This window comes from Dromiciops gliroides, chromosome 2, assembly GCF_019393635.1.
Source record: "Dromiciops gliroides isolate mDroGli1 chromosome 2, mDroGli1.pri, whole genome shotgun sequence".
Taxonomy (NCBI): Eukaryota; Metazoa; Chordata; class Mammalia; order Microbiotheria; family Microbiotheriidae; genus Dromiciops; species Dromiciops gliroides.
Genome location: NC_057862.1, coordinates 674,925,894 through 674,985,140, shown reverse-complemented (window position 1 = coordinate 674,985,140; position 59,247 = coordinate 674,925,894). Strand labels below are relative to the sequence as shown.

General features: G+C 43.2%; 1 protein-coding gene across 1 annotated transcript; it reads left to right on the top strand.

Annotated features, from left to right (window-relative positions):
* Window positions 1–31,213: 31,213 nt before the first annotated feature.
* On the top strand, window positions 31,214–56,316 carry PANK2 (pantothenate kinase 2). Its single transcript, XM_043982485.1, has 7 exons — window positions 31,214–31,643; window positions 40,193–40,545; window positions 45,957–46,210; window positions 46,760–46,936; window positions 48,034–48,157; window positions 52,717–52,842; window positions 53,455–56,316. The coding sequence occupies exons 1-7, from the start codon at window positions 31,298–31,300 to the stop codon at window positions 53,503–53,505; spliced, it is 1,431 nt and encodes a 476-aa protein (XP_043838420.1). The 5' UTR covers window positions 31,214–31,297; the 3' UTR covers window positions 53,506–56,316.
* Window positions 56,317–59,247: the final 2,931 nt, after the last annotated feature.

The window sequence follows — 59,247 nt, the reverse complement described above, 5'->3', positions numbered from 1 at the left end:
GGCTAGGAATACAAAGAAAGGCAAACACAGCCCATGTGTTCTAGTAAAAGACAACATGTAAAGCCCATGTATGTAAATTTTGGGGGGTTATATGCATACATGCATACATGCATGTATTTTGTTTGCCCTTTGTTCTCCAAGAGGATCAGGACATTCAGAGATGATGTCATGACCTGCACTGAATTGGATTTCAGTGAGGGGGCGCTGTACAAGGCCACCAGCCTCACTCATCCTCCAAAGCCATCTGGGTCCAGTGGCAAAATAGACATCAGGACGACTGGATGTTTGAGGCAGTCAGGGTTAAGTGACTTGCCCAGGGTCACACAGCTGGTGTCAAGTGTCTGAGGCCGGATTTGAGCTCAGATCCTCCTAACTCCAGGGCGTGTTCTGTCTGTTACTCCACCTAGCTGCCCACACATAAGTGTATTATAATATGTACATACATGTATACATACACACAAATGGAAGGCACTAGCAGTGGAATGGGAGAACTGGGAATGGTCTCTTCCCTGTACTGTCCCTCCTTACCTGGCCCTGACTGTTTAATATTATAAGATAACATATAAATCAGATGTAATGCAGTATGATTGTGATAGGATGAGATATAGAAATTATACAATTTTTTTTTGGCGAGGGCAATGAGGATTAAGTGACTTGCCTAGGGTCACACAGCTAGTAAGTGTCAAATGTCTGAGGCTGGATTTGAACTCAGGTACTCCTGTGACTCCAGGGCCGGTGCTTTATCCACTTCACCTAACTGCCCCCAATTATGCAATATATTAATGGCAAACTTGTCATAATAACAATTGTCCAAATGCCTCATGATATAAAAGTCCTTGAAAGCAGAAAGGCCGGGGAGGGGAAGTCAAGGCCAGAACCCCAGGAATCCAACAGCCCTCCCAAAGTCATCTGGTCTGTGTGATCCAGAGGAAAGGATGCAGGGTCTGTCTGGAGTCAAGGACCAATCCTGGTTCTGCTGTTTGCTCCTCTGTGATGCTTTGGGCTTCCCCCTCTCTGGGCCTCAGTTTCTTTATCGGCAGTATGGTCCAATGACACCTATGTGCTGAGAGAATCAGGTGAGATGTGATGGTTTTTGAAGCCACATAGTCTGTGAATATCAGCTTTTATTCTTCCTGACTCAGAGTTGGGGAGAGGGAAGGGAAATTGAGAGGTCAGAGAAAGATTAGGGGGTGCAAATTGCCCCTGAGAGTTGAGTTGGAGAATAATAGTTTAGATTCAACCTGGCTTGGGAGGTAGATGGATGGATGAGATGACCTTTTGGGTTTTTTTGGTAGGGCAATGGGGGTTAAGCGACTTGCCCAGGGTCACACAGCTAGTAAGTGGTAAGTTTCTGAGGTCAGATTTGAACTCAGGAACTCCTGAATCCAGAGCCAGTGCTTTATCCACTGCGCCATCTAGCTGTCCTGGAGATGACATTTTGAATCTTGTGAAAAACCTCTCAACCTCACGTCTTCCCTAACCCCTATCACTGATGATCAGAGCTGCAAAGGGATTTCTGAAGATCATCTGCTTTTTGCAGATAGGGATACTGAGGCTCAGAAGGTGGAAGTGATAGTAGGTGACATTTATTTCTCTCAACTCATTTCAGGCTCATAATCCTTTTGGTATGTATCGAAGCCCCTGATTTAGGGGCTCTGAAGGGTAAGACTTTCTCAGAATCGTGAAGCTAATAAGTATCAGAGCTGGGAGTGAAGTCAGGTCTCCCCTGTTTCTGGGTCTATTGCTCTTTCTACTTCTCTAAGCTGAAGGGGTCAGTTTATTTGGCACAGATGAAACCAAAAAAAAGGCCTTGGAAATCTGGGGACAGGGGTAATCAAGTGGTTGGGGGTGAAAGGTGAAGGATCTCACAGACCGGCTATTGTCTTATGGTTGAAGGTTGCTTAATGTCATCCTTCCTGACAGACACTTCTCATTCTTTTAAAAAATTTTTTTTTGCAGGGTATTGGGGGTCAAGTGACTTGCCCAGGGTCACACAGCTAGTAAGTGTGAAGTGTCTGAGGCCACATTTGAACTCAGGTCCTCCTGAATCCAGGGCCGGTGCTTTATCCACTGCGCCACCCAGCTGCCCCCTTGACAGACACTTCTGACCCTCCCTCCACCATGCCCTCAGCCCTCCATCCCTTCACTGTGGGCTCAGCTATTTCCCCTGGCAGTGGGGATGGCCTGCGTTGAGCCAACCCTACTTTCCTCTTTTGGGGCTTCATGGCACATGCTTGTGAGATGGTTGGCCAAGACCAGCTCTGAGCCTGAGGAATCCTCCCCTCCTCTTTCTCCATGTGAGCATTCTCTCCACTGGGGCAGATTGCAATCTATTTATGCCCTCTGGACCACGCTGCTTCTGATCATTGTTCTGCCACAGACTTTCCACTGGGGGGGAGGGAGGTGTTTGCTTCATGACCTGCAGAACTTCCTTAAGTTTTCTGCCATCCCCCCAAGCTTCTAGGGCTGTCGACTCCTCTCTTGCGACATTTCTGCCTTTTCCGACCACACATTTGTGTACTGTGGCACTTCTCTGGCTCCTCCGAGCCCTCACGGTACAGAACACCATCCCTCCAGACCTTGCAGAAGACCCAAAGTCGTGTGTGCCCTTTGAGCTGGAAGGAGCTTTACAAATCATTTCTTCCAACCTGTTCATTTTACACATGTGTAACCTGAGGCCCGTTGAAGGGAAGGGGAAAGAGAGCAAGCATTTATTATTTTTGTTTTTTGTTTTTTAGTGAGGCAATTGGGGTTAATTGACTTGCCCAGGGTCACACAGCTAGTAAGTGTTAAGTGTCTGAGGCCGGATTTGAACTCAGGTACTCCTGACTCCAGGGCCGGTGCTTTATCCACTGCACCACCTAGCTGCCCCGAGAGCAAGCATTTATTAAGCACCTAATACATGCCAGGCATCCTGCTACACTTTACAAATTTTATCTCATATGATCCTCCCAGGAAACCTGTTAGGTGTTATTATAGCCCCCCCACTTTGCAGCTGAAGAAGCAGAGACACATAGAGGTTAAGTGACTTGCCCAGGGTCACACAGCTAGAAGTGTCTGAAGCTAGATTTGAATCTGGGTCTTCCTGACTTCAGGCCCAGTGCTCCATCCACTGGGGACACCTCTTAGCATAAACAAGCTTGCCCAAGGTCACACAGGTATTTAGTGTTAGAGATTGGATTAAAACAATGACTTTCCATCCATCCTTTTTCCCATGACACCAGATGAGACTCAGTTTCCCTATTTGCAAAATGAGGAGGATTGGACCAAGTTTCTCCATTTCTTCCCAGTGCTAAAGCCTCTGATTCCTTCCCCTTCAGACAATGGTCTGAAGGACCATAATCCCCTCTCCTTCTCTGCTTTCCTCCCTGTGCCTAGTAGAAGACTCTACATGGAAGGCATTCTCCATGAAGTTTGTCCACTGGCAGATAATCTCACAGACTGACTGACTTTTCCTGGGAGGAGGAGGAAGAACTGGCTTGGGAAAAACAAAACCAAACAAAAAAAAAAAAAACCCCTTCTGATATCCTAATCATGTGGTATTTCCAGCACTGAGTGGGAACAGATCTATGCACCAGCACCAGCACCAGCATCCCACCCCTTACAAGGAACCACCTCAGCTCTGTTCCTTACTGCTCTAGACAATCGACAGACTTTGAGGGAAAGCCACAGACTTCTCTGCCTCATCTTCACAAGTCAGGGCTGACTTCCAGCCAGTGGTGTGCTGATAAATATATATATTTTTTTAATTTAATTTTTTTTTTTGTGGGGCAATGAGGGTTAAGTGACTTGCCCAGGGTCACAAAGCTAGTAAGTGTCAAGTGTCTGAAGCTGGATTTGAACTCAGGTACTCCTGAATCCAGGGCCAGTGCCTTATCCACTATGCTACCAACTGCCCGCTGATAAATATTTAATAACCAGCTTTTGGAGGTTAGAGTAAGCATAGCACATTTTAAAGTCTAATCTGCATCCTTAAAGGTTGTTGTTGTGGGGGTTTTTTCCCCATTGCTTTCTTAATCCTAGGCCATCAACAAAATAAATGGAGCCCTGATTTGTAATCCCCAATATCCAAGGTATAAGTGCTACATTGAAAATTTAACCATCAGCTCTCCCTGGTTCAAGCTGACTCCGGCACTCCCCTGTTGCCACCCTCCCTTCCCATTCTCTATTTCTTTCAGTATCTCATAATATGGCAAAAATAACTCAGATTTCTACTAAGAGGAAGGAAGGCTTAGTGGACAGAGCCTTGGACCTGGAGTCAGTAAGACATGGGTCTAGATCTCATCTCTAACACTAGCCATGTAACTCTGGGGGAGTCAGCCTCTCTAAGACTCGGTTTCCTTCCCTGTAAAATAATAATACTTGTAAGCAATCATACTCGTAGAGTTGCTGTATGCAAAGCACTTTGGAAATTACAAAATGCTTTCAGATTTTCGGTGTCCTTTCCTCACAACAGCCCTGGATGTAGATAAATGCAAAGATTATTATCTTCATTTTACAATTCAGGAATCTGAGGCTTGGTAGAGTGGTGGTTTGTCCAAGATCACACAGATACTAAGTGTCAAACCCAGATCTTCTGACTCTGAGTTCAGTCTACTTTTCCCTGAATCACATTAACAGGCATTTCTCAACCAGAAAGGGATGAGAGAGAAGCCTTGCATTATGGGAGTCCTGCTTTTTGTCCTAGATTTAACATTAAACCACTGTGGGACTTTGAACAAATCATTTCCTCTTTTAAAGCCTCAGTTTCCATATCTACAAGTTGAAACCAAAGGGCTTGAGCCTTTGTTATGTTCTGAGGACAGTGCTGAACATTGGTGGGGTGGAGCAGGTCCTTGTTTGTCCTTCATTCTCAAAGAGGACCATGACATTGGGAGGTGATGATTGGATTTAAGTGAGGGAGGGCTGGGCAAGGTTATCAACCTCACTCTCTCCTCCAGAGCGTCTGGGTCCAGTGGCAAGATATACATCAGGAAGACTGGAGATGGTCCCAGATGTTTAAGGCAATTGGGGTTAAGTGACTTGCCCAGGGTCACACAGCTAGTAATGTCTGAGGTGAGATTTGAACTCAGGTCCTCCCAATCTCAAGCCTAGTGCTCTATCCATGGTGACACCTAGCTGCGGGGACACACAGATTAAATGAGATAGTTCCTCTCCTGAGACGTTCAACACAGTGAAGAAGAAGAGAATACAAAACCTCATCCTTGAAGAGTTCATAATCTTGTTTAGGACACACACACACACACACACACACACACACACATGTACACACACAAGCATGCACACACATTACAAAACTAGAGGGGGAAAAAGACTGTAATACTACAGGGTGGGCCAAAAGTCATGAATATTTAATCACTCCTTTATTTTTTGTTTTAAATTTACAACACCATAGCATCATATACAGTATAGATAGGAAATTAATTTATATTACTGTGAAAAATAAAGAAAAAATAATTTTCAAAAAGTTATTTGGGGCAGCTAGGTGGCACAGTGCATAAAGCACTGGCCCTGGATTCAGGAGGACCTGAATTCAAATCCAACCTCAGACACTTGACACTTACTAGCTGTGTGACCCTGGGCAAGTCACTTTACCCTCATTGCCCCGCAAAAAACAACAACAAAAAAGTTACTGGAACATGAGATCCCTTCATGACTTTTGGCCCATCCTGTATAATCAAAGTACCCCCAAATGTGATTTGATTCAATTCAATTTAGTTTAATAACTGGCAATAATAACATGCCAAGCATTGTGTGACGCTAGCTACACAAAGACAAAATGGCATTTAAGTAGTGTTTTATGGCTTGCAAAACCCTTTACAAATATTATCTCATTTGATCATCACAACAAGCCTGGGAGGTGGGTTACTATCCCCACTTTACATTTGAGGAAAGGGATCCAAACAGAGGGCAAGTGACTCGCCCAGGGTCACACAATTAGTAAATGTCAGAGCCTGGATCTGGAGTCTTCCCTACTCCAGGGACAGGTCCATCCAGGGTACCACTAGCTGCCTCCTCGTGTGCAAGGTGAGGGGGCTGGACTTAGAGGCCTGCCTTCTATTATAGCACAGAGGAGACAGGAAGTCCTGAGTTCAAGCCTGCCCTCTGACACTTGGGAAAGTTACTTCACATCTCTGACGCTCGGTTTCCTCATTTATGAAATGGGCTTGATGGTGACACCATTTCAGGATGCTGAGTGAAGGATGGCACAGAGGTGGTAGTAACTGGGGCAACTTCTGTTCTTCCTCAATTCTCACAGGAGAGTTATGTTGATAACCAAATGAGATGGCGTTTATAAAGTACTTGGCAAGCCTTCAAATGCTATGTAAGTGTGAGATGATGAGCATCTCCAACCAAGGTCCTTTGCTACTTCTAGGATTCTCTCTGTTCTATGGTTGCACTCAGCTTGGTGGGGGGAGTTATTTGAGGATAGGGAGACCAGCTGGAGGCATCTTCCTCCCCTGCCCCACCTCCACCCCACCCCAAAACCCCCAGCATCCTGCTCTCCCAGCATTCAGTCCCCAGCTGTCACCTCCCAGCAGTCTGAATTGTCAACTTCCTGGCAAACACACTCTGGCTTTTATTTAATCAATTTGCTTGTACTGAGCATAAGAAAAAGAAAGAAAAAGAGGGGAAGAAAATTCCTCCCTCCCTTCATGCCTGCTTGGAAGTCAGCACTTCCCAGAGACCTAACAAGAAGAAACCAAGGAAGAAAGAAACTACAGTAATTGGTGAAATCATGGCTTTTAAAAAATCTCCGATTTTATTTGCTTTTGGTCTGAGACGTCATCAGCTTGGTATCCAATGGTTATTCATTTATGTGAGGCCTGGTGCTAGGCCCCTCTTTAAGGATGCTATTCTTGCTTCAAGGTCATTTGGTCCGGAGCTTGTAAGAACAGAAGAGTGTGGGGGTGGGCTGGGATTCCTGGGGAGGCAGACCCACCCCTCTCAGAATGTTAGACCACAAGGGGTTTGAGTCCAACCCTTTCATCAGGCAGAAGAGGAAATTGAGGCCCCCCAACGGGCTTCCTTCCCTTCCCCAGTAGTGCAGGCTCCCTCCCCCACACATACACACTTACACTCCAACCCAACTAGCCTATTTGCTGCTGCTCCACATTTATTATATTCCATCTTCCACTTCCAGGCCTTTGCAAGGACTGTCATATATCCTATCTGTTGTTGTCATTCAATCCTTTTTTAATCATGTCCCACTCTTTGTGACCCCATTTGGGGTTTTCTTGCGTGGTTTGCCATGTCCTTCTCAGGCTCATTTGACAGATGAGGAAACTGAGACGAACAGGGTGAAGTGACTTGCCCAGGGTCACACAGCTAGATTTGAACTCAGAAAGATGTCTTCCTGACTCCAGGCCTGGCACTCTACCCATAGTAGCACCACCTGGCTTCCCTCCCTCCCTATATCCAACTCTTGCAAACCCTGGGTCTCTTTACAACCAGTGAGAATTCCTTTGCTGATCCCCTCTCCCCAGTTATTAGGGCTCCCTGCTTCTAATTACAAAACTACTTCATTTTTATTTATTTATTTAATTATTTTTTTGGCGGGGTGATGAGGGTTAAGTGACTTGCCCAGGGTCACACAGCTAGTAAGTGTCAAGTATCTGAGGTTGGATTTGAACTCAGGTACTCCTGAATCCAGGGCCAGTGCTTTATCTACTGCGCCACCCAGATACCCTCAAAAAATGTTTTAATTATACTCTTTTCTTCCTTGGTTTTTACCATCGTGGTCACTAAAGCCTTTTCCCACATAATTCAGACACCCCCAAATTAAAAAAAAAAACCCTCATCCTTTGGACAAAAAAGCGTAGTCAAGCAAAAAAAAAAAAAAAAATCCACACATTGGCCTTATCCAAAAATGCGTGTTCTGTTCTGTACTTAAAGTCCATCACTTCTCTGCTCCCTTCCCATTGTGCTCTCGATCTCCTGATTTTGCCACCATGTTCCCTCAAGGGCACCTTCTCCTTCCCACTCTTCCACCTTCTCTAGGGATGTTTCTGCTTCTATCTGTTAGGGGGATTTTGAAGAGGTCGGTGCCCTTGAGATAGCTCACATAGATATCTTCCCTAAACATCATGTTTCAGGGTGGCCTCAAAGCATTTCTTGTATTTTCAGTGATGAAGTCACCTATTCCTCCCATGATGCAGTTCAAGGATTCTTCCATTCTTATCATGTGCCTAGCTCAGGGGATTTCAGCCTAGCCTTTTATCACCATTATGAAGGGATTTGAAGAAATCACTTTATTTTGTCCCTGTTGGAGTTGGAGACTTTGACTTTTTTTTTTAAAGTGAGGCAATTGGGGTTAAGTGACTTGCCCAGGGTCACACAGCTAGTAAGTGTTAAGTGTCTGAGGCCGGATTTGAACTCAGGTCCTTCTGACTCCAGGGCCGGTGCTCTATCCACTGAGCCACCTAGCTGCCCCTTACTTTGACTTCTTTTCAGGTCCATCTCACATGTCACCTCCTCCATGATCCCTCCCTGAACTCTCTTCAGGTAAAGATCATCTCTCTTTTCTCGAATTCCCTGTAGCATTTCCCCAGGACCATGTATCTCACTGCTTTATAAATGTCTTTTTAAAAATTAAATTCTGGGGCAGCTAGGTGGCACAGTGGATAGAGCACCGGCCCTGGAGTCAGGAGGATCTGAGTTCAAATCCGGCCTCAGACACTTAACACTTACTAGCTGTGTGACCCTGGGCAAGTCACTTAACCCCAATTGCCTCACTAAAAAATAAAAATAAAAAAAATTTTTAAATTAAATTCTGCCTCAATTCTCTCCCTACTGTAGTCCATTTTCCTCTCAGCGATTGAAATGATTTTCCTAAAATGCAAGCGTAGTTCTATCAAATTCCATCCTCCTCACTGAATAAGCTCCTATGGTTCCCTATGGCCTACAGGATCCGACATAAAACCGTTTGCTTGTCTTTTAAAGCCTTTTCTACTTTGACTCCTTCTTACTTTTCCAGTCTTCTTGTTTGTTTTTTGTTTTGTTTTTGTATTTTTTTTCTGGGGCAATGGGAGTTAAGTGACTTGCCCAGGGTCACACAGCTAGTAAGTGTTAAGTGTCTGAGGCCGGACTTGAACTCAGGTCCTCCTGAATCCAGGACTGGTACTTTATCCACTGCAGTACCACCTAGCTGCCCCCTACTTGGTGAGTTTTTGAAAACCACTCATTTGAATCTAGCACAAGCATACTTAAAAATGATTTTAAAAAATTAAACTCCTTTCTACAGTTCTGTAACTTCACTTTCCATATGCCCAGATAGAATTGATTCTAGTTACTCAGTTTTTAAAGTTGCTCTTAGTGGCCTTCGATTTCATTGGGAATTCCAGGCTCAAACCAATATCCTTCTCTAAAGGAGAATTTATTGACAACTAGAACCTTGTTTTCATTTTCAGGCAAGGCCCTAAGAAAGAGTGCTCTCTGCTTTGAGTGTCGATGAACAATTTGAACTAAGACACAATCCCCACCCACTCTTCTCCCTTTGAAGGTAAAAATACCCCTGAGAACACTTGAAGTGGTAACAATATACAATGGTTGGGCTTTTTGTTGTTATTATAATAGCATTTTCTGATGTTACTCTCATGATACTTTCTGCCTTGGCTCTCACTGGCTAAAGGCCAAGCATGTTATTTTTTTGGGGGGGGGGAGCGGGCAATGAGGGTTAAGTGACTTGCCCAGGGTCACACAGCTAGTGTCAAGTGTCTGAGACTGGATTTGAACTCAGGTCCTCCTGAATTCAGGGCCAATGCTTTATCCACTGCGCCACCTAGCTGCCCCCCAAGCATGTTACTTTTCCCCCCTCCTCTACGGGTCTCCAGCATCCTTGGGGTATCTAGATTCCATCATTGGTTCCGCCATTCACCAATGGTGTGTCTCAAGTATAAGGAGGCCCTGAACCCTGATTCATTTAACCACTTAACAATCAGATTATATTTTTACAAGGAAATATTTACTTCACAGGTATAATCATTACACAACCAGCTTAGCTAAGTTTCTTTCCAGCACCGTCCCAAGTTCCATGTGCAAAGCCCCTGCAGGCTGGAGTCCCAGACCCCTTGGCTTCTCAGGGCTTCCCTGCTGGGCTGGCTGACTGCAACATTCTGTCTGGAATCCTGGCTCCAAGGTTGCTGTAATGAGCTCCTGGTCTGGTGGGGATTACTGCCCGAGTCTGAAACTGAGAACAGCTGAAACACATCAGGAACAAAACTACCCCAGACCCCTCTGTGAGAGTCAGGAGGCAAAAGGAGAGAAGGGGAAGGTATTCTCCCCCTTCCCGCTTCATTCCACGGTGCCCACACTGCGCTGCGGACCAACTGTATGTGACCTTTACCCTGTGCATGTAGCAGCAAAGAAGGCAAGACCGGTTCAGGTGGCCAGGTTTAAAACCAGCCTGTTCTGGCTGTGGATCCAGTGGAAGGAGGCCACTCTCATGGACATTGTAGGGAAGTGTGCAGGGAAGCAGGCTGCTTCCGCGCTAGTCCTATGCCACTAGATCATCCATGGAAAAACCTACAGGACTGATCATCCATGCACTTAGCACACTGGCTGGCACATAGTAGGAGCTTCATAGACAGTGCCTTTTGGTTTTGCATAACATTTGTTTCTGGAAATATCCCCTCCTGTCCTCACCTTCCCCTTGGTTTGAACTCTACCTTGTAACAAAGGAAAGCAAGAACACCAGACAGAGCCACTTGGTCTAAAAATCTAAATGACATTCTGCCAGCATGGCAGATTTGACCATTGTTGCTATTGACGATTCATTCAACAAACACTGATGGCCGGTGTGAGGAATTGAAGACAACACAAATATGAGTGGGGCTGAAATCACTCTGTCCTCTAAGCCCTGCATATTTTTCAGGTGAGAATGCATTCTTATTTTTTTTTTACTAGGTGACTTGGCCACTACTGCTGGGCCTTCGGAGGAGCGGCAAGCTACTGGGGGTGGGGGTGAGAGAGAGAGTAGGTAATCTGAGAGCTCCAGACAAGTGTCCAAGGAGGAACCACTTGGGGGCTGGGGGTGGATGGGAGCGGTAAGGAACATTTCACTCTCCCTTATCCCAGCTTCCTTTACTGCCCAAGCACAGGAGGACTGTGTGAGCTGTGAAGGGTCTGGTCCTGCCTTCCCATGGTGTCCTATCAATATCCTTAGGACGGTTGGTGGCGGTGTCTGCATCAGGAGCCAAGGACAGACTGACCTACATGGCAGAGCTGTCCAAAAGGCTACAACACATCTAAGGGGGCTATCTTGAAGAGTCTAGCAAAAGGACTTTGGGGGCCATTCTTGTCTTCTCTGAACTTCAAAACCACTGCTGGCTCACCCTGGAATTCCTCCCGGTGTCTCCGGTCTTCTCCCCCAGAAAATTCTTGTGGCCCACTCATCATGGAATGTTCCCCTGCAAGATCTACCCTGCCTGCTCTCATTAGTTAGTTCCTCCTGGAACCCCCATTTTGTTGGTGGGCTGGGGGTGCCTTGCCTTTGTTCTCCTCCCTCAAAACCATGATGCTGGTCACAGGCATTTTCACCCCCCCCTTTTCAGCTCTCCAATGGATTTTCTTTCCTAATTAGAAAATAAGCTCCTTGAAGGCAAGAAATGTCTTTTTGGGGGAATATGTGTGTGTATGGATATATACATATACATAATATATTAATATATATGTGGAGATATATGTGCATGTGTGTATATATGTGTGTCTGCATTATTAATATATATGTGGAGATATGTGTGCATGTATGTATATATGCGTGCCCACATATACAAATACACACATAAAATATATACATTTATGTATATGCATGTGTACATACATACTACATACATCTATATCTGTCTATACATACCTATACCTGTACCTATAGCCACATCCACATCTATCTCTATCTATGGAGATATGTGTGTGAAAGAATAGATGATGGGTATATTTGTATCCCTCGTGTCCAAACTTGATGTGCATGAATAACTCAGGTCCAGTCAGAAGTGATACGTAAAACACAATGTTTATGGGTAACAGCAGGTGTAAATGGGTAGGGCCAAGGATCGTGTTGGGCAAGACTGATGGGACCTATCCACCTGGAGCTGTCAGTGCTTACGGGCCGTAGAATTGCCTCATTAAGGGTACTGGATAGGGGCTCCCCTGGGGCAGAGTCAGGCGGGCTACCCCCTCCCTCTAGCAAGTCAGCATTAGTGACCAAGCTGGCTCATCTGCTCTGGCTAAGGCTGGTTAACCCTTGGACAAAACCATGGGCTTTGAATACAGTTTTTAGAAGGGTGTTGCTATGTGTAAGGGGAAGGGTGGGAGGTTTATCTGGGATGCGCACACAGTGTGAGCCCAGGCAGTGCCTTGGGGCCACATGCCCACTAGGGTATAACCACCGGCTGTGACTATGACTATGCTAAACTTAAATGCTTGAAGGAGTTATTTTGCTGTGTGTGTGTGTTGGGGGGGGGGGCGGTACATGCCTTGCAGTTACATTCACACATAGTATGGGGGCTTTAGGAACTGGATTAAGTTGTGGAAACAGCTGACAGGGGAACGTCCTCTGCTATACCCATTTCTCTGCTCCTTGTTTCCATAGCAACTCTTTTTCTGGGGGGGCATAGGTTTCACACTAGCATCTCCCATAGTGCTTGGCACATGGTAAGTAATAAATAAATGCTTATTTCCTTCCTTTCCTTTGCCATATATACTTTCTAGTTTGAAACCTGGTCCCCTTGGACTCTATATGTACTTGTGGGAAAGGGTGTCACAGGTTTTACTTTTTTTTTTTTGGTGGGGCTATGGGGGTTAAGTGACTTGCCCAAGGTCACACAGCTAGTGTCAAGCGTCTGAGGCTGGATTTGAACTTAGGTCCTCCTGAATCCAGGGCCGGTGCTTTATCCACTGCTCCACCTAGCCGCCCCCTTGTACTGGCTCTTGAAGGTATGGGTAAAATTATAGGGAAAATTCCAGGCAGAGGGCAAAGAGTGAGCAAAGTCTCAAACTGAAGAAAGTGCAAGGTATGACCTGGGAGAGATGAGCCGGCCATATTAGCTGGAGTATACAGTAGGGACATAGTGGGAGATGAGGCTGGAAAGGAAGATTATGGGCAGATTGTCTTAAATTCTGGCTTGAGGAGTTTGGATTTTCTTCAGTGGACAGGGATTCACTGCAGGCTTGTGAGAGGGAGAGTGACAGGATCCGAGCGAGTGGTGCACTAGGCAGATTAATCCAGGGAGGGTGGGCAGGACCAACTGGAGGATGGAGAATCTGGAAGTTGGGAGGCCCATCAGGATTCTGTAGTTTAGGCAAGAGGTGCTGAACACCCTGCTAGAGTAGGATCAGTAAGAATGAATGAAAAGAGACTGATGTGAAAGGCATTGTGGGTTGCTTTTAATTTAATTTTATTTTTTTGTGGGGCAATGGGGGTTAAGTGACTTGCCCAGGGTCACACAGCTAGTAAGTGTCAAGTGTCTGAGGTCAGATTTGAACTCAGGTCCTCCTGAATCCAGGGCCGGTGCTTTATCTACTGTGACACCTAGCTGCCCCTATTTTTAAATTTTTAAATAATAAATATTTTTATTTATAGTTTTGAGTTTAAATTTTTATTCTTCTTTCCCTCCCTCCCCTCCTCCCCTCCCTGAGGCGGCAGATATGGGTTATACATGTATGATTATGTAAAACATTACCATATTTGTCATTTTGTACAAGCAAACTTGATTAAAAAGAAAAAAAAATGAAAGAAAGTGAAAAATCGCCTGCTTCAGTCTGTCCCATCAATATCAGTTCTTTCTTTGGAGGTGGGTAGTATCCTTCATCATTAGTCCTTTGGGGTTGTCTTGGATCATTGTATTGTTGTGAATAGTCAAGTCATTCACAGTTCTTCATCAAACAATATTGCTGTCTCTGTGCACAGTGTTCTCTTGGTTCTGCTCACTTCGATATACATCATTTCATACATGTCTTTCCAGGCCTTTCTGAAGTCATCCTGCTTGTCATTTCTTAAAGCACAATAATATTCCATCACCATCATCTAGCACAGCTTGTTCAGCCATTCCCCAGTTGATGGGCATCCCTTTGATTTCCAATTCTTAGCCACCACAAAAAGAGCTGCTATATATATTTTTGTACAAATAGGTCTTTTTCTCTTTTTGGAGATATCTTTGGGATATGAACCTAGCAGTGGTATTGCTGGATCAAAGGGTATGCACAGTAGATAAAGCACTGGCCTTGGATTCAGGAGTATCTGAGTTCAAATCCAGCCTCGGACACTTGACACTTACTAGCTGTGTGATGAGCTCTGGGCAAGTCACTTAACCCCCATTGCCCTGCAAAAAAAAAGGGGGTATACACAGTTCTATAGCCCTTTGGGCTTGGTTCCAAATTGCTCTCCAGAATGGTTGGATCCTTTCACAACTCTACCAACAGTGGATTAGTGCCCCAGCTTTCCCACATCCCCTCCAGCATCTAATATTTTCCGTTTTTGTTATATTTGCCACTCTGATAGGTGTGAGGTGATACCGCAGAGTTGTTTTCATTTGCATTTCTCTGGTGAAAGGCATTGTGAAAGAAGAATCAGCAAAATTTGGTGTCTGATGATGTAACTGGGACTAAAATATCTATCACCCTCTCTGATGATCCCACTTCTGTATCTTGGCTCAGTCTCCCCCATAATACTGAAAAGCCAAAGAGAGCTAAAGGGACAGAGAGATTGGACATATTTCTATGACACTAGAAAAATGCCTAGTTCTCTCCAAGGGAGTCTTTGGTTACCTCCTGAAGGGAAGCAGGCAGTTTGGACCACTAGACTATTCAGTTTCTTTTAAAGAAGTACTACACTAGAATTATATCTTTCTTTCCCCTCTAAATGTTGCTAGTCTAGGGGAAATGATTTTGAGGTTCGAGCCATTTTCCTAGTCACTATCCCTCAATGTGGAAAGAGGACTCTAAGCCATATCCAAAACCTTGATTCTCTTCCTATAAAATTCTAGTTACACAAAGACAATCACAAATAGTGAATAGCAAATTAACTCATTTATCCAAGCAAGTAGCAAACAGAAATCAGAGAAATTATATAGATTAGAACAAACCAAAAAATACACAGATTGAATGATCTGTCCTTCTGAAAATGAGGTCTCTCAGCTGAGAGAGGGGAGAGAGATAGAGGGAGAGGGAGGGAGAGGAGACAGAGAGAGAGACAGAGACAGAGACAGAGAGAGACAAAGAGACAGAAAGATTCAGAGAGACAGAGACACAGAGAGAGAGACAGACAGACAGACAGAGAGACAGAGAGAGACAGAGTGCCTGATCTCATCCCAAAGGAAATTTCTCAAAATCTCTAGTGTGGGGGCAGCCAGGTGGTGCAGTAGATAGAGCACGGGCCCTGGAGTCAGGAGGACCTGAGTTAAAATCTGGCCTCAGACACTTGACACTTACTAGCTGTGTGACCTTGGGCAAGTCATTTAACCCCAATTGCCTCACCCCCCCCCCTAAAAAATCTCTAGTGTGACAAGCTGGAAATAGGGACATGTTGAGGTACATACTTCTCTACATTTCTGCTTCTTCTCAAAGTCTTTCTCTTTCTCCAGGAGTTTCTCCCTGAAAAAAGTCATGTGTATCCTCTCTCAAAGCTGCAAGCAAGCACTCCTTTTCCAAGCTCTCGCCAATTCATAGACACAGGCAGTGTCAAGCAGTCATTCCTTCAACCAATGAAGAGAATCTTTGGTAAATGCAGCCAGCTTCCTGAGCCCTGTTTACATTCCAAAGATGCCTCAGTGAACCTCTTTTCTTGTGTGAGTGTTGTCCCTCTATAATGATGCTTTCTTCATCCTCCATTCATCTCTATCGTAAAAGGAAAAAAAAAAAGAAAACAAAGCTGTCCCTCTATTTAACTGCCAAAGTCCTCTTGTCAAGTGCTATCCATGTGTCTGGAGTCAGTATCCTCTTTTTAATATTTGTTATCAACCCAGGAGTCAAAAAGGGCAGAAGATGCTATGATAGACTCTTAACAAAGGGCACAGAATGCTCCTCTTACCTTCTCCCCCTTGTGAAAATTTGTAGTCCCTGAAAATGACATAGGAGTATACTGGTACCAGGAGGAAGCTAGGTGGCCCAGTGGATAGAGCGCTAGGCTTGGAGTCAGGAAGACCTGAGCTCCAATTTGGCCTCAGACACTTGCTGTGTTACCCTGGGCAAATCACTTAACCTCTGTTTGTCTTAATCTGCTGGAGAAGGAAATGGCGGACCGCTCCAGTGTCTCCGGCAAGGAAGCCCCATGGACAGTACCAGCATGCTATAGTCACGAAGAGTCGAACCCAACTGAATGACTGTACAACAATATTGGAATTGCTGTAGCATAGATTATCTACTTCTAATTAGACTGATGATTTCCTAGTTAAATGAGGGGTTGGAATTGATGACTTCTGAAGTCCTTTTCTGTTCTGAATCTATAACCCTATGAAACAAGCCCAGGAAGGTCTAGGGTCTTGCTCAGGGTCAGCCAGTGGGTGTCAGAGACTAGACTAGAACCTAAGTTTTCTTTTCCCTGAGGTAAGCACTCTCCCCAGTACACCATGTTGCTTCTATGAACATACAGTTTTTAAAACATGACACTGCTTCCTTCCCAGTACACTATAAACACCATAAATTAGCACATAACAATCATAGGAAATGCTCCAAACTGCAGAATAGACCATATACCATGTGCACGTCTTAGCGTTCAGGGCCAGGGAGCTCAGCCAAAGCTGTCCCCACCCTGTGGCTGGGGACCACATAGCGTACATGATAATGCTGCCTATGGTAGACCGAAAACATACATCTCCTGCAACATATGACATTTAGAATGACATTATGGGGGGGCAACATGAACTAGACACACAGATCATGTGAAGAAACACAACATACATGTATAGCAAGAGCACGTTAGCATGTAGAGTGACAGAGTAAGTCAACTAGAAAAGTATATGGTAGAACACATTTTCAATCCACTTTATAATGTGTACCATATGTTGCCCTCACATATAAAACCCTGGTTTCATGTCCTCTGGTAATGGGTTTCATCTGGCTTCATACGTCACCACTTCCTCCATTGTTCCCAAAGCACCATAAGTTAACTCAGTCATCACTGGCCCCAAAGTCCTGGCTTTTTTCATGCCACTCCTTGTCTTGTGGATGGCCCAGGCCTTAACTTTTCCCTCTCCAAAGGGTTGGGACAGCTTTGGCTGAGTTCCCGGGCCCATTACCCTAAGACACAATTAGCTTCTTCTTCATCTGAATCTTCTTCTTCAGAGCTGTTATGAGCTCCACAAATACTGAATGAGATCTCTCTGCTCCATTGGCTAGTTCTCCATCCCTCTTGTCTTCCTGTTCACTGGGGAGTGTAGCTAACATTCCAAGAGGCGGATCAAATTTCATGATCCTGAAGAGGGGATCAAAAGAGTGGAAAAGAGCAAAGAACTAGAATCTAAGGCGGTGCCCATGAATCGGAGGAAAGGCAGAACAAACTGGCATAGGAATGAAGAAGCACATTATTACAGTGTAGGTAATGAGGAAAGAAATCACGTCCGGAGAATCCAGGATGGTGCAAATGGTTGCAGAGTGAAATGAGCAGAACCAAGAGAATAACTTGTACAAGGATGACGATGTTGTAAAGAAGGACAATTTTCAATGATTTAAGAATTCTGAGCAATGCAATTACGAGCTATGTCTCCGGAAGATTTATTTTGAAGCATGTGATCCACATAATATCAGAGAAATGATAGACTCAGGGTGCAGAGACATATATTTTTGAACACGGCCAATGTAGAGATTGGACAGTTAGGGGGTACAGTGGATAGTGTACCGGGCCCGAAGTCAGGAAGACCTTGAGTTAAAATCCAGCCTCAGACACTAGCTGTGTGACCCTGGGCAGGTCACTTAATTCAGTTTGCCTCAGTTTCTTCATCTGTAAAATGAGCTGGAGAAGGAAATGGCAAATCACTGTAGTATCTTTACCAAAAAAACCTTCAAATGGGGTCACAAAGAGTAGGACACGGGACAACTAGGTGGTGCAGTGGATAGAGCACCGGCCCTGGATTCAGGAGCACCTGAGTTCAAATCTGGCCTCAGACACTTAACACTTGCTAGCTGTGTGACCCTGGGCAAGTCACTTAACCCTGATTGCCTCACCAAAAAAACCCAAAACAAACCCAAAAAAACAAAAACAAAGAGTAGGACACAACTGAACAACAACATACAGATTCCTTTAGGTTGACTATTAATTGCAAAGGGTTTTTTCCTTTGTGTCATTTTTCTTTTCATTGTAGAGGAGAGTTTGGGAGGGGAAAGGGAGTCAGTGAGAATGGGGCCAGAAAAAAGGAGCATTTAAAGATTTTTCTAAAATTCACAGGAAAAGAAATTCGGAAGGAAGCTGAGAAATAGGTCAGTTTTAAAAGTAATATATTGTATTTATTATTATATCTTTTTCCTGAAAAGCAAGGAATATGAGATGGAGACCCTTTTTATGTTCTGCTTTATATATGGAAATACTTGTGTGCATGTGTATGTTTCTGTTCAGATTTTTAAAAGAGGATATTTGATTTCATCTGGTTGATTGCAATTGGGGAAACACATCGGATGGGACTCATAAGTGATAGTCTTAAAAATCCCAACCCTCTTCCACTCTGACCATGGACCTCCCTGGCTTCCTTTAAGTCCCAACTAAAATCCTACCTTCTATGGAAGCCTTCTCCAGTCCCTTTTAATTCCAGTGCTTTCCCTCTGTCAATTATTTCTTATTTATCTTGTATGTGTGTTGGCATAGTTGTGTCCTCCCTTATATTGTAAGCCCCTTGAGGGTAGTGACAGTCTTGCCTCTTTTTACATTTCCCTTTCTCAACACAGCGTCTGGTACGTGGTAGGTACTTAATAAATCTTTATTGATTGATCGAAATGGAGAAATGACTTCCAGTTGATTGAATATCCTAAAATCCTTTTGGGGAGAACTTCAGATGTTCTGGGAGCAAGGTTTCTTTCTGAGAGAGGAAGGCTGATTTTCTTTGTCTTTTGCTTTTCCTCATTGCCTTTGGGTTGGAAGAGGGCATTTCAAGCACCAAGACGATCCACTTGATCTCCGCCCTGGTGGCTTCAAGGGAGGAAGATTGCTACCAGCTGCCAGGTGGAGGGAAGGGCAGGAGCATGATGTATTGTCCTGCTTGGTCACCATATATATTTAAATGCATGTTGTTTTTGTTTCCTTTGTATTTATTCTTTCTTGATCAGAGGTCAAAAAGTCTCCAGAGATGAGAGTGTCTAGGTGGCTGGAGAGCCCGAGGGGTCCATCAAAATAGTCCCCAATCCCACTGACAGAACCCTACATCTGGTGGGAATAGTAGCCAGATTAGGGGCAATTCAGAAACCGAGGCACCTTCTTGACCCAAACCAGTGGTGTAATCACCCACCAGCTTAGATGTCACTTTGTGAAAGGAGTCTGCCCGGCCAAGCAAGAGAGTAACTTTCTCATCCCCGAAGTTTATCCCCAAAGCAAACTTGGTGGTCAGTATGTGAAGGGAGAAAAGATTTCCCAAGTCTGGAAGTCACAACATACCCTCCCAGCAACATGGAAGTTCACATGTAAGCCTTGGTACCTTTGTTCTCTTATTTTGAGCTCGCTCTCCCCAGGGACCTTGAATATCATACAAAAGGGAGAGTGCTCCCCAGTTTGGGAGATACAGTTGTGACTGCTGTCCTTTCTATACTTTCTCCATCAATATCCCTTGTTAGAAGCTAATTTATGTCAACTGGTAGGTCAATATTGGGGAAAGAACACTTCATGGAGGCTCATGAGCTAAAGGGTTGGAAACTGGAGCTTCTCAGAGGGTCTTCTGAAGTGAGGAGCAGTCATTGGCCCTCTGGGGATCTGACCGGCCATTGGGTGGGGTAACAGCCAAGGGGGGGAGACCTTACAGAAGGAAATGGACTGAATTGCAGTATTTCCCCAGTTCTGCTGTAGGATCACATGAACACTATGATCTCTGTAAAATCACAGATAGACTAAAGGAGATTGGAAAGATGAAAGGTAGGTTTGAATGGAGCCGTGGCCTATTACCAAAGATGAGTCAAATCAAGATATGATATTAGAAGACATTGTTGAACAGATGCAGAAGGAGAACAAGGAGGTCAGTCTACATCAAGAGTAATGGATGGCAGGTCAACAGCCCCTTCGTTGCACTGGTTCTAATGAGATATTAGAAGAACCCAAAGAAATCCCATAGAGCAGAGGTGTCAAACACAGGGTAGGACTCCCAAGTGTTGAAAGAATCAGATGAAAATTTAATTGGGAAATTTTTGTCTTGTTTGTTGTTGTTGTTGTTTGTCCTTTGAAGAGGACTATGACATCAGGGATGATGCCATGACTTGCAGTGAATTGGATTTAAGCAAGGCAGGGTTGTGCAAAGTCACCAGCCTCACTCCTCTGGAGCCATCTGGGTCCAGTGGGAAGATATCTATATCTATATTTATGTCTATGTCTATGTCTATGTCTATGTCTATGTCTATGTCTATGTCTGTCTATGTCTATGTCTACGTCTATGTCTATGTCTGTCTACGTCTACGTCTACGTCTACGTCTACGTCTACGTCTACGTCTACGTCTACGTCTACGTCTACGTCTACATCTACATCTACATCTACATCTACATCTACATCTACATCTATATCTATATCTATATCTATATCTATATCTATATCTATATCTATATCTATATCTATATCTATATCTATATCTATATCTATATCTATATCTATATCTATATCTATATCTATATCTATATCTATATCTATATCTATGTCTATGTCTATGTCTATATCTATATCTATATCTGTCTATATCTATATCTATATATATCTGTATCTATATCTGTATCTGTATCTGTATCTGTATCTGTATCTGTATCTGTATCTGTATCTGTATCTGTCTCTGTCTCTGTCTCTATCTCTGTCTCTGTCTATGTCTATGTCTATATCTTTATTGTAACGAGTAAAACTAAATGTGTGGCTGCCTTAAATTAGAAGCTTTTAGCACCAGTCTTTGGGTATTAAGCATTTATTAATGCATAGTAAAGAGAGAACACGTGGAGTTCAGAAAGTTAATAAGTAGCCTATCTATTCTACAATTCTGCCCACCTTCTTCTCCTTCCACCAACACGAGGTTCAAGGTTTAGAACGAAAGAGGAAGAGCCAGAGAGCCAGCAGCCCTTCCCACTTCCTGCTTCCCTCCCCCTGAAGAGGCAGTCCTTCAAGATGATTGGTTGTCACCCAAATACATTGGTTCACTGGACTTGAGGGTGGTCTCCTTGTTGAGTTCAAAGTCCTTAGCTTCTGAGAACAATACCTTCTTAAGGGATGGCCAGGTGTGGTTTTGATTAAATTAACTTTAAGTAGGTTAATCAGCAATGTCAATAACTCTCAATCAGTCTCACTTAATTCAATCAGCCTAGATTAATCTCCTCTGGTTGGGGCCTTTGGACGTTGACAAAAAGCCCATTATATCTTATAATATCTACATCTATATATCTACATATCTTATCTCCACCTCCATCTCCATCTCCATCTTTATTTATCAGGATGCCTGGATATGGCCCTGGATGCAGTGGGAGACTTGGGCCTTTTAAGCTAAAGGCCTTTCCAGGAAGTGTTTAACAAAATCAATAAAAGTACTATAAAACACAGCAGGGATCCTTATGCATGGCTTAGTGGTCCCATTTCTATTTGAGTTTGATGATACTCTTTCAGAGCATTGGGTAGACCCTCTTCTGGAAGATTAATGGAAGAACAAGGAGGAGAATCACACAGGATGGATGGATTTCAATCTGCTCCCATGAAAGGAGTACCTACAATGATGACCTCACAGGTCCAATGATGCATCTAAAGAATAGCCTTAAAGACTCACCTGTTTAGCAGAACAGCTTTGAAAGTGACATGTTGAATTTATTATATACTAAAAAGGAAAAGATGGCTGTGTGTAACAGATTTTTTTTTCTTTTTTCTTTTTGGTGAGGCAATGGGGGTTAAGTGACTTGCCCAAGGTCACACAGCTAGTAAGTGTCAAGTGTCTGAGGCCAGATTTGAACTCAGGTCCTCCTGACTCCAGGGCCGGTGCTCTATCCATTGCACCACCCAGCTACCCTTGCCTTAGAGATATTGCCTGCTAAGTCACTAGGTGTTTTACGGTTCTTGAAAAAATATCTGATCTGGAGCAAGGTTCTAGGTAGAAGGCCTAAGTACCAATGTTAAATCCCTTCTCCCACCTTCCCTTCTTACTGGCTACTCAGGCCTAGGTTGTATTACTCTCGTCCAAGGCAAATCTTCCCCTAACTCTTGGTGGATCAGGGCCTAGTTGCACTTCATTCATTCTTCTTGTTTCTGCTCCTTGCCTATTGATACTGCTCCAAGAGTGGCCCTGGTGGTAAACCCGGAACCTTAGCTGACAACCTGATGACATCCAAGAGTGCCAGGAAGTCCTCGATCCTCCTCAATAATTCCCAGCCAGTTCCCACATGTCCATTCTAGTCATTCTTTGAGAAAAGCAGGATTTCTGGTTCCTTTCCCTTCCATAGCCACGGCAGAAGAAGCCGATGGTGATAGAAATTGGAAGGTATGTTTGCCGTGTCCCCAGTCAAGATGTATTCTGGCGTTTGGCATCTTTGTTCACTCTGGATACTCTGACAAGCTCATTGTAAGTCATCTCCAAAAGGGGACCCATAAGCACTGGCGCTTCCTAGAGCAGGTTTAAAACCATTTACATGGTAATTTCTAAAAGGGTTGTTAATTCAATTGGTTAAAATGCTAATTAGATCAAGGTCACAGTCTTAAACCTCACTGGTTTTAACTTCACTTTTCTCTTCATTTTCATTTGGGGTAGGGGCATGAGGGTTAAGTGACTTGCCCAGGGTCACACAGCTAGTGTTAAGTGTCTGAGGCCAAATTTGAACTCAGGTCCTCCTGAATCCGGGGCTGATGTTTTATCCACTGCACCATCTAGCTGCCCCCATTTTCATTTTTTTAACAAAATTTATGCCCTGACCCATAATTATGACCTCGGACTGACTTCTAACCTTGTTGGGACAGTTCCATTTTCCCACAGCCTCTCCAAAATTTGCTATTTTCTTTTTTTTTTTAAATCATCTTTGACAATCTTATGGGTGTGAGGTGGAAACCTTAGAGTTATTTTAATTTGCGGTTTTCTAGAATAAGCCCAGCCTCCAAGCCCATTAGTATGAGATTCTTTCCTTATTAGTGGGGATCAATATCCTTTGCCTGCATGAAGGGTGGGGTAGAATTGTCAAAAACTGGAGAGAGGTGTGCTCCTTAGTTTGCTTAGAACCTTCTTTGAGATCCAGAGTCTTCCTCAAATTCTCTTCAAGCTTTGAGTCACTTCAGTTGCTTCAAACTAGGGAAGATGGATGAGACAAACTCCATTTCAGGATGCTGAAGGAAAGACTCTAGGAAGGCATGAGAGCAGCCAGCCCTCTCCATCATGTTGCTGTCCCCAGCTTGCTTCTCTAGAGACTTCAGGGAATTACTCCTTGGGTGAGATCTAGGACTCTCTTTCCTGGTTGAGCTGAGTTATTTTGCACCCAGTGGGAGAACTCCCTCACTCTATATGGCCTGGTATTTAGTCTCCTACGTATACTTTCTCTGGTTTTTGTTTTGCTACCAATTTGGATAAACAGGTTTCTTGGCTAATTGCTATATGTTTGTTTGTTTTGTTTTGTGGAGCAATGGGGGTTAAGTGACTTGCCCAAGGTCACACAAGTGTCTGAGGCCAGATTTGAACTCAGGTCCTCCTGAATCTAGGGCCAGTGCTTTATCCACTGGGCCACCTAGCTGCTCTGCTATATGTTTGTTCATTGTGGAACAGGTATTTGGTGGGATGGGAGTCAAAGCTTGGATATAAAGCTTCCCTCCAATAATGAATAGTGACAGGATGTTAGCTTGAACCTGAAAACCTTCTCCCTTAAGCTAATAATATTTAGGGGAGCAGATAGAAAGAATTCTTTTTTTTAAAGATAGAAATAATTCTAAGCTAGTATCCTTTCTCTCTGAGATCAAGGTGGCAGCATTTGCCCTCCACTTCCTGTATCCCAACCTAGCAATGACACAATGACATCTCGCTCCATGCAAGGGAATGGCCCTCACACATGTGAGCCCTTGCTACGATAATTATTTATTTATTTATTTATTTATTTTTTGGCTGGGCAATGGGGGTTAAGTGACTTGCCCAGGGTCACACAGCTAGTATGTGTCAAGAGTCTGAGGCCGGATTTGAACTCAGGTACTCCTAAATCCAGGGCCAGTGCTTTATCCACCCTGCCACCTAGCTGCCCCAATAATTATAATTTAAACCACATTGGTTTTTTTTGTGAAAGAAAAACAGACTTTTAAATTTTATTTAATCAACATTTACCATTTTTATCTTCTACAATCCTCTCCATCCCTTGGTTGGTCATGATCTCTTCCCCTAGACATAGCTACAAAAGGTAATTTCTTCCTTGCTCCTCTAATTTTTTTTTTTCACTTAATAGTATTTTTTTTTCCAATTACATGTAAAGGTAGTTTTCAAAATTCATTTTTAGGGGCAGCTAGGTGGTGCAGTAGATAGAGCACCGGCCCTGGATTCAGGAGGACCTGAGTTCAAATGTGACCTCAGACACTTAACACTTATTAGCTGTGTGACCCTGGACAAGTCACTTAACCCCAATCACCTCACTTCAAAAAAAAAAAAAGCAAACAAATTCATTTTTGTAAGATTTTTGAGTTTCATATTTTTCTCCCTCCCTTCTCCTTGAGATAGCAAACAACCTGGTATAGATTATATGTGTACAATCAGAGTAAACATATTTCCACACTATTTTTTTTTTTTTGGTGGGGCAGTGAGGGTTAAGTGACTTGTCCTGGGTCACACAGCTAGTAAGCATCAAGTGTCTGAGGCCGGATTTGAATTCAGGTCCTCCTGAAACCAGGGCTGGTGTTTTGTCCACTGTGTCACCTAGCTGCCCCCTTCTAATTTGTTTTTGATGTGACCTTTTACATTTAATTCATGTATCTCTTTGGAGCACATCTCGGTATATACCCAACTTTTGCCTGCTCTCAAATCTTCCCAGAGGTTTTTGTTGAACTGTCAGCCCAGGACTTCAACAATGCAATTTTATATTTATCCTTTTTTTTTTTTTTTTAGTGAGGCAATTGGGGGTTAAGTGGCTTGCCCAGGGTCATACAACTAGTGAGTGTTAAGTGTCTGAGGCTGCATTTGAACTCAGATCCTCCTGACTCCAGGACTGGTGCCTTATCCACTGCGCCACCTAGCTGCCCCCTCAACAATGCAATTTTAACAAGGACACTGAGCAAAGACTAGTGGTTAGACTTGTGTTAGATGTTTCTGAAGAGAGCAAAGGAAAGGGTCCATTCAGCTACAGAATTTAGAGATGGAATCGATCAAACATTTATTAAATGTCTACTATATGCCAGGCACTGGGTTCAGTGCTGGGGATACAAAAAGAGGCAAAAGACAGTCCCTGCCCTCCAGGAGCTTACAATCCAGTAGGGAGACAGCATGCAAAATATCTATTCAAAGCAGGTTATACACGGGATAAATAAGAAACAATTAAAAGAGGGAAAGCACTGGAATGAAAAGGGACTGGGGAGGCAGCTAGGGGGCGCTGCAGCGGATCGAGCACTGGCCCTGGAGTCAGGAGGACCTGAGTTCAAATCCAGCCTCAGTACTTAACACTCACTAGCTGTGTGACCCTGGGCAAGTCACTTAACCCCCATTGCCCAGCCAAAAAAACCCCCCAGAAAACAAAAAAGGGACTGGGGAAGGCTTCCTGTAGAGAGTTAAGATTTTAGTTGGGACTCGAAGCCAGGGAGGTCAGTGGTCAGGGAGGAGGAGGGCGAGCCTTCCAGGAAGGGGAGGCAGCCAGAGAGAACACCCAGAGCCAAGAGTCGGAGGGTCTTCTTTAGGCCACAGCCAGGAGGCCAGTGTCACTGGACAGAAGAGAATGTGAGTGAGTGAGAAGCCTGGAAAGGAAGGAGAGGGTGGGTTATAAAGGGCTCGGAATGCCAAGCGGAGCATTTTGTATTTGCTCCTGAAGGCAACAGGAAGCCATTGGAATTTGAGTGAGGGCAGCATGATCGTGCTTGAGCTTCAGGAAAACCACTTTAGTGGGGGAGTGGAGGATGGAGCGGAGAGGGGAGAGCCTTGAGCCAGGCTGACTCCCATCAGACCTTTGCAGTGCTGAAGGCAAGAGGGAGGAGGGCTTGCACCAGAGCGGTGGCAGAGAAAGTATCAGAGAGACAGGGGCACGTGTGTGTGTGTGTGTGTGTGTGTGTGTGTGTGTGTGTGTGTGTGTGAGAGAGAGAGAGAGAGAGAGAGAGAGAGAGAGAGAGAGAGAGAGAGAGAGAGAGAGGGAGAGAGGAGTCCAGGATGGCTTTTAGGTTGTGAGCCTGGGGCACTGGGAGGATGGTGGTGCCCTCTACAATAACAGGGAAGGTAGGAAGTAGGGAGGGTTTGGGGGGGAAGATAATAAGTTCTATTTTGGACAAATTGAGTTGAAGATGTCTGCTGGACTTCCGGTTTGAGATGCCTGAAAGCCCATTGGAGTTGTGAGATTAGAGATCAGCAGAGACACTGGGGCACGAAAGGTGGATGGGAGTCATCAGCATAGAGATGGTAATTCAGTCCGTGGGAGCTTGATGAGATCACCCAGTGGAGTGGGATAGAGAGAAGAGGGACCAGGGCAGATCCTTGAGGGACACCTATAACTTTAGGTTGTAGAGGGTGTGATCTGGAGGAGGATCCAGCCAATGAGACAAAAGGAGAAGTTAGATAGGTAGAGGAGAACCAGGAGAGAGCAGTGTCCCAAAAACCTAGAGAGAAAGGGGTGTCAAGGAGGAGGGTGTGATCTATCCATAGTGTCAAAGGCAGCAGGGAGGTCAAGGAAAATGAGGATAGAGAAAAGGCCATTGGATTTGGTGATTCAGAGATCACCGGCAATTCTGAAGAGAGAGGTTTTGGTGGAAGCATGAGGCTGGAAGAGGAAAGGGAGGCACCTGAGTCACAGAGGGCATACAGGAGGATAGTGGGGATGAAGGGGTCAAGCAAAGGGAGACTGGGGCATGCGGGTAGGCAGGAAGGAATGGTCCAGGGTCTCTCCTGAGAGAGGTTTGAGGAGGGATGAAAAGGTTTGGAAGAGCCACCAGGGAGAGTGGGAGAGGGTGATGACCAGAGAAGAATGGTCAGATTGCCCAGCAGCACAGAGGGCCCGTTTGAAATTGATGTAAATGGATAGTGGTCCCAGTCAGAAGGGCTGCATAATGTTCTCCCCCTTTATTCAACAGGAACATGTGTGGGTGTGAAGGTGATGAATGGTGGGGGTGATTCAAGGCTGAGGCTTGGCCGAGTGTAATCAGCCATACAGTAAAGGGATAGGGATTCAAAAAAGGAAGACGGTGAAGAGTTGGCTTGGCTCATTAAGGAGTCAAGGCAAGGAGAAGAAGAGAGAGTGGCTAGTGCAGGAGAGGTGGCCTGGGAGAGAATCATGGGGTCAAGGGATGAGGTGTCATGTTATATAAGGGAAGGCAGAGAGAGAAGTGAAATGTCACAAGATTATGGTTGGAGAAGAGGATTTCAGAATTCTGGAATATTTATGGATGATGGCAAAATCCAAGGTGTGACCAAGGTGGGGTGGAGGAGGAGCGTGTGGGAGAGTGGGTTGAGTAACAGAGCAGTTAGGGTATTCAGGGGAGAATTAATGTAGATGTTGAAGTCCCCTAGTGTGAAGACAGGAGTTGGGGAAGAGAGAGAGATTGTAAGCCAGGTATCAAACTCATTGAGGAAGAGGAGTGACTTGAAAGGTCTGTAGACAACAGCTACCAGGATTTTGATTGAGGGGTGGTGGTATAGATATGAATAACATGAACCTCAAAAGAAGAGAGGTTACTGAATGATGAACGGGGAATGGGGAAGTCCATCTCCCCTGCCTTGACCAGTGAGCCAAAGAGAATGAGTGAAGGTACAACCAGTATTGTAGAGGATGGGCAGAGATGCTGAGTCATCAGGGGAGAGCCAGTTTTCAGCAAGAGCTAATAGAAGGGAGGAGTGGGAGAATAGATTTAACATGAAGGGAAATCTGTTGCTTTTAGAACAGGCAGTGCAGAGAGCTCAGGGGAAGGTCTCTGTGGAGTTACGATGACGTTTTGGGGTGGGAGAGTTGAGGATTAGAACGAGAAATCCAGGAGTAGGGGGTGCAGAGTGGGGTTCAGAGTCCCTGGCATGTGAAGGGTATGACCAGGTGTGAGGTGTTCATCCCTGAGTATCATCAAAGAACAGGTATGGCTGGAGAAGGGAGGCCTGAAGAAGGCAGTGTTGCTCAAGATTGCCTAGTACATCTCTCTTTCTCTCTTTTTTTTTTTTTGGTAAGGCAATTGGGGTTAAGTGACTTGCCCAGGGTCACACAGCTAGTAATTGTTAAGTGTCTGAGGTCGGATTTGAACTCAGGTACTCCTGACTCCAGGGCCGGTGCTCTATCCACTGCGCCATCTAGCTGCCCCTAGTACATCTCTTTTTACAGATGGGGAAACTGAGTTCTAGTGAGGGGGACATGACTTGCCCAACCACACTCAACCCAACCCTCCCTTGTAACAAACAAGATCAGTTTAGTGAAACATAACAGTGTCGTTTCCATGTCCGATGGTGCATGCCTGCCTCATCTCGTATCTATAGTCATCACCAGTCCTCCAAAATCAAGACTGGTCCTGGCACTGAGCTTTCTGATGTTCCAAGTTATTTTCCTTTATATTATTGTGGTCTCTGCAAGTTGTCCTCTTGCTTCTGCATCAGTTCATGCAAATCTTCTGAACTTTCTCTGAATTCTTCATACCCACCTTTTTGCCATGGCCCAGTAGTGTTCCATTCCATCCCACCTGATTGTCTTCACTTTTCCCAAGGACAGAGAGATGGTGCCTGTGGTTAAGGAGATCTCCCTGCCCTTTTTTTTTTTAAGGTAAAAAACTTTTACTTTTCTCCTTCCACCCAACTCTCAAAACAACTAGGATGGTACTTTTACAACTATCCCAGGAGGTTGGAGGATTTCTAACCCACCTCTTTCCTGGTAGTTGCTGAAGAGATTAAGTCCTTTTATTCTCTCCTGGTGCCAGGCACATTTTACCAGGGCAGAAGGGATACAGGGTTTTAGCAAAAACAAACAAAACTATAGGAAGAGGTGCCCCCCTGCAGTGTGTTTCCAGCCAACAGGCCTCACAATGGGCCGGCTGAGAGAAAGCCTGAACTGCCACCAGCTGTTTCAGAACACCTTAAGATGCAAAGCACTGAGCTGGTTGGAGGCAGCCTAGCCAGGGGTCCTTGAGATTAGCCCTTGGGAGATGGATCTTTCAATGAAACGGGAGTCAGGGAGGAAGACAAAAGGGAGGGGAGTCTACTGGCCAGGTCCTTGGAAGAAGGCTTCATCCCAGACATCTGCTCGTGACCTCTTTTTGCCAGAGAAATTTGTACTTGACCTCAGGCATACAGGTATATAAAATGTGTATATAAATTAAACATTTACTGCCAATTTTGGGGGGACCTCCACATTCAGTTACCCAACCCCATATGGGTTCCACAGTTTAAGCAGCTTTGGTCCTCACCTTCTTCAGGAAGGAAATACACATTTATTAAGCACTTACTGTATACCAGGCACTGGGCCAAGCATTGGACAAATATCTCATTCAATCCTCTCAATGACCCTGAGGGGTGCTATTAATAGCCCCATTTAGAGTTGTGGAAACAGGCAGAGGTGAAGTGACTTGCTCAGTGGTACACAGCTAGTAAGAGTCTGAGGTTGGATTTGAACTCAGATCTTCCTGACTAGCTCCAGAGTTCTATCCACTGTGCAATCTAGCTGCTTCTGGAGAATGAAAGGATCACATAGAGGCTGAGGAAAGGGGAGGCCTCTTTCCTTGTGGTAGTAAGGACAGGAACCTACTCCAAGGGAAAAAGCTGGGGGGTGGGCTGGACGCCATGATTCATGGAGGAGGGCAGAGAAAAAAATCCCTGTAGATTCAGTGAGACCAACGTTTATCCCAACCAGGGCCTCCAATGTAGAAACCCAAGAGTCCCAAGGTGCTAGCCGAGGGCATCTGGAGATGTTGGAGGAGGCTCACCGGGGGGCATCAGTGTGGGGCTTTCAGGCTGGGGTGGATCTGGAGGGCTTTTATTGCAGGAAGGCGCCCGCTTTTGTGAGGGGCTGGGGTTTAGAAGCTTGGGGCGCTTATATCGTGGGAAGCCGAGCTGTTTGGAGACAGCTGGGCTTTGGAGTTAGTTTTGGGGGGCAGTGTTATTGGGGAACTGGGGTCATTTCATAAAGGGGCTGGCTTGTGGAGGGCACGGTTATTTTTGGGGGGGTTGAGGATTTCGGGCGGGCTGGAGTTTTAGGACTTTTTTTGGGGGCGGTTACTTATAAAAGGGGCGGCTAACCTTGGGGTCTTATAAAGGCACGGGGTGTGGAGGTTGTTTTTGGAGGGATCCAGGTGTGTGAGTCTAGGGGTTGTCTACGTTTTGGGGGCAGCCGTATTATGAGGGGCGGGCTTTAGGAGGCGCGTTTGGGAGGGGGTGCTTTTGGAACATAAAGGAGCTGCAGTTTGGAGGACCATTGGGAGGGTCGCGGAGAGGACAAGGCCTGGAGGGTTGCTTTTGGCGGGAGTCCTGGGGTTTTAAAAGTTTTGGGGGTGACGTTCTTTTAGGGGGCGGTTGAAGTTATTTTTGGCAGGTGACATGATTGGGGGGGATGGGCTTGGGAGGGAGGGGGCGCCCGGAGGGAAGGGGGCGGGGCGGACACCGTCGTGGGGAGGGAGCCTGGACTAGGCGGGAGCGCCGAGTCCCACCTCCTCCCCTTACGGCCGTCTTCCCGCCCACGGGACGCTAGGAGGAGGGGACACACTTCAATTGGGTCCACCCTCCGTCGGTCTCCATCCTCCATCGCCGATTGGACCAGACCGTGCCTTTCTCCGTTCCTGACTCCCCCCCCTCCTTCCCTTTCTGCTGGTTTGTCTCCCTCCCCCCTCCCACTCTGCGCCTTTCTCATTGGGCAGAGATGCGATCACTCTTCGCCCGTCCCGGGAGCCCATTGGGCGGGTCATCTCGATTGGCTCGCTCTGCGCCGGCGCAGGGGAGGAGGCCCGCGGAGGGCGGGGCGTCGGCTGAGGTAGCGGCGGCCGAGGAGGAGGAGGCGGTGGGCACGGGGGGCTGGCTCGGGCGGGAGAGGCGGCGGCTGAAGCTGATGGGAACGGGCCGGCCCGGGGCGCCCATGGAGCACCAAGGGAGGGCCGCCGCCGCCGCCGCCGCCTCGGCCGGCACCCCCCCGGGGCCGCCGGCCTCCGCGTCGTCCTCGTCCGGAGAGCCGGGGCCCGGGGGCCCGGCGCTGGAGCCGCGGCGGCGGGAGCCCGCTCGACGTCGGGCCAGCAGCACCTCGGCCGCCTCCTCCTTGTCCTCGCACGCCGCCGGGTCCGTTGACAGCCAGTGCCGGGGAGCGGCGGGCGGCGTGAACCGGGAGCGGCCGGGCTCCTACAGCGGCGCCACGCACGCCACCCGCCAGCGCCTGGAGAGCCTCAAGAAGAACCGGCCGCGTAAGTGATGCCGGCCCGGCCGGAACCCCCGGCCCGCCCGCCTCCTAGCCCCGGGCCGCCGTTTTTTCCCGCTCGCGCGCCCCCGCCCCACTGCGGAGGCCGGCGGAGCCGGGGCGCGCCCCCGCCCGCGTGCCCGAACTCCTCGGGACCGCGCGCCGGCGCGCGCTTGCCGCCCTCCCGCCTGGCCCCGCCCCACGACCGGCCCCGCCCCTCAGTCGCCCCGCCCACCACCGCTCCTCTCGCTCCCCCTCCCTCTGCTCCCCGCCCCCTCCTGGCCCCTCCCCTGCTTTCCCAGCTCTGTCCCCTCCCTCGCCCCTCCCCCTCTTTCTTTCCGCCCTTTTGCGCGGCCCAGCCCCTCCCTCTTGCCCCCTCCTCCTTCCCTGCTTCCCGCTCTCCCCGCCCCCCTCCCCCTCCTCGGCTCTCCCTGCCCCCTCCTTCCCCCACCCGCGCTTTCCCCCTCCCCCTCCACATTTTGTGTCCCCGGTTTTCCCCTCGCACTGTTAATCTCCAAAGTCTCGGGGGGACTGGGCGGGGGGGGGGGCGGCGGCCAGGCAGCGTCTTGGCCCACTTGGAAAGGACTTGGGGGGGGCCTTCGTTCAGTCCCGGCTGGAGGCCCCTGTGCCCCCTCTCCGCACAGTTGTCGTCTGGATGAAAGACCTACTTGTGCTGGAGGGCCGGGCCCCCAGCCCTGCGCCCTCCCCGTGAGACGAAGGGTGTGGGGGTCTCCTCCTGCAGCTGCTGGGCTGCCCCCCATTTCTGATTGCCGCGCACCGACTTTGGCGCCTGCCCCAAAATGGGCGAATGGGGAAGAGGGTTGGCATAGACCCGGCCGCAATCCCGGGTGACCTTGGGCACTTGGCAGAAGCTCCCGGCTCCGGGGAGGGCTTAGAGCCGGAGACCTCCGGGGTCGGGGGGGGGGCTTCCTCCGGGTCATTGTCCCCTGTCAGCCTCACCCCACGTCTCTTTGCTGGGTCCTGTAACATACTTGTCATTTCACCCTTTGGGAGTCCAGCCGCCCTCAAGGTGGGTCTTCCGTCCGCTCCCCAGATGAGTCTTTTCCATGGGATCCAACAGCTTTCTCTCCAGATGGCCCTTTGAGCTGCTCTTGTTCCAAACCATGAGAGACCATTTTGCTCACGGAAGAGTCCTTCCCCCTTCTTAGCATCCCCTGTGAGAGATGCCTCATGTCTCCAGAGGTTTTTCTTCAAGTGTTCTCCAAGCCCAGCAGATGCTTCTCGTCTTGCGGAGCCTGTTCTGTAGAGCCGCTTGTGTTTTCTCCTGCAGACAAAGACCTATAGCTAAAATCCTACATCCCGAGCCTGGACGATTCTGCCCTTTGTGATCTAGTGAGGCATCTTTCCCCTTCTCCTGATTCTTTAACCCGGGAGAAATTCTGTTTATAGCTGTCCTTTGCTGAAACTAGTTATTAACTCAGATGTGTTATTTACAACGAAATAGCATGGCCCCATCGTGTGAATTTTTCAGCTGTAATCCCCATTGCCCGATACCAAGTTTTCTTATTTTTAAATGATTGATTGAAAAGTTAAAATTTAATAGCAAAATGACTAGTTAAACTTAACCACATTTAAATTAATTTGAGCGCATAAAACCTGACTTTTCAGTTGTTTAGTTAGGATTCTTTGTCCTGACACCACATTTTTAGTGTAGCATATGAGGAGGGAAGTGTGTCCTCAAGAATATTTTATCTAAAGGCATTCATGTTATATGGTCTCAGTGAGCTATAGTTTTATCAAACACATTCACTTTTCATTTAATCTCAGAGGTTGCCTCAGAGAGTGTATTTTGTATTGTAAAGTTGAATATTTTTACTTCGTCTTTTTGCTTCTTAGTTTAATAATACAGATTCTGTATTACAGATTCCGAAAGATAGCCGTGTTGTTTGTATCTCACCCCATGGCCTAGGAATGAGAAATTATACTTACTTAAATGAGGTGATTAAAAAAATATTTCCTTAAACATTCTGTAATGCTCCATCCATATGGGAGAAGAAACAGCATTATTACAAGCATAGGGTCTGGAATTGTGATTTCATTATTATGGGGAACTCCCAGGTGAAGAAACCCCCCTCTACTTCTGCAATTTGTATAGCCTAGAGCACAAGGTTAAATAATTTACCAAGGGTCAGATAGTATGTGTCTGAGTTGGGACTTGAACTCGGGTCTTCCCGGCTTTATGTGTTTGTTTGTGGGTATGGATTCTTAGGGACTCAGAAAGTTGAAAAATAGTCTGGTGGTCCCCTATCTTGTGGCCATTTGCTTTGAAGTGGTACTGGTCCCTTAGGTATTTGTATTTTGACCAAACCCTATAAACAACATGGACGGTTTTTCATTATTCCCGCCTGATAAAAATTCTTAAGCAGGTTAGAATGTTTGGAGATTTGTGGGGTAACTTTAAAAAGCGATTTTAGCACATATCTAATGTAGGAAATGCCTGCTGTCTCTGTTTGAAGTATTTGCTCTTGTCTATGGCCGTGACTTCCTAATTCCATATGAAATTGAGGGAGGAAGCTCACTTCTACTACATGTGTTCTAGAGAATGAGTTTCAGGAGATAGAGTTATCAGCTAGTGTTTCCTTACAACTATATCGGGTGAGTCATGCTCAGGAGAGGAACAATCCTTTGTTTATTTCTTCAAGTGTTCTTTCCTTACCTGAGTGACAGATCAAGTTACCTTGTTGGGCTGACACTAAAATCGAAGAAAACCATTGTTGCCGTCCTTGCCTTGCCTAAAAGAATTGTTGACATTTGAAACTTTCTAGAGCTACACAATCATGTGTTGGAAAGGGGGCGGGGGTGAGGGTTTGATACTGAATTTTATTGTGCTGAATAGATGACTGGGAAAGTAGGAAGATTTCCTTTGGTTGTTGATCTCTCATCCTCCCCTCATTGGTTTGTATATAGGAGTGAAATTCGTGGCTTTTAATTTGCTGTCTTCTACCTCCTTCTTTAATGTTCAAATTACCTGAATGTATACAGTTGGGGTCTTCTCCCCCCCAAATAAGTTAGCTTATCTTTCCCTTTAAATTGGACCCTGTACTATTTCTTAACCTTTCTCCTCCCCTCCCCCCTTAAATAAGGAACTTTTGTTTGCTCAGGGAGTATGATGTACCTTGGTACTACTCCTGGTTTTTCCACTAACTTAATGTTTTAAAGTTGTCACTTAATCTTCTTAGGCCTCTGTTTCCATTTATAAAATGAATGGAATAATCTCTAAAGTACTATCTATCTCTAAAATTCTTTAAGTCTGATTCTGGACTGTCAGCCATATATCATTTAATTTTTCTTTCTTAATTTGCTTTTCCTTTGGTATCTTCTAGTTGTTTGGTAACTTCTTTGCCCCCTGCTCTTCATTTAATATTTCTTAGTTGCTGTGTATGCAGTAGGCACTATGGAATAATAAATAGGATTCCTGTCATACAAATTTACAATTCATTTGGAGCGAGAAAACGAATATATGTGAAAGAATTAGAACAAGCATATAAACTTCTAGATGTCAAAGTAGTTTAGAGCAGTGGAGAGGATGATGTTCCTCCAAGTTGTCTGAACAGAATTCATGGAGAAGATAGGACGAACGCTGTCCCCTGAAAGATGAGTAGGATTTGGATGTGAAAGAGTAGTCGGGAAGAGCGCACCAAATAGAGGAGTATAGAAGGAGGAACAGAAACACAGGAATAAGGACAAGCATGGTTCAGGTAGGGGATGATAATGAGACAAACCTTTTCACTCCTGAGAATTTGTTGCAACGTATTGTGGGATAGGAGGTGCTTTCATGCCTACTCACTGATAAAAATTAGTGTGCAAGGGTGTAAGTCTTTGCGGTCGAGAAGTAGAGAAGAACTGAAGCTCACTTGGTACAGGGATTAGATTAGATAGAGTAGATAAGTGAGGACTGAGACAAGTCTTTAAATGAGCTCTGATTCTAGATCAGAGGAAAAAAGATGTGTGTAGCAGCAAGGAAGGGGCTCATGGCAGAGACAGGAGTGCAGTCAAGGAGCTGAAGCTCCGGTTGCCAAGGCTGTTGCAATATGCTGGTTCAGTTAATGACATGGTTTGAAAACACTGCACTCCTGGAGATGGTTTCGAACACTTTATCCTAGAAAGTTAGCCTCATGAGTTTGATTGGAAGCTTGAACTGGCCAACTTAGTAGACGCATGTTATCTTATCTTGTTACTACTACAGAGCCAGGATTCACACCAGGTTATAACATGTTTGCTGAATTGGGGTAAAGTGGAGCATGGTGAAGCATGGGTGTGGTGGTGGGAGATACCATGGCCCTTTGCATTCTCTTGCTCGGCTCCAATTTAGTTGAAACTCTAGCCAGCACTTGTGACAAAAATGAGTGGAGCATTAAAGAGACCTTTTTTTTTTTCAAGTGGAGTGTTTTGCCAACTTTAAATGTACACTAACCCAAAGCAAACATGGCCTGTCATCTCACAGAAATAAAACTAGGAATATAAGACATTGACAGTATCTAAATATAGTCAAAAGGAAAGTGAATTATGCAGTGGTAAAGTGGTGCAGTGTATTGTATTTTAGGGTCTTCAGTGGTTTGCACATGTGAATCATGCTTTTGGGTAATAATATGATTACGTGTTTCAGCATCTCTGCCCTCTTGTTTATCTAGAGAGAGGACTAGCAAAAAGAACTGCATATTATGTTATCAGACACCTCTTCCTTAAATGATAGAGAGCCGAGAAAAAGCCTGACTGTACTGGATGCAGTAAAGGGGTGGAGGCGCTGGAGGGATTTTCCAAATTGGCTCTTTAAAAAGCAGTAAAGATGTTTCAAGCTTGAATTCAGTCTCTCAGGATTCATAATTTGATGTCTCCTTATTCTTAGAGAGTAATTGTCTTTTTGAGTTTTTGTAAGCATTTCTTGCTTTACATGCTTATGCTGGTAATTGGGACAGTTAAGATGTCTATCCTCAAAAACTCGTTGCACTATTTCTTTGAATGATGTTATATTGTGCTTTTCTTCTCTTCCCCAAAAAAAGCCTATTTGGGACTGCTGTTATGCCACATGCAGTGTTGTATAAACATTGATTCTCTGATTTACTAACTCTTTTGTGGAAGCAGAAATAATCATCTCTCATTTGGTTATATGATTTATATGTTGCATATTGAAACTTAATGGTACTGGATATGGGTTACACCTTCTCCCTAAGGAAGGTAAACATGCTTTTAAAAATACTGGGGACATTAACTCTGTGTGTTAAACTGTATACTTTCCATTGGGAAACAATTTGGAATATAAGGGTCTTAGTTCATTTCAGAAACTCAGCTATTGCAAAGGGAAAATTCTAGTGTGAAAATACACAAAATTGTACAAAAATTAATGGAAGAGTAGCCATGACTCTTAAAAGAAAATGTTTCAGGGAGATAAAAGTATGAAGATTAATTGTTTTTATTCTATAGTTTTGTAGCTAAAAGCATATCAAGGATAATTATGACAGTTTTGGTTTAGACCTTGGGAGATATGAATAATCTAATAGATTTATTAATGCTGTTTTGACTTAACTTTACAAAACAAACAATAGTCATAATACTTCTTTGACTGGAAAAACATTAGGAAATGATGGAACTATAGGTTACATAGAAGAATAAGTTTTAACCATCAAAATACTTAACTCCTATTAGACCTTTCACCATATCATTTCTTGTGAGGATGGAGTTTGACTCATTGTCAAGATCAGCAACCATGAAAAGGCATATATAGTAACTTGTTTGTTATCTGTCCTCTTCCCTTCAATATCTTTCTTCCCCCTTTGATACTGAAGGATTTTCACCTCAGTTTTTCTGAGAAATTACACATATGAAGTTATTTTTGTTTAATTTGTCAAAAGCAGAGTGCAGATATTTGAGTTCTCAGATATATGTAGGTAGTCATTTTCAAACAATAAAGAAATCTAACAAATTTTACTGATCTATGTATTTTGGGAGGTCCCCAAAGTGTCAGTGCAATTTTAAGCTATTAAAGCTTAAAATGCTTTTGGGATACCTTTTATTATTAAACAGATACTGAAGTATGGGATTTTTTTTATAATTTAGTGTTTGCTCTAAATAGTAATCAGACTTTTAGATCCATTTGTGTTGTTTGCTCTAAATAGTAATCAGACTTTTAGATCCATTTGTGTTGTTTGCTCTAAATAGTAATCAGACTTTTAGATCCATTTGTGTTGGGATACACTTGATGTTTTTCTTGTGTCAGGTGAGTAATTTTAGCAAAGATAAGCTCTAATAATGCTAAATCTCAAGTATTCCATTTTACATATGTGAATAAAGTAAACATCCAGTCACAAAAGGGAAACCTAGGCAGAGCTTTCCTGCATTTCATATTTTTGTATTTTCAGAAGATGTATTTATGTGGTGACTCTAGAATATGCATTTTTGTAATAAAAAATGATCTTTAGTCTAAAGGAATGCACATTGGGACCCAAACCCTTTTTACCATTTAGAATGAATTAAATTTCCTCTTAGTTTTGTTGATACTAACAGACAAAGCAACTTTCTTTTGAGTTGGAACTAAAATAATTACCTGTTTCTCAAACTGAGGTCAAGTAGGAATTTTTTTTTTAACCAAATTAATGGAGTGTTTTAGACAGGTTGTATAGCAGGTTTTGTTCTTTAGAGTCAATTTGGAAAGATTTTGAGGGAGTTTCATAGGATGGATGGGAGAAGAAAATAACAGAAAACCTTTGTATATTCCTTAAAAGTTGATTTTTAAAAAATCACAATGTGTCATTTAATGTTCATTGTTAACCTTTTAAATGTAATATGAATGTAAGATCCTTGAATTCCAGAGAGAGTGTAATTTTTGTTTTTCTAAGCACCTGCCACATAGTAGGTGCTTAATGAATGCTCCTTTGTTGGTTGAATTGGATTTTAACTATGCTTCCATCCCCTGTTTACCTAATCCTTGGTTGCAATGCTGCATTGCATATGTAGGCAATTTTGTTCTGATGCTATGATCAATGGGGCTTTAAAGAGGCAATTGGGGATGGTGGAGACTGCCAGGCCTGAATTCTGGAAGAGCCGAGTTCAAATTTAGCCTTAGACACGTGTGACCCTTGGTAAATCTCACAACCTTTATTTCTTGCAGTTTTCTCATCTGTAAAATGGGGATAATAATCGCTCCCAGGATAGTTCTGAGGATCAAATGAGATAATATTTGTAGAGCACTCAGTACAGTTCCTGGCTGTGAGAGCTATATAAATGTTAGTTGTCTTTATTATCTGAGCAGAGAGGGTGAGGCCAAAATGTGCAGGCTTGGAGGGACATAGGGAAGGCATGTGGTGTGTTACTTTTGCCTGATTTTCTTTTCCAAGTATATTCTTTGCATGTGGTGGAAAGAGTGCTGGGTTAGGAGTAGGGGGCCTGGGTTGTATTCTCAGGTCTGTTTCTTAGTGTACTTAATGTCTCTGGGTTTAGTTTCCTCATCTGTAAAATGATCTCGTCCAGCTTTAAATCTTTGATCCTTTGAACTATAGATGCTGGCAGTTTTCTTTTCCTTGGCTTCACACTCAACCTTTGACACCCCCTTTTTAGGTAAACTGAGCCTACCCAATCAGAACTCAGTGTCTGTTACTAGTAAGTTTATGCTGAGAAAATGAAAACTTAAGCCATGGCATATTCTGGATGTCTTCTGGTGACGAGAGAAGACAGTTCAAAACTTAATTTTACCTTTACATCCCATTAGTTTGTGGTTAAAATAGAACTCTATAGATCTTCCCTTAGGCTGATAGAGAGGAAGGGGGACAATAGTCATTGTTCTAAATCCATTTTTGTAAATGTTTATGTTTGGGATTCATGATTTTAGATCTTATAAAAATTGATTATGAATTTAACATTGTTTAAATCATCCTATAGAGGTATAGAGTGCTAGTTTTAGTTTCTCAATGAGACCTTTGTCCTAGTTTTATTTGCTTTCCTATGTGATCCTGAGATCTCATTTCACCATGTGCCTTCTTTTTCTTATCTTTTGAAACTAGTTTCTGCTTAGTTGTTTTTAGACCCAATCCTGATGGATAAATTTTAACCATCTCAGAATTCAAGTATCTTCTTGACTGTTAAAAGTTAATTAAGGCAATAGTTACAGAAAAGCTGCCTTTAGAGATGACTTTTCAAAGTCGATATTCTGTTTGATCTGAATATGACTTTTTGAATTTGCTATTTTCTTGAGTTGCCAATTAAATATGAAAATTATAGGAACTATGCAATCTAGATGTAAAAAATATGTTCAAGAAGTTCCATTTAATGAAGTGTGTTATAAGTTTTGTCCTTTTTTAAATAGTTCGTTTACTACCAAATAGTGCTAAGAGTATAGTAAGCATAAGACTATTCTCCAGAATTGTGTTGAAAATAAGGCAATTAAAATTTTTGCAGTTCATAGTCCCCTTGTAAATTACAGGGAGTAAACAGAGATTGCTTAATTTAAATGGTAGGTAGGAATTAGTTTATCATTGTTGGTTATTGCAGCTGCAGAAAAAATAAGATTTTTTTTTCTTTTTTTCCCTTTTATTTCCCATTTAGTCTTTCCGTGGTTTGGCTTGGATATTGGTGGAACCCTGGTCAAGCTGGTTTATTTCGAACCCAAAGATATCACTGCTGAAGAAGAGGAGGAGGAAGTGGAAAGTCTTAAAAGCATTAGGAAATACCTAACCTCAAACGTGGCGTATGGGTCCACAGGCATTCGGGATGTCCACCTTGAATTGAAGGATCTGACCTTGTGTGGACGTAAAGGCAATCTACACTTTATACGATTTCCTACTCATGACATGCCTGCTTTTATTCAAATGGGCAGAGATAAAAACTTCTCAAGTCTCCACACTGTCTTTTGTGCCACTGGAGGTGGAGCGTACAAATTTGAGCAGGATTTTCTTACAGTATGCATTTTTTTAGCTTGTATACAATTTATAGTCTAATAATTTGTTTTAAAATACTGCCATAAGGGTATGGTGGAAATATTTCCATCAGTTCAATTATTTTAAGTCCTAGCATTTTACATTTTTTAATTTTTTTTTGAGTCAAGTTCAAATTAAATTTGATTAGGAAATAAACCAATAGCAAAAGTGGGATTGTTATATAAATGCAGCTTTTGGGCTTCCTGTTCATGTGTGGTGGTGAGAATCAGAGCCATTAAAGTATAACAACATTTTGTTTCTTTGGTCTGTATGATGAACATACACAAAATTAAACATAAACAAGGAAGGAAATGCTTGGAAAGCAATTTTCACAGCTAGACCACATATCTCAATCTATCATCTATACTTCCTAGTTTATGTTTAGAATTGTTACCAAACGATTCAATATTATTTTTTAAAAAACGAATGGAAGACAGGGAAATACTAATTGAAAAAGGACAGATATTGCCTGTGTCTTCAAACAAACAAATATCTTAAAACATTAGACTGCTCAGCCTTCTCGTGAGTCCCGTGTTAAAAAGAATGTAGCAAACTTAATTGCCATTTGAAACACCTTTTCCATTTTTATGTCTTGAAACCAATGTCCTTCAAATTACAGAGGGTAGGCAAAGAAGGGATTTATTTGCTCTTCCTTTTGATTCACTGAACACTTTGCATCTAAATACTGGACTAGACCAGTGTTCTTCAGTGAGTGTGGTTGGGCACGTCAGTCTTTCTAGCCCATAAGGACTCATGTTTTGTTTCATTCCTTCCCTGTTATTGGGGGGGGGGATATGATAAACAGAGTCTGGAGATTTAGAATTTAGGGGTTTTTGTGATTTTATTCAGGCTTAGTCACTTTACCTATAAAATGAGAGGATTGGACTGGATGATTTCTAAGGACCTTCTAAGTTCCCAGTATTCTAATTCTGTAGAAAACAAATGTAATGAAGGTTAGGAATGAGTAGATGAATGGTTTGAGGAGGTGGGTTAGATAACTTCTTCCCTTCCTCTTCCATTCCCTGTGAAAAACAAAAATTTTTGGGGTAGAATTGAATTGGCATAGGTGTGCCACAGAATAATTAATATAGGTCTAAAACTTTTGAGCTTTTCTAGGGGAGAAATAAAGACTCAAAATGGAGAACATTGATTTGTCTCTGAATTTCCTTCTAATATGATAATAGGTGACATTCATGGAACACTTTATATTACCTGGAGGCAGCTGTGGTGCAGTGGGTAATGCACTGAGGGCCTGGAGTCAAGAAAGCCTGAGTTCAAATCCAGCCTCAGATACTACTTCCTAGCTGTATGGCCCTGGGCAAGTCATTTCACTTCTGGCTGCTTCAGTTTGCTCATCTGTAAAATGGGGATACTAATAGCACCTCCCTCCCTGGCTTGTTGTGAGATTCCATTGAGATGCTATTTGTAACACTGCGGGAGCATAAATCCTTTTTTCCTTCCTTTTTTAATTGAACCTGACAGCTCTGTGGGGTGGGGAGTATGGGGATTTTCTTTCTATTACAGATGAGGAAAAGAGACTCTAAGAAGGGAAGGGACCCTGGGCCCTGAGCTTGAAGCTTTGCTGATTCAACTTATCTTTCCATTGCCCTTGTCTGCCTCTTACAGACATCTTGCATGTCAGCACTGGTCTCCTGTTAGAACTGGAGGGCAAGTGCTGGTAAGGGCCCATTCATGCCTATAGGCGTGAAAAGCAGAATAATTTTTTTGTAGTTACATTTTGAAAGGCTATAACATAGACTTCATTCAAGAAAAGTCTGCTATAGCATGAGGAAGTATTTCTTTGTCTTGTCTGTCTTTGTTGTTGTCTCTCCTGATCTCTTATGTAATTGAAATTTTTGAAAAAGACCTTATACTAATTAAAAGAAAACTAATTTTAAAAAGTATATTATTGGAAAATCTTTTTTTAATTTAGAATCACAGGATAATAGATTTAGAGGTGAAAGAGACCTCAGAGGCCATTTGACACATCTAGTGCAGTCCTCTTATTTTACAGGTAAGGAAACCAAGTCCCAGATAGAGACTTGCCCAAGGTCACACAGGTAGTAGAAGCTAAAGATTCAAGATTGAAACCCCACATTCTTGAACTTCAAAGTCAGTGCTGCAACACAATTCATTCCATGGATAAAGTGACTAACAATATCCATCCATTGGTAAAAAGTGCCTTAAATTATTTTAAGAACACAAAGAAGGACCCCAAGTGGCTACGTGTCTTAAATAGAGGAGTATTTTTCTTTTCTTTTGGCAGGGGATCTGTCTGATTACTCAGGGCATTTGTTTTCATTTAATCTTTTTTTGGGGGGGGGGCAGTGAGGGTTAAGTGACTTGCCCAGGGTCACACAGCTAGTAAGTGTCAAGTGTGTGAGGTCAGATTTGAACTCAGGTCCTCCTGAATCCAGGGCTGGTGCTTTATCCGCTGTGCCACCCAGCTGCCCTCAGGGCATTTGTAAAAGTTATTAGGGCCTACTTTTAATAAACTATCATTCTTAGTTACCTAAGGCTAGGAAAATGGTTTATTGTGACATTTTAATCTCTACTATTACTGGTAAAAAAGTGACTTGTGATTTTAGCTCTCTATCATCTAATCTCATAAATGAATTCTCTTTTTCTTTAAAAGCTAAAAATGATTAACCCTAAATTAAATTGCCTTTTAGTTACATAGTTCTCAGTTCTCCTCCACTTGTCCCATTTAGTGACCCTTAGAGATCTTCTTATCCCTTCTTTCAGGTGTTAAGATTCCATTAATACCTCTAAAGTGTTTTTTTTTTTACAATTGTTTGGTTTTTAATGTCATAAATACTTAATACTTGGAGTGTTGGACTATTTGTCTGAGAGGTGATGATGAATAGGACAAATGTTAACATGCTTGTCATAACCCCATTTTTCTTTCAAGGAGAACTTCTAAGGTGTCGTCATAGTTTGTTATGTGGCTGTCAAATCATCTGATGTCTCAGTCATTTGGAAAGGGTAGCTTCTTTAGAGTCAGCCCCACAGGGATTCATCCTGGGGCTGATTTTATTTGGAACACACATTCCTCATTTTACTTGTGTTCTTGAAAAATTGTGGGGAAATTGGATTTGTCATTCAAAAACATAGGGTGTTCCAAATGGGTTTGTGCATGCGGTTAATCCCAGTAAGATTTTTAGAGCATATCCTGTATAGTAACTGTCAAGAGGTAATAGAATATAGAAAGTATAGAGTATAGAGTATGAAACCCTGTCTAATAAATGCAACAGAGGAGCTTGAGACTCCTCACCAGAAGGTTAGCTGCAAGCCTGAGGTTTTTTATCACCCACTGGGGTGTGATACTCACCTGATGAACTTGTGGGTCTTCTGAATTGTTAATGGAAAGGGAATAATTTTAAAACTGTGAATTCTTTAGATAAATCCTTATATATCTTTTGTGTAAATATAGATTTTTGTATACCATCTTGAGTTTGCTCAATATGGGAATATGTCTATGTTATTTTCTTTCTTTCTTTTTTTTTTTTTTAGTGAGGCAATCGGGGTTAAGTGACTTGCCCAGGGTCACACAGCTAGTAAGTGTTAAGTGTCTGAGGCCAGATTTGAACTCAGGTACTCCTGACTCCAGGGCCGGTGCTCTATTGTCTATATTATTTTCAACAACTTGGATTAGTGAATTTAAAGTCTGAGTCACTCATCTGACTGCAGAATGACCCAGAGTAGTATGGGCTTGTCAGACATAGGAGAAAGTTCAATAGAAATTAAGTACAAGGTAGAATACTTCAGGACACCAAACAGCCTTGAAAGGTAAGAGGGAAAGACTGGTTAGATACAACCTGGCAGAAAAGTCATAATTTGGACCCCAAGCAGAAGGGGAATTAGTCCAGTAATCTCTCAACAGCAGAATGTTTGTTCTTTGGTAGCTAAGAACTAAAGTTGAAAAAAAAATACAGTCTGATAGTTTTGAGGATTCAAAAAACAGTGAATGGACTCTAAAGGTCCTAATGAAGGATAGTTGGGTTTGGTCTGACAGACAACTTGAAGGATTATAAAAAGGCACTGATGAGGTGTTCCATGTCCACCAATAGTAATAAAGGTGTTCAGACATTAACAAAACGAGTTTCTGTCAAGTATGAGAAAAACCTTAATATATTTAATTAATTGTCAGGAACTAAGTCACCAAAGGAAGTTGACACACCCTAATAGGTAATATTTCTTTAGGTAGGACCAATGACCATTATTTATCTTAGGATATTCTGAAGGTAGGAGATCATCTGTCTGCCCCCTCCCCCAAAGCAAAGAAAGGCATTTAATGAAGTAGCATAGTAATAAAAACCATATAACATTTCCCCATAAACCTTGAGTTCATTCCCACAAATAGACATACCCTCCCTGTGAAGAGGGGACATATTTAAGGATCATGTGTGAGGCAGGGAACAGTTATATCAGATGCCCCAGAGCTGCCTCTATCTTGTGGTGGTGTCATTGCCTTGCTCTTTGCTGCTCCTATTTCCTGCTTTAGCTGGTCTCCAGCTCTTAATCTCTTTAGGCACCTCAGCTTCTGTCCGTCATCCCCAGAGGAGTACCACGCTTTAAGTATGCTTCTTTGTGCCTGGCAGAATTGTTACTCGAAGTAGGTCCATAGGCCAAAGTCACATCTCCTCAAACTGCCTCTGATTCCATTACTTCAGTTGTCATCTGACATAGGTATTGAGTACCACTTTAGTTCTTATCTCACTTGGTAGCTTTGCACAAGTATTCCCAGTAACAGGTCATCTGTGAAATACACTTTTGGTGTATGCTTTTTAAACTTGGGAACATTTTGTTTAGATTATTAGAAATAAATTAAGTGTCATCAGGCTACATTCCTAACCTTTGAGGATGGTTTCACAGTATTAAAAACACTGTCCCTTGTTCCTCTGTCTCTCCATGCCTCTTTCAGTGAAGGTATACTAATCTGAATAGACCCTTGGTCTGAAGTATGTGGGATGGATTTAGTTCTTTTTATAAATGCACTTATTTGTGAGTATTCCGTAATAGACATGTTGCTTTAGTAATTTTTAAAAATATATTTTTCATATGAGGGAATGACTTGTTTTCTACTTGGCCAGTTGATAAAGAGACGTTTGTTTTTGGCTGAAGAAAAACAGTTTGACAGACCTGCTTGGGCTTTCATTTGCAGGATATATTTAGGTGTGCGGGATGTTTAGATTTCATCATACTGCCCGGGCTGTCTGTTCCCTTCCCCAAACAGATTGCCCTTTATCTTCTATAAAACATACATAAATAATAGACTTTCATGACTAGTCTTGGTTTCAGTTGTGAGGGGAGGGGGTGTTTGTTGAAAGAATTTGACTTTACCCTTAGCATTGGAAAAAATCTAGCTAAATTTTTTAAAAATTTCATTACAGATAGGTGATCTTCAGCTTTGCAAACTTGATGAGCTAGACTGCTTAATTAAAGGAATTTTATACATTGATTCTGTTGGATTCAATGGACGGTCCCAGTGCTATTACTTTGAAAACCCAGCTGATTCCGAAAAATGTCAGAAGTTACCCTTCAACCTGAAAAATCCATATCCTCTTCTTCTGGTGAACATCGGCTCTGGGGTTAGCATCTTGGCAGTATATTCCAAAGATAATTATAAGCGTGTCACTGGTACCAGGTAAGGCCCATTATTAAAGATAGTCATCAACATAATTTTAATGTTAGCTTAGCATTTAAGGTACTGAAAAGTGTGCTTTTGAGAACATTTAAGTGATTTCACCATGTAATAGATTCATTTTTATTGTTGTTGATACCCAAACTTTTTAGTTTAGCTTTCTTAAAAGTTCAGAGTTCCCATTTTCTTGACACTCTTCATTTACCTGAGTCTGAGATGATATGCTCTTGTAAGACTGCTCAGTTGCAGAATGTGTGCCACCTGGGACATTCATTCCTTTACTTGTTGGTTTGGATAAATAAATGGCAAATATGTTCTGAGCATGGAGATGAACTGTCTTAAACATGAACATTTTTTGTGTTGTTTGCTCTTAGATGTGACTGGCATCTCTGTTTCTGCATTCTGGATACATTGAAGTGTGGGGGTCATGGTACCTGTGGGGGGGTGTTTTTAGCAACATAAGGAAGTTCTTCTCTTACTTCAGTCTCTGTTTTGAAATACATAGAGAATGATTCAATGTGTGATATTCTGTTTTCTGTTTTTTAATCAAAGTCTTGGGGGAGGAACCTTTTTTGGTCTTTGCTGTCTTCTGACTGGCTGCACCACTTTTGAAGAGGCTCTTGAGATGGCGTCTCGTGGAGATAGTACCAAGGTGGATAAACTAGTACGAGACATCTATGGAGGGGACTATGAGAGGTTTTCCTTGCCAGGCTGGGCTGTAGCCTCCAGGTAAGATCGGCTCTGGGGGAGATGGCTATCCTCAAATACTTGGGAATAAAATAGTTTTATGTCAGCTTTGTGGCTAGTTTTAAGTACTTGAAAATGTGACCACATAGCATTTCTTTAAACATAGTCTTTGGATAATTTTTCTGGTATGTGATTACAGTATAGATTTTTGGTTTCATTGTATTTGCAATATTGAATTTGTAGTAGTCACTCTAGTTACACGTGTCCAGTTTACCTTTTCCAGTGACATAATTGTAGGTATCTCCTCATTCCTTTTCGGAGGTGGGAGATGCACAGAACATTATATATTTTTAGATTTTCAGTATATTAATTGGTTTGGCTCTCATTGTTCTCTTTTTTTTCTCTTTCTCTTGAATAAAACATTTTTTGTTATTGAATATGTCTCTGGGAGGGGGAAGGGAAGACTACTAGGAGGAAATTTACATGCTGTGAAAATATCAATAAAAATTCATTTTAAAGATACATACAATAAAAGTAGAAGAGTTGTAGATATCGAACTAGTTTTAATTCCTCAAGGCCCCCAAGCTCATTCTCTGTTTAAACACCTTGACTTTAAGGCGCTGCAGAAGTGATGACTAGAAGCTGTGATTCTGTCCCATTCACTAAACCTTCATGGAAATCAGGGAGTAGACGTCTTTGCTTCTTTCTGGTCAGCAGTTTTGTGTCACATCTCGCTGTAACAATGCAGATGGGATAGCTGGGTAGTTGAGCGATCAAGAAATATGCTCTTTTAGGACTGGGAAGGGAATTAACCCCGTGTTTCAGGGCCGTGAGCCTTCTTTCCAGACCTCTCCTGAAGAGGCCTGATGAATTTCAGTGGATTTCCATGATGAGCAAAGAAAAGGCCCAGTTGAATATCTTCATTTTTCTACTGTTAATCATTAAAATTCTGATGTGACCGTATGATATGGCTGCCTCTATTCTGGTTGACACCATTTTTTCCTTTGGCTAATTTCCCTCTAGTTTTAAAATAACAATTTTGTTTCAGAATTGAATTGACTGTACTGAGTTTCCAATACCTTTTGCACTGCCTTGTTTTTCCCTCATATAGTGCTGGGTTTTCAATATTCTCATTATAGTTTTGGAAACATGATGAGCAAGGAGAAAAGAGAGGCTGTCAGCAAAGAGGACCTGGCCAGAGCAACTTTAATCACCATCACCAACAACATCGGCTCGATAGCCCGCATGTGTGCTCTTAACGAGGTAATGAAAGAAGCCGGGCCCTCGATGATACTTTGGGAAACAAAGAAAACTTCCCACGTGCTGTGGGGCATTTTTCAGATTCTGGCACTAAGTGGGATTGAAGTGACCTTTAGGAAAAGGGGAAGGAGGCAGCAGGCGCTCTGGCTGGAGGTGGGGGAGTGACAGTGAAGTGGGAATCAGAAGGGAAGTAAGAGCCAGCCGTGAGGCAGAGGAAGAGAGGGAGCCCGGGAACTGGGCCGCTCCCCCGGAGACTCTGGATGGCCTCTCTCTTGGGGCTTTCAGCTTCTTTACAGTGCTGCCTTGTTGCATTGATGTCAAGCAGCATTGTACAGGGCTATGAAAGAACCAAGACGGATCTTCACTTCATTTGGGCAATCGTAGTGTTTTGTAACTTAACATTAAAGAAGCATATTAGTCTTTGAGGGTTTGCCTCCTATAGTTGAGAATTCCTTTTGAAGTTGACATTTAAGTCATTTGATAATGGTGGGTCTGGGGTCAGGAAGACCTGGGTTTGATTTCTAGCACGTACTAGTTGTGTGACCAAGGGTGAGTCACTTCAACCCCCATCTGCAAAATGGGGGTGACCCTTGTAACAGCCGCCTCACAAGGCTGTTGTAAGGATCAGAAAACCTTAAAGGGCTCCATAAATGTCAGTTATTTTCTTCAGATTTCTTCCCATACATTAGCTTATTTCTCCCAATGGGGTGAGGTGTGAGAAGGTCACTTGGAGCCAGGTGTCATCTTACCATCTCTACCTATTCCTCCTACATGGTGCTGAATCAGAAAGTATCTGGGCAGCTGAGAAGAAGTTTGGGTGATAATTAGATCAGTAAGATCAGGGGAGATTTGGACTTTAGAAGAGGCAAATGATACCTGTCCTGCGGCGGTAAGAGGGTGGAAGGTAGAGAAGGAATGACCAACTCGAGTCACAGTAGGGAAGGGTTTTGTTCTTGGCACCTTGGCTTTCTCTGCTTCTTTGCCATTTCCTAATATCTCTTCTGTTTGGGCCCCTCTGGCATCCAAGAATCCCTGTTCCATAGCCTCACTCAGGCCTTTCCTGGCTTCATAGTGCCCTGTGTTCCAGAATTGACCTCCTATTGTTCTGTCTACCGCCCTAGGCCTTGAGTTTCCATTCCCTAAATGCTTGGTGTGAGGAAAGCAGCCTGATATAACTGCATTATTGCACAGACTGAGGGTTCGACTTTTTTAGTATCCTGCTCTTTGCCTTGCTAACCCCTATTCTCCCTTTCTCTTCCAATTGATAGTTGAAGTAGTTGTAGGCTTTAATTAAAGGCCCTAAGGCAAATTTTCCTTTTGCTTCTTATCTTAGAGAGAGGTATCATTTGTCACCTTATTTTCCTAATGAGCCCTACATATCCTCATGTCCCTTCCAGGGACAGGTTTAGTGATCCATTTTCTTTTAATCGAGGTCTGAAAAGAGGGCACCCGAAGCCCCATTGTTCTGAGAGTTCCTAGTTGACAGGGTTGCCCATTCCCTCATATTGGGAACTGAGATGTTTGATATAGGGCTCCTAAGATGGGGATGGACCCTGGCTCAGTCTTTTAACCTCAGACTTAATGTTGGGGAAGGGGGAAACAGCAATAGTTATCTCTACTCTCTGCCCCTTCTCTTCTGCTATCTCTCTTCTCTAGACCTTCCCCCTTCTAGCCAATTTCAGAAATCCTTGCTTTTACAGTGTACTAACTTCATTTTTGTAAACAACTTGACTTGCTGCAAGTAATAGTTATGTGTCCCATTGAGATGTAGCAGATAAACTATGCACATTTTGTCAGTGATCTGGCTGTTTTGGTATACTCTGGCTTTGTAGTTTGCTAATATGATGTAATCTTTCTTTTTCCACAACTTTAAAATTAGAAGGAAGTTTGAACACAGGTATCTAGTACCATCATGGACTTTTAGAACTGGAAGACACCTTAAAGGAGATCTTCACGTCCAACTCCAATTCCCTTCTCCCTTCTTTCCCAGGAAGGTGAAGAAAGCGAGGTGTAGAGAGGTTGTGTCTTGTCCCAAGAGTATGTGTTTGTATGAAAAGTTAGGTGAGCCTTGGACGCAGGGACTGCTGTTTACATTAAAAGTAGCTGTCCAAAAAAAAAAGAACAAGGTAGCTGCCGTACTTCGTCAGCATTGAGTTAGGCTTATAGTCCCTGTCTTCTTCCCAGTGGTTTTTCATTATGCTGTGGAACTCTAAGCAATGTTGCTTGTTATTTGTAGACAATTTTTCTTCTAGACATTGCTAAATCCATTGTACATATGAGGGAAGAGCCCTGGGAAAGTTTATGTGCTGTATGTGTTCCTCATGGCTTACACACAGCTGTTGGCTATTTCCTCACGTAAGCTTTGAGGAATTCATGTTGTACACATAGGTTAAAATGGGTCTGTGATCTCAACTTGGGAGTCAAGTCAAAAAGCTTTTGTTGACTAGATTGTAATAATGATGTTTATATAGAACTTTACTGTGTGCTAAGCGCTTTACAATCGTTGTCTCATTTGATCTTCACAACAGCCCTGGGAGTTAGGCCTGACTATTCTTCTCATTTTACAAATGCGGTTAAATGACTTGCCCACTAAGTGTCTGAGATGGGATTTGGACCCGATTTTCTTGACTGCAGGCCCAGTACTTTATCCACTGTGCCACCTCAGTACAAGCAGAAAAGCAAGGCAACCCCTACCTTCAAGGAGCTTATATTCTAATGGGGAAGACCGTGTATTCGCTCTAACTCTACAGATCACACTCGATCCATGCTCACCCATTCAGGTTATGTCTTCCTATAACTTCACTATGGTGTCATTCCAATGGACTGAAAACCTTCCTTGCCTGTTCCAGTTGAACCCTCTGCCAGCTCACCTGTCATTCTTCATTCTTGCTGTGTGAATTTTGCTTTGGGAGCTCCAGGCAAGGAACGTGTTTGGTATTTCTCATTGGCCACATGGTGCAGCCTCCTCTCACCTACCATAAATCAGCAAGCATTTGTTAAGTGCTTACTCTGTGCCAGGTACCGTGCTGGGCTCTGGAGGTAGAAATCCAATGAATGACCCATTTTCTGTTCTGAAGGGTCTTTTCTTAATAGAGTGGGCCTTGCCTTTGCCCTTTATGGGATACTTAGTTTTGACATCCATTAAGAGTAGAAACAGAGATCAGTGGGATGAATGAGATAAGCAGTCAAGTGTTTGATAACCACGAGAACACTGTCCACTAAGCAAGGGATTCTATTTGGGAAAACCGGTAGAGCAATTTGGTGGGAAATAGGCTCGGATCAGTATCTTTTACCATATGGTGCAACAAATTCCAGATGGAAAGTACCCTAAATATTACAAGTCATAATGAGAGGATACAAGTGTGGGCAAGGAAAGAATTTGTAACCAGGTAATGGAGAGAGTTTGTAGAAATTGGCTTTATCTGTACAAAATCTTTTAAATTATAAAGTCACTGGTGGGAAGCGCTTGCTGACTCCAGCCCCCTGCAAATGTTATCTCTATAAAGGGAGGGCTTTAGCATGTCAGGATCTCCTGGCATCAGATGCTGTGACCCTAATGAAGAGGCAACCTTCCTGATGATGAATAGAGACTTGGGGATGAGGTGAATTTTCGGGGGCGGGGGCAGTTTGGATGCTTTACCTTTCTTGTAGTGTATTTTCGGACAAGTTGCTTTTCAGTTTCAGTGGCTTCTAACCTAACAGTGTTTTAGTGCTGGGAGTATGAGGCTGTGTTGGTGAGATAACCAAGAAAGGCCCCCCCCCCCCCCCCAACACCTCTTTACTTTGGAAAGTGAGAAATAGATGTTTTTGAAGAGGATGAGGACCCTGTATTTGAGAATATTCCTGGTGATGTGCCTTCATGAGATCTTCTCACTTATACTTATTAAGCATGTGATCTTTGAATTCCATTTAGGGGGTAGCTAGGTGTCAGAGTGGATAGAGCACCACCAGCCCTAGAGTCAGGAGGAACTGAGTTCAAATCTGACCTCAGACACTTACTAGCTATGTTCATACTGGGCAAGTCACTTAACCCCTGTTGCCTCCACCAAAACCAAAAAACTAACAGCAGCAAACAAACCCATTTTACATCAGTGTTCTTTCCTTTCTACCATGAATTGAAATTTGTTCATTTTAATTTTTTGTTGTTCTTAAAGTAGCATAAGAGTGGAGGGAAGCACCTAAGATCATTTTGTTCAGCACCCTTTGTTTTTATAGATAAGGGGAAGGAGATGGAGATTCCAACCTGGGAATTTGGGTATACAATATATTTTAGACAAGGCCATTTTCTGCAGAGGTGTCTTTTCTCATATCTGCCAGGCTTTGAAACTGGGGCCGAGAGCTAGGAAAGCCAAGTAGTACAAAAGCTCATGAACAGTAATATTAGCCTGGCCTTTGATATGCTTTTACCTCTTCTCTCCTCCTCTGCCCCTCCACCTGGCCCCCATGCTTAACTGATTAAATAGTTTTACAGATGTCCCCAAAAATGTTATTTGGGTGTGGTTTACTAAAAATAGAAGGGAAACCATGTTGAAATCTAACTACCTTTTTTCCAATGTGCCCAGAACATTAACCAGGTGGTATTTGTTGGAAATTTTTTGCGAATTAATACCATTTCCATGAGACTTCTTGCGTATGCTTTGGATTATTGGTCCAAGGGGCAGTTGAAAGCACTTTTTTCAGAGCATGAGGTAAGCCCATTTAAAAAATTAATAAATTAAAGTGCATGCCTAATATTTTTCTGTTAATGGTTTGAGGCACAAATTCGTAATTTTCTCATTGGTTTAAAGTAGAAGTAAAATAATGAGCATTAATGTTTTTCATTCTTTTGGGGAGGAGTGGGGCCCAATATGGGGACAGTGGATAGTTTAAGGCATGCAGCTAGAAAGCTTAACAGTGCTAGGTTTTTGTTTGGCTGTATTGAAAAGTAAAATTCACAGTTCTTTGCTGAAATAGAGAAATTCTGTAGGAAATAGCCTTCTTTTCCACACTAAAATAAAACAAAACCATTATGGTGGTTGCAACTTTTCTGTTTAGTTATCTTGCCATTCTTGGAAGTTATGTCTGAAGCAGGATATCCTTTGGTGCAAGAAATATCAATCCCTGCTGAATAGCTAGAAATAATATGAAATAAGGGTGTGTTTTTTCTACACGATGCTGTTCTTGAAAGTAGATTTGCTAGTTTATTCCCACTATCCTCACCTTCTCCCAATTATGCTCTGATTTTAGTAACTTTATAGGAACATGAATTTAAGTCTCAGTGCACTTTATTAATAATTATCTTGGCTTTTTTACCTTTCTAGGGTTATTTTGGAGCAGTGGGCGCTCTCCTAGAGCTGTTGAAATTACCCTGATCTGTTGTCTGAAATTACTACCAGAGTCTTCCACAACCACAATGGAATATGCAGACTTTTTTCCCTTTAAAAAAAAAAAAGATGTATTCCAGTGGCTTTTGTAATAATAGAACATGACCTGAATCAAAGTGAGAGAAAGGACAGAAGTATTTTTTAAGTTGTGAAGAAAAATCTTGAGTTATGCCAAGAGAAACCTCTGAAAAATGAATCTAGAGGGGTGGACTCTGCCCATTCATTGAGTATCCCCGGTCTAAATTCATTCAGTAAAGTCACATTAAACCTGCCGTGTGGGAAATAGCGTCACTCGATGAAGCCGCTTCAGGGAAGCTGGTCTGTCTTCAGCAGGCAGCGATTCAGCGTCTCATCCAGAATGTTAAATGTCAGTCACCTTGTCTGTATTCTAATCTAATCACATCTTTTGTATAGATGCTCTTGGGAGCCTTTTCTCTCCATGTTATTATTCAAGTGTTGGTTTTCAGGCTTTTTTGTGTTGATGTGAATGTCAAAGGCATAACTATGATGTGTGTGCGTGTATCTTTTTTAAAAAGTGTTTTATTCTGAAAGGTTCTGTGTAGTCAATCCTGGGGGTTTAATGGTTTGTGCACCATTTTACTCAACTTTAAAAACTCGTATGTTATAAAAAGGCAATTTGTCAGATTACATAATAATTTCTTAATCTTGGGCTAAAGTATTTTTTGCAAGCATATCCTCTTAAGAATAGCAGTGTTTCCTTCTCCTTTTGTGGACTGGATTATTGAGACACTTTCTCAGTCACTCGTATGTGTGTGTATAGTTTGTATGTGAATGAACTGATGGATAGAGCAGAGTCTGATGTAGGCTGAATTTAGGTTACCCAAAAAAGGCAAGCAGCTAATAACATGGACAAGTTGTCAAGATGTGGGAACTTGGCGACCACTTCAGATTGATTGAGTAGAAAATTAATTGGGGGCTCTATTTGAAATTCACCAAAAGCAAAACCAACATCCTTAGAGAAATATTTTTCATAAGCTATGGAAAATATACGCTTTGCTGTTCTTTGGAAAATATCCAAGTAATCAGAAGAAAAAATTCCTTTAGTGTCTGGCAGATGAAAAAAAATAATTAAATCTTATTTGAATTTGCAACTTTATATGGAGCCTTGGTGGGTCTAAATAAGCTAATTAGCCTAAACACTGGATTTTCTAAAATTACAGGATCAGAATGATTTTCCCCCAACAAACTTAACAGCTCTGCCTAAGAGTTGTTTGACAATGACCGCTGCTGCCACTTATTAACCTAGAGCAGGTAGGGCGTTGGTGACTTCCTTCTAAGCACAAAGTGCTATCTTCACTAAGGTTCACATTCCTCTAGCCTGTCTTCTCAGGCTCTGTGCACGGCATTCTCTCCCCTCCCACCTTGAGGACAGTCTTTCTAAAGGAAGGCATTTGGGTACTAGTAGGGAAGCCAGGTCAGTCAAGTTGGGGATCAAAAAGAGCTGATTGGTGGACATTTTGAAGAGATTGGGAGAGTTCTCTTATGAATGAAGGGAAATGTCCCTAATCAGTCCCATATAAGATTTGAGTCCAAAACTGATCTTCCTGGAATTGACATGTTAGTGGGGCCTTGGCATTAATTCATTGGTGCTGATGCTCGAATTCTGCATTGGCTGCAAAAGAGGGTCCAGGCTGATAAGTTCTGGCCCTCAATTTAGGTACCAGAGGACTTTCTCTGAGCAAGTATTCCTGACTAGGAACTTGTTTTTTAAACATGAGGGTTTTATAATTTGTTTATGAGTTAAGCTTTTCTTAACAAGTCATTCACTATTCTTTCCTTTCCCTACAGGTCTTCCCAAGGCCTGTTATTAACTTTATTTTTCTGTGGTTCCGGGTTAAAAAGAAACAAAGATCTCCTCTTTGCTTGTGTTTGAATGGTTAACAGTCTATCAACTCTTAACTATTTTGTTACTAAGTACTTTTCTGGAATACTAGAATGAGAGAGAGAGAGAACATATAATGCTATTGATCATTTAATTCCTACCACTAGTTGAGTATGTACTTCCTTAACAGTGTGCTGAAATAGCCCATTCCATTTTCCCCTGAACTTATTAGCACAGTAATTAGTCTCTAGAAATCTCGAGTCAGGATTTTCTGGTGCTATATCTGTGCTAGTCTCAGCAGTAGTCCCATTTAGCGCCAGCTGCTAAGAGAGTTTCATTCGAAAATCCATCTTCCTGGCCCCTTCATAAATTCTTTCAAAGATCAACCAGAAACAATGATGCCTTGTCACGGAAGTAGTTATACAGAGCAGTGATGAGAAAACCAGCGAGGAATTAAACTTCGGGGCTGTTGGCAGAAATTAGCTCCTTGGAGTCCACTCTTTCCCCTTGGATTAGATTAGTAGGACATAAACAGAAAAAAGACTCCAAAGGGTGGCTTGCAATGTTTTCATTTGACCATGCACCAGGGAACATGCCTTATTTTCTTCTGTCCATTCATCCTCTCCTTGTTGCCCTTGTAAATTCTTAAGTAGTTACCCTGGTGCAATTATGTATTTTACTCAGACCATAGCATTTCTGAGCAAGAGTCACAAAACCTGAGCTTCCCCATACCATCTCCTTTTTATCCTTTGTTTCACTACATTGTCTGCTTTGTCAGTGTTTGTATACCTGTATACACACAGCCTTGGAATATTGGAAACAGTTTTGGAGAGGGCCGAGAACTTGGTCTCTTTATTTTGAACATTGAATTTATGTATGCATGATGTATTAAAAACTTTTTTTTGTAAAGCAGCTTTTAAAATCTTACTGTGAATACACTATTATAATTATTTTTATATTTTCTAAGTTATTGTTGAATTAATTGATCTATATCTCTGAGGGGAAAGAGTGAATGGTGTTATCACGGGAGTGGGCATGAACAATCATGGGATATTTACCATTATTGAGGAAAAAAAACCAGATAATTTCTCATGTCAACTAACCATGGTCGTCTTCAGTTGGAACTGTAAAATCTTTATGGGGAAGGTACCACAGTGTATTAGAATGGAATGGATCCTGACCGACACAAGTTCCGTGAGAAGGGGTAAGTTAGTCCCCAGCAGTAGAAAAGTACTAAGTGCCTCCTGGATGCTGGGCACAAAGGAGGCACTGGGGATATGCAGGAAAGCCAAGGATTCTGACTTCAAGGGTTTCTATTCTAATGGGGGAGAGAAACATGAAACATAACTAGGTAGAGAGGCAAGTTAAGTGGGTGGAAGCCATTGAAGGACGACTGGGAAAGGCCTCTTGCAGAAGAAAGTGGGGTTTGAACTGACTTGAAGGAAGCCAAGAGAGATGAGGAGGGGGCGGGGAGTACACCGAGTAGGATTTAATGTTTGGTCCTGGAGATAACGGCCACTGCAGGTTGACATGGTTAGAGATGCACTTTAGGAAAAGAACTGGAGAATGGATGAGAGATGAGGCAACTAGGTATCAAATAATTCGAATTCATATTAAACATTTTCACTGGGCTGAAACCAACATTTTGCAAAATTTTAACATCAAATAGTGTGTTTAGGGAAATTCATTGTTCACATAGATATGGTTGTAGGTCAGTTTATGAGAACATGAATTAAGGTGGTAGCTGTGTGAGTGGAGAGATGGGAATATAGGATAGCTTGGAAGGTGGAAACAAGACTTGGCAGTAGGCTAGATATATGAGGTGAGTGAGGGATTGAGAATAATACTGAGGTTGCAAACTCAGGTGGCTTGGGAAGATGAAAGAGATTGGGCAAATGATGCGTTGTGTTATGAACATTAAGTTTGAGGTGTCTAGAAGACAGCTGATCTCAGATGGGAATTGAGGGAAAAGATTAGGGAAGGATCTATAGATTGGCGTATCATCTGCTGTATAGAGGTAATTGAATTGTGGGAGCTGAGGTCACTGGGTAAGTGAGTATAGCAAGAAAAGAGAGAGCCCAGGACATTCTTGGGGGACTCCTCGGGCGAGTAAGCATGCTGTGAGAAGATGAATCCAAGGGGACTGAGAAGGGAGGAGAGATGAGAAAGCAAGGCCATCACAATGAGGAGGAGAAAGGAAGGGACTGATGCCTGGAACTTCATCTGTTCTGTTTATAAGTGGGGCCAATAGATAGTACTTGTGCACCTGCTTCGCTGACTGTGTGAATAGAGTAAGTTACTGAACTCGAAATGTGGGACGCTGCCATGCAACCTGCATCTGTCCTTGTGGATGATGCTGTGGGGGGACATGGTCCATCCCATTGTGGTTATGATCTAGTTAGGTGGAAAAGGCTCATGTGAAACAGATACAAGCAGTTGCCAAGTGAGATAGTTGAGCAGTTCCTGTAGCTGGTAGTGCTAGCACTGGGCCTCAGAAGGATGGGCACAATTCAAGTGAGCTTCAACACTTTCTCAGGTCCTTCCCCTTTGACTTTGTTCTCTATCCTCAGCCCAGTCGTTAGCCATTTCACTTAATTATTGTTTCCTGCCCTTGAATCCTTTGCCCCTTGTCCTGTACCCACTCTTCTCTTGCAAAACATCAACCCTGGGTTACTTCCATCCAAGGCAAAGAAATCCCATGACCCTGGATTTCATACTATCCAACCTCAAATGGGTCCTCATTGAAACAAGCCAGCCCTTTTATTTCTCCTTAATGATGCCCTATGTCCCCAGAGAAGCTATTCAGTATGAGTTCCCTCTTCTCCCCTTTTGTTAATCTCCCACTCTCATCTTTTGGTCTCTGATAAAAAAGGCGTCCTTTATTTTTTCAGTGCCCACTGGATTCCATCCTCTTCCATTTGGAGTACATTGGCCACCCTCCTTCCTTCTTCCAGGTCAATGGGATGCTGTTCCCTTTCAACTGGTTCCTTTTCTTCCGCTGCCAAATACATCCAAGTATCCCCTGTCCTTAAAACAAAAAACCCTGAAACCTTCCCTAGATATTGCCGTCCTCTTGAGCTACTGTCCCGTATCTCTTTCTCAGCCCTATTCCCAAGATTTCTACACTCACCTCTACTTCTCAGCCCTTTGCATTCTGACTAGAATTTCTAAGTAAGATCAGCTGCCACAGGTTAAACAATGAATGCGGGTGACTCCAAGATCTTCATAGCCATCCTCAATCTCTCTTACCATGGAGATTTCAAATTGGAAGTCCAGAGACATCTTAAAACCTGCCATGTCTGCAACTGAAATCTAACTCCTGCAATCCTTCCCTTTTCTAAATTTTCCAATTGCCCAGGGTCACACAGCTAGTAAGTGTGAAGTGTCTGAGACCGGATTTGAACTCATGTCCTCCTGAATCCAGGGCCGGTGCTTTATCTACTGCGCCACCTAGCTGCCCCCAATTTTCCAGTTTTTATGAAGGCACTACCTTCTTTTCCAGTGTCTCATGTTCATAACCTTACCATTATTCTTGATTCCTCAATCTCTACCCCATGTGGCCAGTTGCCACATCTTTCTGTCTTTATCTTCCTCTCTGTTGTATCCAACCCCTCCCATAGCTACCACTTCAGTTCAAGCCCTCTTGCCTAAATTATTTCAACAGCCTTAAATAGTTCGCCCTGCCTTAAGTCACTCCACATGCCAATCCTTTTTTTTTTTTCTTTTGCTGGGCAATGAGGGTTAAGTGATTTGCCCAGGGTCACACAGCTAATAAGTGTCAAGTGACTGATTCAGATTTGAACTCGGGTTCTCTCAAATCCAGGGCCAGTGTTTTATCCACTTTGCCACCTAGCTGCCCCCATGCCAATCTTTTCTACACCCTACTG

Bases quoted from the DNA above. Each gene is read 5' to 3' on its own strand.
- PANK2 (XM_043982485.1), top strand. From the start codon at position 31,298: ATGGGAACGGGCCGGCCCGGGGCGCCCATGGAGCACCAAGGGAGGGCC. The intron at 46,937-48,033 runs GTAAGATCGGCT...TTCTCATTATAG, and splicing joins GGCTGGGCTGTAGCCTCCAG to TTTTGGAAACATGATGAGCA. The intron at 52,843-53,454 runs GTAAGCCCATTT...TTACCTTTCTAG, and splicing joins CACTTTTTTCAGAGCATGAG to GGTTATTTTGGAGCAGTGGG.